This window comes from Poecilia reticulata, linkage group LG6, assembly GCF_000633615.1.
Source record: "Poecilia reticulata strain Guanapo linkage group LG6, Guppy_female_1.0+MT, whole genome shotgun sequence".
In the NCBI taxonomy this organism is placed as follows: domain Eukaryota; kingdom Metazoa; phylum Chordata; class Actinopteri; order Cyprinodontiformes; family Poeciliidae; genus Poecilia; species Poecilia reticulata.
Window position 1 is genome coordinate 3,922,193 of NC_024336.1, and position 66,848 is coordinate 3,989,040.

At 39.7% G+C, this 66,848-nt stretch overlaps 1 protein-coding gene across 19 annotated transcripts; it reads left to right on the top strand.

Annotated features, from left to right (window-relative positions):
* Positions 1-2,369: 2,369 nt before the first annotated feature.
* ppip5k1b (diphosphoinositol pentakisphosphate kinase 1b) lies at positions 2,370-58,977 on the top strand. 19 transcript variants are annotated; one of them, XM_008410716.2, is made up of 36 exons: positions 2,370-2,569; positions 6,391-6,449; positions 11,127-11,140; positions 11,209-11,596; positions 14,499-14,694; positions 15,337-15,427; positions 16,023-16,108; positions 16,570-16,724; positions 17,288-17,389; positions 18,015-18,176; positions 18,638-18,759; positions 19,583-19,684; positions 20,191-20,277; positions 20,650-20,725; positions 21,878-21,987; positions 22,295-22,318; positions 24,130-24,215; positions 25,493-25,618; positions 27,612-27,656; positions 30,070-30,191; positions 31,119-31,301; positions 31,391-31,532; positions 32,657-32,880; positions 32,998-33,125; positions 33,913-34,027; positions 34,518-34,529; positions 35,430-35,537; positions 35,624-35,740; positions 36,262-36,402; positions 36,491-36,599; positions 43,700-43,849; positions 46,791-46,853; positions 50,521-50,676; positions 54,962-55,099; positions 56,370-56,483; positions 57,488-58,976. In XM_008410716.2, the coding sequence occupies exons 4-36, from the start codon at positions 11,420-11,422 to the stop codon at positions 57,583-57,585; spliced, it is 3,867 nt and encodes a 1,288-aa protein (XP_008408938.1). In that variant the 5' UTR covers positions 2,370-2,569; positions 6,391-6,449; positions 11,127-11,140; positions 11,209-11,419; the 3' UTR covers positions 57,586-58,976. The 19 variants fall into 19 exon arrangements, with proteins under 19 accessions (XP_008408938.1, XP_008408940.1, XP_008408948.1 ...); XM_008410718.2 differs by having other exon boundaries at positions 11,312-11,596; XM_008410726.2 differs by lacking the exon at positions 56,370-56,483 and having other exon boundaries at positions 11,127-11,596; positions 57,488-58,977.
* The last annotated feature ends 7,871 nt before the right edge of the window (positions 58,978-66,848 follow it).

The following is a 66,848-nucleotide window of genomic DNA, read 5'->3' on the forward strand; positions in this document are numbered from 1 at the left end:
GATCATGTCAAGGAGTTTCCATAAATTCAAATTCAGTTAAAAATTTAATTCAAATTCAGTTATTGATCCCAAAGGAAAATTAAATGTTGCTATAATTTATACTATTTAAGGTTGACTGCAGAGCCATGTGAGTATTTCTGCAGAAATATAAAATAAATACAGTATATTCACACTGGTACTGGTTCCCAGTAAGTTCCCAGTACCAGTGTGAAGAGCCTTTATTTTCGTCCAGGGCATGCAGTTCAACTCCCACACAGAATGGCTTTCCAGGACTGCTTGTTTGGATTCATGCCTGTTGCCAAGAAGTCTGTGAATATCCTGACCCTTAGTGGAAAACTAGTCCAGTCGTTTGCTTCTTTTGGGGCAGAACTATTCACGGATGTCCAATACTGAACCAGAACCAGCAGTGGAAAAAATTCTGATGGAAGTAAAAAAAAAAAAAAGAGATAATTTCTTTCAGTTTTTTTAGCTAGGGCTAACTTAAGTTAGTTACACCGCTAGATAGCACTGTTGCCGTTAAATGGATGCAGCGAACAATGTTACCTGACTTTTCACTTGTTAAGTTGGATCTCAAAGTACATTGTGAGTTTAGTTCAGGAAACATAAATTAATAAATGGGTGGAAATAAAAAAAAAAAAGATAATTTATTTTATCTTTTTTAGCTAGGGCTAACTCAAATTAGCTAAGCCGGTAGATAGCATTGCTGTCCGGAAGATTGGATGCAGTGAGCGCCTTTTATTTAAAAAATAAAAATGTAAGCTAAACTTTGGAGGAAAAAAACGCAGAAATCCTGGACAAAGCCTCTGTGGAGATTTTATAGGAAAGATTTCTGTGTTTTGCATACTATCATGCGACGTTTGTTAGAATTTTACAAGGTTCTGATGCTAAACACTTTAATTGACTAACATTTACCCATCTGTTTCAACTCCCTTGAGGAGTGAATGTAAAAAGGAGAGTGTAAGATGGATGCTGGGAGAGAGAGAGAGAGAGAGAGAGAGAAAGAGGGAGAGTTGGTTGCTGGTTTTTAGTGAACACTGCCTCCTTATGCTGCAGCTCAAACACACACCTCTCTGGTCCCTGTCCACATTTACCTGACAGGTTTTTCAGCATCAAAAAGTGGCTACGTGCAGCTGTACAGCAGCCAGTTCTGACTTAATAGAGATCTATTAAGTCTCTATTAAGCTTTCGGCCAGTTGGTTTATTTCAGCGGCTTGCTGTACTTGAATGTATTTTATTGGGATTTAATACGACGGACCAACAGAGAGAATTGGACAATTGCTTAGCAGAATAAGCAAAATACATGGCTGCAGGACCTTGAGACGAGAGCAAAAGTTCCCTTTCCAACAGGACAGTATGTCCTCCAGCTGAAAGAGAATTGTTTTAATCGAAGCACGTTGTGGCCTGGTCAAGGTCCAGACACAAATCCAGTTGAGAAACTGGAGCAAAACAAGAAAATAGATGTTAAAAGCATTTGCGATTTGACATAAGGATGTTGAATACAAATGTTGACCATGTTTTTTGGATTTTTTTAAATTTTATTTGTTGAAAACTATTTTTTTTCTTCTCGCTTTGGTGTAACGAATAATAGAACATCACAAAGTAATACCTGTATTATTTTACATTGGTCTATTATGCAAGATAGACACAATTTCTCAATTTTTAACTAAAGACTTCATATGTTTTTACTGAGATTTAAGTTTCTTTAAATCTACCTCTGTCAAGTCATGCTACACAGTTTACAAAAGGTGTAATCTACAAAAGGTGTAATACGGCCAGACAGAAAAAGGGGAGCAAATTTGCACCTGAAAAAATCAGTAAATTTGAGAAAAATCCCTGCAACTTTCTAGAAAGAACAAGGACATTTCTGAGCTATAAGTCGAAAATTTGCTCGAAAAACTTCCGAAATATTTTGATGGATCTCAGAATTTTTCCAGAAAAAACATAGACATTTCTGAACTCTGAAAGTCAAAAATTTGCAAGAAAAAAAATCTGAAATGTTGAGATTAATTTCAGAAAAATTCTTGAAAAAAACTTGGAAAGTTCTGAGACTAATCTAAACATTTCTGGGGTTTTTTTGTTTTTTTTACCCAGAAATGTCAAATTTTCTACTTTTGAAAATCAGACATTTCTGGGTTTTCTTCTTAACGGTTTTCTTCTATCTACATTGGCCCTAATACGCTGTCGTCTTCACACTCAGTTAAACAAGCTGAATTCATTCAGGCTTGTTGACAGTAATTTCACTATTCCACCAGAGCGGATACAGTATTTTTGAAGCGCGGTGCTGTAATGCAGCCAGTAGATGGCGGTCACGGCGCTGATTTAATAAAATGTTATCTCGGCTGTGGGGGGGGAGAGAGAGAGAAGGAAGGGGAAGGAAGCAGCTCATAGCGGCAACAACCGAGCAACGACGGCGGCGACCGGACATGAACTTTAGCGAGCAGCCTACAACTTTACTCAGAGTTTAGAGAGACAGACGACGGAGGCAGCAGCAGTCGCTTCACTTCGCCTCTACTCAGTCAGGGGAAACAAGGAAGTGAGGAGCAGGCAAACTCCCAGTTGTTTTCCGCCGGTGAGTCTCTGTTATTTAAAGGCTTTGTGTGCTCTCCTCGTGGTAAAAGGCTTCAGGTTCTGAAAGGGAAACGGCTTTATTTACTTTGCAGGAGGGAAGAGACAAAAGCAGACCACCCTGTTAGTGTTTCTTAACGTTAGCGTATCTACCTGGAGTTAAGAGAAAGTGAGCAGGCCCCGTTCGGATTTATTAAGTTTGGCTTTTTTGGACCCATTCATTGCCTTTTGAAGTCCTCTGAGTGGTTACTTGAAACAAGCAGCTGGACACCTGTAATGTTGGGCTCTGACATAAATGGAGGATTAATTTCAAAGAGTGAACAGATGGACACATCGATGCTGAGTTGGTTGCTTTCTAACAACACGTAACGTGGGCAGAGCAAAGCGAAGCGTTCCAGTTTTAATACGTCTGGAAGTTTATTTATTTTTATTATTATTATTATTATTATGTGGAAGTAGTTTTTCAACATCTGTGTAACCCTTAATTTAAAAATGATTACTAGTAGAGGCATTGAGGACGTTTTCAGCTGTAATTTCTATATGTAAATGTTGTTTCTCAGTATATTAAACCTTGTATCCAGAGGCGGTTCTTGCATGATTGGTGTCCTGGGTGAGCCTCTCTTTATGTCAGTGGAATCCCAGAATTTCAAGACGGTGTCTACATAACACTTTTTAGTGTTTTGCAAGTAGTACAAAGCTTTTATAAATCAAAAAATGTAAAAAATAAAATAAAATAAAAAAATTATATATTTATTTTCAGTGTATGAAAATCCAGTTGAGGTCTTTTCAGTCTCATAGTGATGGTCAAATGTAGATCACACTCCTTCAATAAAATACCAATTTAATTGAATTTGAATTTAGCGCCACATAAAAAACTGAGAATGACGTCACACATTTGTAAACATTCATAAACAGTTTTTGTTATGTTTTATTTTGTCTTAGGATTCCCCCTGGAATGAAAGGCACATCACACACCTCGGCAACTAGCCTTATTTTTGAATTTCAAGTGGAACATTATATATATATATATATATATATATATATATATATATATATATATATATAAAGTGATTGCTTTGAGATGCACCAATCACAACTTTGAGGTCAATTTCCCAAACTGAACTTTTTTTTTTCTTTTTTATGCTTTAACCCTCCGGTATAGATTTAGGTATTTATATGAGGAGCAGAGGCGGTAGAGCAGTCACTGTAAAACATTTCTGAACGAAAAAAAGTTACAAAATGTAAACTTTAGTCTGTGGTTAGCATCTTGTATTCGCAAACTGCATTATGCAAACTGCAGTTTTGTGTGTATGTCCTGCAGAATGTTGGAAAAAGTCTAGCAACATTTTCAAATTCAGCTGGTTAAGTATAAGTTTGAGCAGTTTTGCTGTAAACGCGTTCAGACTTCTTATCTACTGAAAGTCTTGCTCTCTCTCCCTTTCTTGCAGCTTGTAATGAATGTTTTTCTTTCAGCCCTTTGCTGTTTTTCTTCAGTTTGCTTCTTACATCTCAACTTCCACACCAAAAAGGTAGCACTATGCATTGTTCACACACTGATTTAAAAAAAAAAAAAAATGTCGTTTTGACATCAGCTTGAACCCACCAGTCGTCGTTTCTCAATACATCTAAAAACATTATAATAATTTTGATCCAAGATTTTTATTTTTTATTCTGAATTGTGTTCAGTTTGGGACCAAATAGTATTTCTCTATTTTTTGGCAGTGGTATTGCCAGTAGCATGTCATTATCATAAAACTGTCACCTTTGAACCTTCTGTGTATTTATCTTTTTTATTAAGCTTAGTTTGTCCTCTACTCTGCGTTACATAATCTTCATATTAAATGCTTGGAATGCATAAACACTGCAAGGTTTTTAGTTGTTGGCTTAAAAGATTTTATAAACACTCCTGAGATTTTATCTTGTATATTTTGATGACAGTGAAATAAATAAAAAAAAAAACATTACTCTGTTTCTGGCCACCTATTTTCTTAGCAGCTCAATTCATATATAGGAGAAGTCGTCTGTTTTGCTGATGTTTGCATTGTGATAACTAGCGTGTTATCTTTTCTGTACTGATATTTTCATGGAGTTTGCCCACTTGTTTTCATTTTCCACTGCATCTAATTATTAACTGCTTTTCTAATAAACGGGTTAACAGCTTTAGTCGAGAATAAGAAACATTTGCTGTTTTTCTTTGATATCAACAACCTTTTTTTCTTTTTTAATAATTTTATAAATACGTTTGTGCTTCTCTGCTCAAGACGTGACCTCAGTTACTTCCAGACGAACACCACAGTTTATGGTCCCCGGCTGATGGGGATGGGAGCTAATGGCCGACTCCTCCCGGTTGTAACTGCCACATTAGCGCGCTGTGGCAGACTGTCTCAAAGGTTAAAAGCTTTTTTTTTTTTGTAACCAGTGTCATGCTGTGACGGAGACACCGAAGCGTCCATGGACTAACAGTGGCAGCTGATGTTGCTCATCAGCACCTGCTAATTTATTCATGGGTGATTAAAAAGGGTTTTGTTTTTCACAGGGACCAATCTGCCTGGCAGAGGAGAGCCGTAATAAAAGTGATTTCTCTCTGGCGGCTTCTTTCTTTCTTTTTGTTTTTTTTGTCGTCTCATTAGGAAGAACTAAGTTGTTTATGACTTGTGTCGAGCAAACCGGTGTCAGGATGTTGGCGTCTCTGTTAATTTGTGAACACGGCTTGTGTTGGTGCATATAAAGCAGTTATTTTGTTGCATGTATGTGAACTAAGATGCGTTAATGCCTTTAAATGCATACACACAACGTTTACAATATTCCCACTGTTTAATATTTAAGCTTCAAAGCCATGAAGTGCATTCTGTTTGCTTTCGTAAAGCGATATAATAACACCGAGGGCGCAGTGTGACACTGTTCTCAGCTGCGTTCACACTGAACATCTGAAGAATATGCAGAACAGACGGTCCAAACTTTCTCCACCGGTACTGTTTACACATGTAGTAAACTGCTGGAAATGCTTTGCTGGATATCGCCTCGTGTCGTGGGAAATGATTCAAAGAAAGCTTGGGGAAAGTGAGCAGCAGGACCGACAGTCATGCATGAAAGATGCAGAAATGACCTTGGAGTCCTGACAGAACTTGTAGATTTTTTCTGCTCACACAGCAGACGAACAGTTCACTTGTGTGTTTTAACGTCAGAAAAAGGTGAAGTTTTAAGGCAGACTCACGGAGTCAGTGCATGTATGTCAGTGCTGTATTATTTAGTCATTTAAGATGTTTGTATCTTTTTGGTGTAAACATACAGACTGCACTGACTAGGGATATATGCAAGGATCCACAGATGTATAAATTTGGACTGATATATGACATTAATACTGCCGTTATGGCCGATAAGCGATATTTACCGATATTTCATATTATGCATATTTTACTACGCTTTTGAAACCTTTACAAAGCAACCACACCACTGACTTCACCACTGTTATTTCCTCTCACCTGTGCTTCCATCACTGTAGCCTTTAGCATTCTCAGTAATGTCACTTGTGACATTTGTTTTCGGTGAGGCATAGCTTTTTTGCACAATTATTATAATAAGTTCAACCCATCACTTCCGTCGATCGGAAGTGATCGATGCCTGGTTTTCCAACCAAATGGCCAGATGGAGATTGAAAGTGGAGCACCAAAAGCAAATGAGATGGATTAGCAGTGATTGGCAACAACTGATGGTGTCATCCAGGACATGTTGCTGTGAAATATAATCTGTTGACCTGAAATCGAGCTGTTGGCATGTCATGACAGTCATGAGTGTTCAGTCAGAGATTCTTCTGATTTGTTACAGGGCTGACTGCGACCTGAGATCCTTCCTGTCCACAGCATCTTTGAAGCTAAATGGATGACGTGAGTTATGACACCATTTAATTTCACTTTGAGATGAATGAAGAATTGAATTGAATTGTGAGCATCTGCCACGACTCACTGTCCAACCAGTGAAACTCTACATTGGCATGAAACTTGCAAGTTCTTAACACTTGGAATATACTAGCCAACAATTACAACACTTCAAACATACCGTTCAATCTCAATATCGCACACGCGGTATTACAATATTTATATATGGTGCCAATGTTGTATTGACTTCTGTTTCCATTACTTCTTAACTCTTCCTCGATTTCTGTCTCAGTAGTTGACGACTAAGAGGTCTGAAGGAACAGACATGTGGTTTTATATGTATACACAACAGAAAACACATTTTTTGACTGATTTGTTAAGACTCAAGTCAGGGTGTGTTCCTGACTTTAGTGTGGTGTTTACTGTTTCAGAAGGAGAAATGTCTAGCAGCCAACAATCCGGTTGAGCCAAAAAAATACTCTGCTCTCTGCATTCACTTCTGTGGGTCAACTTTTGACGCTCAGATTTTTCTCTTGGATATTTGCAAAGCTTTTGAAAGAACCCAAATGTGTGATGTTTGCGGTTGTAGCTTCGCCTTCACTGTACCGTACTATCATAATATGGACTTACAGCTGAAGGCAGGCCAGAAATTGTGTAGTACTGGTCCTGCAACGAGGAAAACTGAAAAAATAGTGTCCCAACCAAACACATGCCGAGCTGCTGAGTGGAAACAAGGCAATGTAGAATCAGACATTTGTGTTCTTGCCTGAATTCCCCTCAAAACGTCTCTGGGCGGGTTACTTGAGGAGTTCTGCTGGGTCTGTTGTGCTAGTTCCTAGGAATGTGTGATTGTAGTTCCCTTCCAGGTATTTTGATCCTACAAATTAGGTTTCTAGATAGTGCATATCGTCCAGCACTGTTTTATCAGTATGTCATGCACTGAAGTAATAAAATCAGTCCTTCCATATTACATTTAGTCCTGAAACAGAACTAGCCATTTCACTTCAGTGTGTGTAAAGTATACCCGAGTGTTTTGGTAGGAGCGGTGATGAGGCACGAGCAAATGAAAGCTGAGACACTTCCTGCCTTGTTCACTATTCTAATGATGAGAATAACCTGGTGCAGGTGGTTAAACGGTTTTTCATCGAGTGGTTGTTCTGCCCGCTTTTCCAGCGTGTACTGTTGGATCTGCTTGGTTTAGTTAAGTCCGACTCAGCATTCACATCAAGCTTAGGGTTATGTCATTTACGAGTTTATCTCTGTCAGTGTTCAGTGGCCCCAGTCCCGCAAGAAGGATCTGTACTTTAGTGCGACCTGTCATCGCCTGAGAGGTTAGCAGTGATGAGTTATGTTTTGGAGGCGGGTGGTGGGGGCGCGTGTTGGTGGGACCCATCACGCTCCAAGATTGGGCTCCACCTCCTAGTTCCTGTCCTCCAGAGGACACGGTTATTTCTGGGTATCAAGGTTAGGCCAGAGTGGCATGCGGGACCCAGACAAGGTATGTCCAGGCAGAAAGTTCAGAACACGAGAGGAGACTGAGTCGACTCTTCAGCTGCCAGAATCCTTAACTGGTCCTGTGAAGTAATCTCCATGTACTGTATGCGAGTGGAAAGGAATATTTTATTACCAAGTTCCTCTGCTTTTGCTGGTCTGCTGTGGCAGGAGTCTTCACCAGAGTGGATGGTAGGTGTTGGAAAAATGATTCTTATTTAACTTTACCACATTGACTTCAGCTCAGTCACAAGGGAACATGTAAGTAATTAAAGTTTCATTGATCTGAAAAGGATTGTACCGCAGGTAAGAGGTTCCCACGCTCAGTCTTAATGTCTCGGGAATCTTTCCTGATTGTTTACAGTTGCATACTCCTCGCAATGGATCTTTCAAAGGGCAACTCGAACTGAACCTTGCATCAAAATGTCTTGGACACGAGTGTGTGTGTGTGTGTGTGTGCGTGTGTGTGTGTGTAATATAATTTGGCAGCTAAGCATTTCAGTTTCTTTTTTTAGTTGTTCTATTGGATCAGTTCCCATCTGTGTGTGTGACTGTATGTATATGGGTCTTGCATGTCTTGTTCTTGAAATTAGGGCTTTGTAATCTTTTCCTATTTTCTTTCCTATTGGAGATAAGTGTAGCTTGCTAAATATTGTAGTATTTTGTTTCAAACCAGAATTCTGCTCATGTTATCAAACACTCGGATAATGAGCAGACATTTTTACAAAACATCAAACTAAAATGGGTTCAGATTGGGTTGGGACGTGTTCAATGGTTCCTAATAGTAAAATTATAAGTTAAAACACTTTTTTCTTTTGTGACGTAAATCAGATGAATAGAATAAAAAGTCCCATTTTTATGTGGAGACAATGGCACAGTGAAGACGGTCGTTCCAAAGACTGAATGTTTCTTTAAAGTTGTTGAAAAGAAAACTGGTTAGAAAGCCATCGGCAATGATTGATGATCTGCAAGGATTTCCAGCTATTACCTTTTGTCCTCGATTTCTTGTATTCCCAGAATGTGCTAAGCTAAGGACTCTGTTAGGAAGACAGGATTCCCGGCTCCTTGGAGAAGGATGTGTTATGGTCTGATGTAACCAAACCACTCTCTAAGGTTTGGGGAGCAATGCTAGAAGAACACCATAGCAACAGTGAAATAAAGCGGCAGTAGCATCTAGATATAAATCTTGATATAAATCTGAAAGGAAATTTGTGTGGTGTCCGGTGAAGAGACATGGGATGTTGAGGCTGTTTGAATAATGCAGGCAAAATGTGACATTTAATTGATGGACTTCCTGGTGACTCCATCTAGGAGGGAAACGTAGGTTAGGAATGTAAATTAACAAACATAACAGTCTTAAAAGTGCTGGCTTCTCAGATGCACAGTGGAGTTATGTGTTGCAATATAATATCCACACACAACTTAACCAGAGGACATGCTGACTTTGGCTGGAATCTTGTCGTTATGGCAACAACAAACAGCGGCATGAAGTCTTTAGAAACCGAATGTGTGGACTCAGACGGAGTAAAAGATGTTCTGTCATATTGAATAGTGATAGAATGTGGTTAAGATCAAGACTGAGAAACCTGATTTGAATTTACTTTTGTCTCAAAACTCGGTTTATAAATAATACATGATTAGCTCCTACACTAATAGCCGATGTTTTAAGAGACAGTGGATAATTAAAATAGTTTTTATTTTTACAACCCCTCTACTTGCTCTACTTGTGCTACTACATTTTAGCTTGTGTAAACCTTTTGATAAAATGGTTTTGATAAACCATTTGTCTGTAAACATAATGTAACTTTTTTTCTGTTGTACATCTAAAAAAAAAACAACAACTTAGTTTTCTTCAAAAGCATATCAAATCTGCATAATCTCACATCAACTCCTAACATTGCAAACGGTGTGAAAGACCTTTCAACAATGGGAAAGAAATCGGTTGGTAAAATGTCTAATTCTTCATGCTTCAGATGTCCCAGCTTCTGCACAGCTGATTCAAATGGCTGAATTGCCTCCTTTGCATTTCTATGAAGATCTGCAGAGGCGTCATAGTAACCCATTAATTTGAAAAAGAAGTGACGAACAAAGGGCAACATCTGTAACAGACAGAAGACGGTCCCTTGAAAACTGACATTTGACATCAACTATTGCCTCATTTCCACTGAGCATGAGCAGCATGGGTTGGTGTGGTACGCGACTTTGTCTGTTTCCATTGTGAAATTGGGAAGAAAAGATGGTTCTGGGTAGGACACACTCTATGCAAACCACCAACCAACATTGCCAGACACTCTTAGGCAAGTGAAAGAGAGGCTGTTCAAGAAAGACCTGATGATGGGGGACGGCAGTGGTGAAGAGGAAAAGCAAGCCATCAATTTACAGACACCTCAGTCCTCTACGAGGCCATCACAGGTTCAGGTCCCTGCCTGTTGACCTTTGCCGCATGTCTTCTCCCTTTCTCACAACCTACTTTCTGTCAATTCACTGTCAAATAAAGGTCATTAGAGACAGATGTAAAAAAAAAAAAATAGAAAGAATGGCCCAGGACAGAAAACTCTGGAGATCTACCATTAGTGGCCCAAGGATGAAGGGCAAAATTAATAAAAGATTGTAAAAGCAGCCATACAGTTGACACATCACGCATCATTCCTCGGCCTCCTTCTGTTGTAGGTCCATAGGACAGTGGTACGGTATGGATAGGTTACACAACACAGTTGATTCATTGGAGGGCAGAAAAAGCTAGATGATTGCCACAAGTACAAGACGTAATGGTGTGTCCCCTTTGTCATCGCACTAGCATGGCGCAGCATTTGGCGTTTAGGTTTAACCCCCGGCTGCCTAGTGAAAGTCCAACCATAACTTAGAGTACCCAACTTCACCATACCGCTCAGTGGAAGAGAGGTGTTTGTATGCCTTAAGTTCTTGAAGGTAATTTGTCTGTTAATTGGGTTTTATTGTAGTCAGAATTTTGATCAATTGGAGTAAACCTTTTCCAGATACCAGTAGTTTTCTGACTTTTTTTTTTTTGGAGAAACTGGGTTTCTTTTGTTCTGCTGATCTTACACCATTGGTATTCATTTCCCAAATAAAATGTGTATCAACACGGTGGTTTCTAAGCTATTTGCTTAACTGAATTGTGTTGACCTTGTTTCTTAACAGGTTTTTTTTCTTCTTTTTTGTCCTTTTGTCCTGCAGCACAAGATTATATGGTGAGCAAATGTTGACACATAGGACAAGGAGTTTCTAGGATGAAATACCCTTCCATCTACCTCAACAGCTCTCGCTTTACACGCAATATACCTCAGCCTGTGTCGTGTTGAGTCCACCAACATCAGCGACCTCAGAAGAGGCCGGCGGATCACTTTTTGCTTCGTCAGCAGATCTCCCCGGTAACAGCCAACCAGCTGCCGTCAACACTAGCGTCGTTAGTGGAACACCTTGGTGAGGGAGGGTCCTCCTGAAGGAGTCATGTTTCGCCCGGGTTTGTGATGTCCGAGCCCTGCAACGGACCCAGACCAGTTGAAGAACGGGGGCGGATTCGTCGAGACGTGCCCCGCTTTGTGATTGGCTGTGAAGAGGATGAGCAAGACATGGGCCAAATGGAGGCTGGCATGAAGAACGAGATGCTTCATCAGGACGACATGGAGGTGTATGAAAATGAATCGGTAAGTGAGAGAAGTGAATGACATCACGTTGCTGCCTGGTAACAACCAAAGGGGTTTTGAAAAAAAGCCAGTCATATCCTGGCAAAAGGAATCAATCAAGTTTGTTCTTATAGCACATTTCAGCAGCAAGCTGCTGTACGTAATAAAAACACATAATTACTAAGTTATAAAGAAAACCCCATACAGTCAACAACTGAACAATCATTACATTTTGATGAGTGCCATCACCAAAATCATACATATCAAATAAGAGAGCAATGAAGTCTTTAAAAATCAACAGAAGAAGAGTAACATTCAAACAGGGGAATAGATAAAGAAATGGAAACAAGATCTAAAATCTGGCTTGGGAACAGAGATGGATAATTGTAAGTAGACCTGTCGCGATAAACGATAAATCAATTAATCGGACGATAAATTAAACCTATCGAGCTCATTTTAATTGTCGTCTTTATCTCTCTTCCGGCCTTTTTTTTTTTTCTGTTGATGACAACTGAATGTAAAAAGGCTCAGCTCTGGTGCTCTCCACTGACCCTCCCTTCCTCATTTCCTTAGTCTGATGTCCAGCGCACACGACACGAGTTGTCGGCCGATTGTCGGCCCATTTTCAAAACCTGAGACCACACCTTAGCCGACAGAAATCCTAGGTTTAACGGTTCGATCGGGTTCGTCGTGCCGTGTGGTGTCCAKCCACAWRGGCACAAAATAATGGCTACAAGTCCAGTTAACTAATTTTAAAATCAGGCATTAATCAATGCTTTACTAGAATCTACCTGTGATGCATGTGGCTAGAGTCAGCGTAAAGTCCTGACAGAATGAAAATCATTATAACCTATTTATGTCATGTTGACGAAGAACAGCTGAAAACGTACCGGGTTTATCAACTGCGGTAGCAATTTGACTCCAACTCCTCCCCTTATCATTTCTATATTCTTTGCACGAAACGTTAAATATTAATGTTATTTCCACATATCTCCAATGTCCGCTGGATTTTGGGTTGCACCGTGTCATCTGTGTGGGATTCCCCTTGTAATTTTCCCTCAGAAAGCACGGAGGAGAATCCGCGCTTTCTGATTGGCTACCTGTCACATTTAGCGTTAAGCTCTCAGTCGGGGAAAAACCCTGATTTAGATCCGATCGGCCACCACGATCTACCGTAACACACCACAAAATGTAGGATGATCTGTTAGATCGGCCAATGATCATAAGATTGTCATAAGGGGAAAATAGGGGCGTATTGGTGTAGTATGAACTACTGCATTAGGTAGTCGGATGTGCCCATCTTCTCCATTTAAATCTAGTGATTACTGAAGGGCAATATAGTATAAAGACTTCATAATCTGCACTCTTTTGGTTGAATGCAGTATTTATTTCCACTTTGGCTTTATGTTTAGTTTTTATTCAAGTACGTTTTTTGTTAGTGGAGACTGAGAATCCATTTTATTTTTGGTTGTTTTATTTAGTTTATCAGTTCCAGTGTTGCGTGTTCTTTTGAAAATAAGGTGTATCTATCAGGAAATCGCATGTATTATTAGTCATTTCCATTAGATCAGTGTCAAAAGGTCTTGAAACAATATTATAGTTTATCGCAATAATTTTTTAGACAATTGATCGTCCAGCAAAATTTGTTATCGTGACAGGCCTAATTGTAAGACAGAAGGGCTGTTTGTGGTAATTTTACACCGTTACTCTTAAACACCAAATTTTCCTTCTGCGTAATGACTTTCTGAACCAGAGTAGCTGAATCCCGTCAACAATAAACAATGCTAATAAGAGTTTGGATCAGCTATGGTTAGAATGGTGACATTTTCAGGCCTACTGAAAGAATAGCGGCTTAGTTAATGATCTGATAACCTAATCTCCATCTTCCATTAGCTGTGAGACAGAGGAGTTTGTTCATCTTAGAGAAAGTTGCAAAATAGATCATAATTTCCTTGATAGTTTGCATTCAGAAAAGATTACATCTTGTGACACACTCCACTTAGTGGTTTGCCGTAGCGGCTCCACACACTACCAGACTGTTCACCATAATCAACAGGCTGTTGTGTGCAATATGAAGCAGTGACAGCTGTCATGTTGTTGAGTCTTTCTTGTACCATCTGGCTCCTCTACGTTCCTCCACTGCATTTCCATTCGCCGCAGTTGCAGCAGCAACATTCAGAATTGGACACATTTATTAGCAACACTGTGAAATAAAAGGAGGGATTGTGCTACAGCCAGTATCAAGTCTGTTCATGCAATGAAGAAAAATTATAAATAAAATGAACACACACCACAAGTCTGCATTTGTGACGGCCTCTTCCTGACTACACTGAAAAAAGAACCATTTTGACTGCAAAGGGAGGCTACGTAGTAATGCAACATTTGGATTCAGTTCTGTCTATATATGTGTATATAAACCATGTTAAAGGTCTCATGTGTAACAGTAACTGCCATCTGGTGGCCATGTTGTATATAGCAACCGTTTAAAATTAACTTTCATCCGCCATTATCTTAAAAAAAATCTGAAATATCAAATTTGGCTAAAACTATCTGACCAAATGCCCTTTTCTGTTTCCTTTCATTATGAGGTCAATTAATAAATCTTTGCAAACTCTTAGATTAAGTAAAAGTAACAAAATCCTCAAAGTTTCTCACTTTTCTTTAATTAATTGCCTTCTAAAAGATGGTTGCATGCCTGGTTTTGACGGCCATTTTCTCATTTATAAAAAGCTACTTTTGTTCTAGATTAATGAACATAAGCTAGATTTTACAATTTCTCAAACAGCTTAACAGTAGATTTTTTAAATACATGTTTATTACTGTCATACATAGTATTTTAAACAAAGTTGTTATCCAGTTGAAATAAAGCCATGAATAAGCAACACTTCCTGTTTGCATCGCCTACCCTTGTCCTTTCCACCAGCCGTCAGAGCGACAGATCGTTGTGGGCATATGTGCCATGATGAAGAAGTCCAAGTCGAAGCCCATGACTCAGATCCTGGAGAGACTCTGTAAATTTGACTACATCGATGTCGTCATCTTCCCTGAGGAGGTGATCCTGGAGGAACCTGTGGAGAAATGGCCGCTCTGCGACTGCCTCATCTCCTTCCACTCCAAAGGTGAACTTTGCATTTCCATTACAGGCGGCTGAGTGAAAACGTTGGTGTTTAAATAACTATGTGCAGTTTTTTGTGCTTCCTCTGACTTTACTTTAAGCATCTCCCTAACACTAATCCAGCTTCCAGTTTCATCCTATTTTTACTTCCATACTTTTTATGGCGATCTCTGCGTTTTGATAAATGAGTTTATCTTAAGAGTTTCAAGTCTGCATAATTCCAACTCGTGTTGCAGTCAGTTTGTCACATGCAATGTTTTTCCGCTCTATTTTTAAAAACGTTAGCTGACGGAGATAAGGGAACACGATCGTCTGCAGATGCAGTTTTTCCAGGGAAGGGAGAAGGTGATGTTTACCCAAAACCTCTTCTGGACTCGTATGACCAGAACGACAGAAACACAGTGCAATTATCTCTATGAATCACTTGAAGCACTTTGAATTGCCTTGTTGCTGAAAATGTGCTATATAAATAAAATTACCTTACCTGAAAAGGCTGAAAAAAGGCTTTTTTCAGCCTTCTTCTGAAAAAAGGCTGATTTATGCAACAAAAGCAAAAAGAAAAAGAAATGCTGTTTTTTTTCCCAGTAAATCCTTGTTGTGTCAATCCAAGTTGATCTAAAATGTGACGTATTCTTTTGCTTTCCAGGTTTTCCTCTTGACAAAGCAGTGGAATATGCTAAGCTCAGGAATCCAATGCTCATCAATGATCTCAATATGCAGTATTTCATTCAAGACAGGTGAGAGAGGCTCAAAAACGAGAAAAAATTAACTTTCAATACATGTGTGACGGGACTTTGATTTCAGCAACAGCCGGAATATAGCAGTTTTTTTGTTTTTTTTTTCAAAAACAAAAGTGAAAAAACAAGACACACTTCATGAATTATACCACAAAAATCTCTCAAATCAGTAGTGTTAAAATTCTAATTATTTGCAAAACTTGTCTTAACCCTTTACTGAAAGCCTCTTTTTGAATGTTGTAATGTTTAAAGTTTTAATGTCAGTAAAGCTTAACAAGAAGTTATTTCATCTGACAGTTAAATTTGGAGATTACATTTTTTTTCTAATTTGCGGTGTTTGATTAAATAAAAAGCAAAAAATAAATTTTCATGTTTTTTTTCTTGTCCGGATCTGGCTTGTAGTTAGGAAATCTTTTCCCAGTCTTGGTAATGAGCTGTTCTTGAGAAAATGGCATAATTGCTGTTTTTACAGGCTTTCCTTTTATTCTCTTTAACTTCTTCCAAGAGCAGGAAGTTAAAGAGAATAAAGGATCACTATGAATGTTGCACAAATTCACTCTATTGTGGTTGTCTGTGATAATATTACCGATGTTAGGAGGGAAGTGTATCGGATCCTTCAGGAAGAGGGCATCGACCTGCCTCGCTACGGCGTGTTAAACAGAGACCCTGACGATCCTGAAGGTGAGAACAGCGTCGTCTTTTAAAAAAATAATAAGCAGTTATTATTGCTTATTAATATTGCTTATTTCTGGAGTTTCAGAAAGAACAGGAGTTTCTTAAAGAGACAGAGGCCCAGTTTTAAGGCGCTAAATTACAAAGTAAAATTTCTTTTAAGTCATATTTGACAGCATTTTTATAACAACTGAAGGTAAATAGTTTCTTGATCATTCTGTAAAATGGCACTATACATAATATTGCCCCCTTTAATTAAAGTTTATATTTTTAGATTTGCTTGGTTACTAAGGGTTCATCATGTAATAGTCAGTTTGTAACTAAATATCGAAAAATCTGTTGTTTCTAACAAATCCACATTTTCTCATGTTATTATTTGCCATTTTGACGGCAAATACCAGTGATCATGCGTTCACTGGTAAAGGCTTTCTGTTGAACTGTCTTTTAACACGGCCGCTCGCTTTGTGCAGAGTGCAACCTGGTGGAGGGGGAGGACCATGTGGAGGTGAACGGGGAGGTGTTCCCTAAGCCCTTTGTGGAGAAACCTGTGTGTGCAGAGGACCACAACGTCTACATCTACTACCCAACGTCTGCAGGCGGAGGCAGCCAGAGGCTCTTCAGAAAGGTAGCTGCTGTCAGCCTTCTCCATTGATCTAATTCTCTGTTTTTGAAGTTTTAATTTTTGGAAAATGTGGATTTTTTTTTTTTTGTCTCTCACTAATGCACTTCTGGGGGTTTCAGAACGATGTTAACCCACAAGAATTACCATCTTGTCTTACAGCTGCTATTTATTTCAACTTTGATTTCTGGTCAACTGACAGAAAAAAATTGTTGAAATAAAAGCCAGTATAAAAAAATATTTCTGTCATTTGTAAAGGTTTGTTTTAGGGAAAAAAATTGGGAGGAAAAATAATTCAATTAAAATCGGAAATCAAATTTGGTATAAAAAAATTTAGATTTTATTTTTAAACCAGCAATTATGAGTATTAATATGCATCCCACCAGACTTCTCTGTAGAAGATGGAATCGATGCTCCACAGAAGGCTATTGATGTTAGTTGTGCTTTCTTTTATTTAGCTTCCTTGGTTGATGGATCTTGTGCTCTGTTCTGTTACACCTATGTGTTAGTGACCCAAGAGGTTTTCTATTTTTGTATGACCTGTGTTTATCGCTATATTTTTATTTTAGATCGGAAGTCGCAGCAGTGTCTACTCCCCAGAGAGCAACGTGCGAAAAACTGGATCGTACATCTACGAGGAGTTCATGCCAACTGATGGCACCGATGTGAAGGTACTGTGTGGACGCCAGCCTGCCTTTTGATTTTAATGAGAAGGGCCGAGTGGTTTTGTATGGAGCTATATTAGGTCCATAAATCTTACTCAAGAAAATATTTTGAATCTGAAAAAAATTAAACTGGAAAAAAACTTTTTTTTTTTGCAAGTGCAAAGTAATTTGTCAACTGAAAAATTTATCAAATAAAAATTTTTGAATTTGAAAACAATTTTAATTTTACTGGAAAAAAGTTTGAAAATAAAAAATTCAAAACAGAACTAACTTTTTTTTCCAAATTCCAAATTTATTTTAAAATTTCAGATTTTTTTTTTTCCAGTTTCAAACTTAAGGCCCTGCTAGGTGTGGGGGCGGGGCTTCAGATGACGTCATGACTGAAAGCAGCTGGACAAAACATTCCCCTGTTGCTTTCGGAACAGTGGGAAATTAGAAATATCTTTACACCATCACCAGTATTCTGTGCTATAATAATATAAAATGCTTCATAACATAAGTGAAGCAGGTCAAAAAAATGTTGGTGCTTATTTAGCTCCATACTCAATTATATGTTTTATAATTGTGGGGTGGGGAGGTTTTAGATATTTTAAGTGATTTTCTTCCTGCATGCTTCATCCGATGGTGTCAGGTTTACACGGTGGGCCCAGATTACGCCCACGCCGAGGCCAGGAAGTCTCCGGCCCTGGACGGTAAGGTGGAGCGAGACAGTGAGGGCAAGGAGATCCGCTACCCAGTCATGCTGACCGCCATGGAGAAACTGGTGGCCCGCAAGGTCTGCCTCGCCTTCAAGGTACCTGGAAATTATTCAGCACTTATTTATTTTTTGAGAATTGAACTCAGAACTTCCTGTAAACTTATTTCTGAACAGCAACAAATCTGAGTTTGTAAGTGAAACTCTGTAAAGTGGAAACTATTGAACTGATTTGTTAAACTTTGTTGAGCACTTTGAAGCAAATTTGCTTTGTAAAAAATGTATGCCAATAAGAATATGCTTTAATTTTTACAAAGAGATTTCAAACACATCTCACATTTACACAGAAGTCGCACCAGATGTTCTGTTTACTCCAGATCCTTTGGATTCTCTTGTTTCTTTTCCTCCTTATTTTTGGTCCAAACTCCAAGTGCTGCTGTTTATTAAGTTGTTGTTTTTTTACTGTGCCTTTTTGTTTAACATGTCAGTCAGTTATAATATAAACATGTTTAAGAAATAAAAAGTTAATGCATAGATGTGTTTTGTTTTGTTTTTCATAGCAAACCGTGTGTGGCTTCGATCTGCTGCGAGCCAACGGCCATTCCTACGTCTGCGACGTGAACGGCTTCAGCTTTGTGAAAAACTCCATGAAGTACTACGACGACTGTGCCAAAGTCCTGGGGTAGGTGGCGCTGCGCTCAATAGTGACTCTTGGTAAGATGAGACACAATAAAATAATCCCATATTAGCCTCACCTCACAAGTGGGATATTTGAGTTAATATGACAGAAAGTGAACAGAACAAAGGAGTAACAGAAACAAAAAACAGAATAATAAAAAACAATCAAGTGTGGAAAAAATCACCCGGTGACGTTCGGTGAAGTTCATCGCTGGTGATTCACCGACTTAATCATGATCAGATTTACAAATGTAGACCCCCTGCATGATGTTGTTTATGGAAATTTCGCGCATGTCCATAACGCTGGAGCTGGTCCATGATCACGGGTGAGGCTCTGCCTCAGTCTGCAAACACCACATAAGCTAAACTAGAAAAGTAAATATGAAAATATAAATACAGATGCAAAATATGTATATATAAATATATACACACAAAGATAAATTTAGAAAACGCATGCACATACCCACATTAATATACACACACAGACATGCGTTTGTAATTGTAATTGCACACTAAATAGTGTAAATAATAGATTTTAGAATTCTTTACTCTTGTTTTTTTATTTGTTTATTGTTATTACAGTTGCATTTAGGCCTGTCACAGTAAGAAATTAAGTAATTAACTTTTGGAGCTTCATTACATAACTTCAACAGTCTGATAGAAACTACATTAAATGTTCTCAGGGAATCTAATCTATTTGCCCCATTAAAAAAAAAAAAAATCTTCTTTCTATTTTTATGATTGTTGTAATTTTGAAGCACTCTGGTCACAGCTGTTGTGCTTTGAATGAGCTACATGAATAAATCAGACGCTGACCTCTTCACCAGGAACATGGTGATGAGAGAGTTGGCCCCCCAGCTGCACATCCCCTGGTCCATCCCCATGGAGGCTGAAGACATCCCCATCGTCCCGACAACCTCAGGAACCATGTACGTATGACGCACAAAACATCACAGGACACGCGGAAGGCATCCCTGCCTTTGACAGTCATTTATATCATTTAATCTGTTCAAAACATAATAAATCTCTCTTTTAAGCTGTCAACATTGAATTGCATAGGCATTTTATTTTAATTTATTGCGGGGTATCAGACTAAAGCGGGTGAATACAAATGGCTGCCACGACGTCCAGTTTTTAGTTCTTTTTAGACCGTTATGTTCTTTGTGTTGAACTGTTGCATAAAATCTGTCTAAATTAGTTGCAAAATGACAAAATATGAAAAACTTCAAGACGTGTGAATACTTCATGAAAATATCGCAGTTTGCTTATGGGTTTGTAGAGCTAGATGTATTTTATACAGAAAGTATAAAATCCCATACTTTATATATATATATGTATATATACATATATTTTGTTTAATATATGTATATATATTAAACAAAATGATTTTTACATTAATTCTTGTCCTCCTCCATCTTAATATTTCTTTTCAAAGGATGGAGCTGCGCTGTGTCATCGCCATCATTCGTCATGGAGATCGGACCCCAAAGCAGAAGATGAAAATGGAGGTCCGTCATCCTCTGTAAGTTGCTTCCTTTCCACCTTAAGGTCTCTGCGTTTTCTCCTACCTAATAGTTGGCCTCTACAATTAATTTGTTGATAAATGTCTTTGTGAGACTTTGCTCTGTTATTACGGTAGTCACACAAAATACTGCATGAGTTTACACAGTGATATAGCCTCAAGGACGAAGCTGACATCAAGTAGCTTATCAGCTTGATAAGCAACTTGGACATCGTCCGTTTTCTCAAGTTTCTGTGGAATCTTTCAATTCCTGCCTCTAACTTGCATTTTATGTGTTTTATTAATTTGAAATCTGTCCAGAATGCAGCTTCATGCAGAGCATGTTCCTGTGTTCATAAATACAATATATTTATTTGTGTTTTGCCTAAACAGCTTCTTTGAGTTGTTTAAGAAGTATGGAGGATACAAGACGGGCAAGCTAAAGTTAAAAAAGCCCAAACAGTTGCAGGTGAGTAGTTCTCTCTTTTTTTTATTGACACGTTGAATATCAATAAATTTTCAGTGTACTTTCCCTTTTCTCATATGCTGCTACATTTCCAGTCAAAACTTTACATACACTCATCAAAAAATTATTGAAATCTTTTAATGATTTCTTTTCATATTTTCCCGGATGGATGAATTAAACGTAAACCATAATTTATTTTGTAAATCTCTTAGTGAAAATTCTCCCTGGAATTGGCCGTCCAAACGTGTCTATAATAAATCTGAGTTGGTTTGACTCTTTTCATGGCAAAAGTAGGAGAGTTCATTTAAACTGTCTCCATTAATGACCCAGTTTTTAGTGCAGACTATTGAAAAATTAAGAAACTTCAACTAGGACATCTGAATTTGATCAGTTTCAGTGAAATTGATAGCTTGTGATTGGTAGCAAATTTTTTTCAGTCTCAATTTTTACATTTTTTTAAAGTTGCATTAATTTAAAGTTCCTTTGAGAGTTTCTGCAGGCATTTTGAGCCTGTGAAAATCCAACGTAAATGCAGAGATTTGCATGTCGTTGTTGTTTTTAAAAACTATGGAAGTCACATGTTGTGTAATCATTCCCCTCTGGAGAAAGAACGATTGAAATAAATGAACGAAACCCCAAATGGTATTTTAGTTGGGTAAGATTTTGTTTTTGTGCTTTTGTGTGTTTTCAATAAACATCAGTGACATGTTCAGTTATATTCAGTGATAGTTACTGCTTTCCAGAGTGTAAACTGAGGAATTTAAGATTTTACTAAAGTAACAAATTTACACATTTTTCTTGTTTCAACAGGAAAAATGTTTCTTCACTAACGGTACATGCAAAAAATTGAATAGGGGTGGCCAGACCAGGCTAGTAAAAGTTGGGGGTGGCACTAATTTAAAAATACGTTATATTATTATTATTTATTTATTTATCGAGTTTAATTCCCTTTTGAATAGGATTTGCATTTTTCAAAGAGGGGCCATGGCCCCCCGGGACCCCCCTCTTGTTGGCCCCACTTATGTTGCTGAGTCGTCTCATGAGCTCATGCTTTCTAATCGTAATCGGGTCCAGCGCAGAGGGAATGTTTTGCTCATGGGCAGGGAAATCGGACACTCCGTTGTCAGTCGCGGATAATAGCTGCTGTGATTCCAGGAAGTGCTGGATATCGCCCGCCTGCTGCTGGTCGAACTCGGTCAGCACAACGACTGCGAGATCGAGGAGAAGAAATCCAAACTGGAGCAACTCAAGACAGTGTTGGAAATGTGAGTGTGACATTTTCACCTGCGACACGAGCTCGCAGCTAAACACACACGCACACACACACGGACCGTCCATCATCGCTCTGCGGTTTTCCCGGGGACAGCTTTCATTAGCGGGCTCCTCGACCTCCGCGGATCGCCTTTCAACACCTCAGCAGGGCCCATTCATCTTTTTCATGCTCGCTACCAAACACTTGTGTACCATGAAATCACCATCCTCTCATCTTGACTTTAACTTTCTGTTTTTCTTCTTCTCCTCCCCCTTCCTTTATCTCTCCGGTCTTCCCATCCGTCCTTCTTTCTCCACAAGGGAATCCAGCTTGAATGTGAATCAGTACGCACCCTCTCCCTTCTTCACTTTGAAGGATGCGGTTTTAGTCAACATGGTGTACAAACTGTTAGGAGCATTTCGAAAGTTTCCTCACCAGAACAAAAGCTGGAATTTTTCAGATTCCACCCATAAAAATAAATTTTTAAGTTTATACAGTTGTGAATATACGTATATTTTATCGTACAGTTTTACAATAAAATATACCAAGCATTCCTAATGTTTTGTACACTTTTTCTCTAAACTTCATTTATTTTAGGCTTTAATAATTGACTCATACACAGTCAAATGATGATTTCACTGTGTTCCTGCGTGTGTAGATAAGTGTGTTTTACCCCTTAATGTGCATGCTGTCCTCACCACATATCAGCTGGACTCTAAGTCCCCTAATGTCTCCTCACTCCTGCCTTCGTTCTGGTGTTGGTGCTCCATTGCTGGTCTTCTTGTGGGCTCACCATCTGATATTAAATTTGGAGTTGAATGCTCAACTGCAGGGCGGTAGCATAATGAGAATAAGTTCATAATAACTTCTAAGATATGTAAAAACCAGGAGTGAATCGGTTAATCAAATTGATTGTGATTGTGATTAATTGTGATTAATCGATTAAAATAATCAACTAATTTGGTAATTGATCGTTAACTGGAGTATAGGTCATCTGCTGAAAGAACACACTCAGAGCAGTAATTAAGCCAAAACTGTACAAAAAATTTACACATTTTGCATTTAAGACAAAAAATAATCACCTAATCTGCCCTACACTGTGTGAAGATGAGCAGAAAGGGCTGAGCCTGTCGCATGCTCACGTTCAAAAAAAATTTTCTTCAAATAAATAGCATTCCTTTAATGAAAGCTGTTTATGCATTTTATAAAATAAAATGTTTTTCTTATTTAAAAATGAAATGGCGTTATTTGCATCTTTCAATGTATATCTAATATCGTCTCAGCCAGAAAAAAAAACGAGCATCTGATGATATCGGCCTGCATCGAAAGTCTTCGATATAAACACTCCGCCCAGTGTTTAGTCGGCCCCATAATCTCTTGGTCAAGCCTTTTCTAACAGTCCACAGTCCAGAATAAGTAATAAAAGTATGTTTGATTTGTGCCGATATTGCATCGGTAAATATCAGAATTATTCAATACTTAACAATGCGATATCTGTATCGTATTGGAAATAGTTGCGTTTGGGACACCCGATTAAAAAACATCCGCATTTTGCCACCAAGACGTATCTGTTCTTTCTCTCTGTTTTGTGCTCCTCAGGCAAAAGCACAAATCAAATTAGATTTCTTTTAAACAGAGGCCCCTTACTTACATTGTAGTGCACATCTAAGTCGGCTTATCTATATCATCCTTGTAATTTACACCATGTTTTTTTCCTGCCTCAGCTTCCAGAATGAAATTGCTTTCTGAGACCTCTGCCCACCTGCCTGACCTGTCGGCAAATACCAAGCAGTCACTAGTCAGCAGAATGAGCCAGACCCTTAATAAGAGCTCAACTTGATGTTTCTCACCAAGGCCTTGTCTGGAGTTCAGCTGGTACTACTTGGCTACAAATGTTTAACTCTGAAGGACCCAATGAGTAACCGAGTTCCCATCAAACCAGCTGCTAATACCGGCATTAGCCTCGTGTTTTACCCGTGTGTCAGGCCTGAAGGCTTTTTATCGTTTTCAGCTTGTGTTGTAAGAAACCTGGAATGGAGCCTAGATGTGTGTTTTAGTGTTGCATATTTAAACAAAGCTCGTAAAACCGAGAGGCGCATTCCAACCTTTCTCCAACGTTTTTTTCTTTATTGTCTGTTTTTAATGTTTGTTTCAGGTACGGACATTTCTCTGGAATCAACAGGAAGGTCCAGCTGACCTACCTTCGAAACGGCCAGCCTAAAGCCTCCAGCGAAGAAGAAGGTAGAAATAAACAAACACTTTTAGTTTGTCATTGGGTTTCTGAAAGCATTCAGACGCCTTTAAAGTTCTCACTCCTTTTAAAGCATTGCAGCCATTTCCTTAAATTAAAAAAGTCAGTATTATTTCTCATGAATGTACACTCAGCATCCCATCTTGACAGAAAAAAAACAGAAATGTTTTTCTGCTGCAAATGTATTTAAAAAAAAAGAAAAGAAAGAAATATCACAAGGTCATATGTATATGTTTTGTACAGAAGATTACCAGGTAAAAAGGAAAAGAAAATCTGACATTTTTTCCCCTAGAATTTAGACTTTAATCTAAAAAAAATTCTGAGAGTAAAGTCAGAAGTCTCGTTTTCTTTTAGTGGCCCTGAAGTAGTTTTGTCCATGACAAACGTAATAAAAAATTAAAGTTACTAATCAAACAAATTTTGTAAATATGTCAAAATCATATTTAATATAGATGATTTGGTCACTGTTTTTTTTTATTTTGCTTTTCTGTTGTGTATATCATTATGCTCAAACCCAGGCTGCTACGTAAGCATGTGTTTGATGACATCACACAAGGTATCAGATTTTTTTTGTGTTCGTCAATTTGTTTTTTTCTTGTTTTTTTCCCCTCCATATTTGGAACTTCTTTATCCAAATGTGTTTATTTCTTTTCCGCACGGCTGCAGCTAATTCTTTGAGCAAAATGTGCTCAGAAAATAATCAACGGATTTCAGGAAAGCATTAGCAGGTATAAAGCACGTGTGTTTGTGAAGACGACCAGAGCAGACAGAAAGAAGCAGATTCTATTATTCCAGAAGGTCATAGAGCAACGATCTTCAGTCAGAGGCCTTTTCAGATTCGTTGCGAGACTCTACTGCTGCCGTATATCTTGCTTTAAGCTTGACGTTTAGGTCAGCATCCATCATGGCTGGAGAGCCAGTGTAGTCAAACTGGAGGCTGTGATTAAAAACCAGCACCTGCAGACAGTGTATCTATCATCTTCATCGCTGTGCAGATGAAGTTGTAACCTGATCAATATGAGAGCTATTGTGTAGTCATAATTTCTCAGCAGTCTCATGTGGGAGACATCTTGATACTCCAGAGTCGGCATAACGACATTATCTGTCCTTCTCTCTGCGTCTCTCCCAGCTTGTTGAAATGTGACGTACTCAGGAACGTTGAGTTTGACACAACTTTAACTACAAGATACAACAGAAATGCTTTGCGAAACAACAATCAGTACTGAAGGTGAAGGATTTTTTTTTTCTGTTTTTCTGCTCCTTCCAGACTGTAAGAAGGACGGCCCATCCCTGCTGCTGGTACTGAAGTGGGGCGGGGAGCTGACGCCCGCTGGTCGGGTTCAGGCCGAGGAGCTGGGCAGGGCCTTCCGCTGCATGTACCCTGGAGGTCAAGGTAGCAAACACACACACACTTCACACACTGTGCGCTCAGAAAGGGTCAAAGGTTGCCATAAAATGCTTCGCTAACTTGTGTCCACTGATCATGTTTCTCAAAATAACACAAGTAGGTATTAAGCTACTAAGTTATTTTATTTATTTATGTCAATTCACTGACAGATTGTTTTTGTGTGGAACTAAGTGCACAATGCAATGTTCCGCAAGGACACTTTGAAACGTGACACCAAAACAAAGCAGATTAGCTCGTGCTGCTGCATGAGCTGTTACTCATTGTTAGGGTTGGGCGTTTTATTGCATCGTATCGTTCATCATTCATTTATTGTGATAAATTTCTTATGTTAAGAAATTTTTATTTATTTTTGTTACAATAAATGCAATTAATGTCTAAAACCTCCCAAAACAATCCGCAGTCAGGATTGTTATTTAATATACTTTTTGTTCCAATGCAAATATCAATAAATGTTAAATATGGATGCAGTTTAGTGATACGAATCACACTTCTTTATGTGACTGGTGGCCTGAATTGCTGTGTCATGCTGTCACAGTCATGCAGTTACCTAAAAATAAGGAGGAGTATTTAGTCTTTATTGTCACTTTTATTGTTATTATAATAATACCACAAAATATCATGAGAAAATTTAGGTCCAAATCATCCGGCCGTACGTTGACTCACTTAAAGAAATACTTCTGGATCTTTCTTGATGCGTACATCGACACTCGTAGCATATTTATATGAATTAAAATACTTTGTATTAGAGGACTTGTTTTCCTAGACAATGTTATGATTCTCTTTGTGAATATTGTCATAATTTAGTTCAAAGATTATGTTTGCACCTGAGATTTTGATCTCCGTGGGGTTTTAGCCTGGTTAAATAAAGGAAAATAGGAGAGAAAAAAATTAAGTAGAAAATTGACTGTAAGGTATTTATGCCCTCAATGCGCCCTCTGGTGGACTCATCAGGAACAAAACAAATACCTTTGTTTTTATAGCAATCACATCTTTATGAAATTAATTAAAGACATTATCACGTTGTACAAGACTATAATCCACGTGTTTATTGGAAACACAAACGTATCACGCCATCTTTCCTCATGCTTGATTTGGTTGAATTTTACACATTTTTCAGAAAGTGTCTACCAAATTGCGATTAAACCGTTTCTCTTTTTGTTGTTCTCTTGAAGTCATCTACTAGTTATATGATTACAGTGACAAAAAGTAAAAACAGAAATAAAAATACCCTTCTTGATGGACATATCAAGAAGGGTATTTTTTAATATATTTTAGCGCGTAAATACTTGCGGTTCGTGCTTCCAGGACAGGTCGTGGAGTTGCATATTTAATTTCCCTCTGGGGTCAATAAAGTATTTTTGAATTGAATTGAATCTGCAAGGCCCTTATACTTTGCCTTATTCTTACATTCAAGTTTATTTGCCTAAGTTTATTATTATTATTTTTTTTATTTCTCCATAAGTGTTTTAGCAACCATAGAAACGCATTGCATTTAACAGTAATAAATCTCTCACTCGTAAAGCTTTCGCAAGTATAACCATAGAAATCGATATTAATGTTCCCCCGACCTGTTTTTGTGGATAAACATGCTTGTGAGGAACTGGTTGTTCAAACTGGTTGTGGGCGTGTAGCAGCACCTGTGTGTCGCAGTAAGGAAAAGAAATGTTGGGTTTTGAAGGGTTTTCCATTGCATGGAGGTTTTTTCTCTTTAATCCATCTTAGGAGCCTTTAACTGACCTCCCCTTCCTAATGCTTTATTATCAGTGCATGTAGAACTACCAGTTTTGCTCAAGCAACCTGAAACTGAACTAAAAGTTGATGCACAGGCTGCCTGTGTAGCTTCCTGTTTTTTTCTTCTGTAAAGGTCACACACTTCATCCCAGCCACTGTTGTCATTCCTCTTTCATTCACCACAACTTTTTGTCAATTAACTCTACTCTTCTCTTCTTACCTGTTGTTGCTATGTGTACACTACTAGCCCGTAATCGCCGGTCCCCTGGCTGTGAGTCCCCTGTTGACTTTGGTAAGACGAGGGGTTTCCTGGCTGTCACCGCTCCGCCACTCACTCCTGTTAAAGCTGCAGCATGTAACTTAAATATTTTTTAAATTAAAGGTTTTTTACATGTTTGTTAAAACTGTCACCATGTCGTAGCAGTGTGATATGAGACGGATGATCTGTGAAAAGATCAAGCTTCTTCACTTCCTACTTGAGCTACTATTGTCATCTAGAGAAATCCACCACTCCTGGTAAAAAACAACCAATCAGAGCCAGGGGGAGGGTCTTAGCGCTGTCAATCAGCCTGCACTGCTAGTGGCAGAGAAACAACTCAACTTTAAACCATCAGTGGCTATGCTAACTAGCATTAGCATTCACCGTATGCTCTGCTGAAACGAAGAAATTGTAGCTAGCAGAGAGAAATGGGACAGTTGTGAGCAGCATGCGCACAGAGGATGATTGACAGCACTAAGACCCTCCTCCTGGCTCTGATTGGTTGTTTCTATTTAGTACTGGGAGGAGACAGAAGAGCTTTTTCACACAGATCCTCTGTTTCATGCTGTACTGTCACAACATGGAGACGGTCTCAACACATTGTAAAAACATATTTTTTACATAAGTTGCGTTCTGCAGCTTTAAGTGCGTCGGTCCATCCGTCTCTCTAACATGATCTGATTCCTTCTCATTGTGATTTTTGGTTAATCTCACTTGGCAACTTGACAATTCCTTTTTGGTTTTTCTACTAAGATTGCTGTGGATTGTTTGTATCATTACTGTTGAAACCACCCAACACACTTAATAATAATAATATTTTTTTGCTATTTTTTGAGGCCTAGTTTATATTCCGCTCTGTAAGTAAGGAGAGGACAAGTCGCCAACATGCTTTAAATTCAAATACAGCATGAAAACACAAAATGTCCAGGGGATATCTTTATGCTGCTGGGCTGCACAGAACTGGAAAATGCATGAAACATTTTATCTGTAGCATTTGTTTGCACCGTGCAGAGACGCAGTGCCTTACAAAAGCACTCATACCCCTTGAAGGTTTCCACATTCTTGCTGTCACAGCACCTAACCTGACTGCATTTCACTGGGACATGAAGTTGTATGTAAAGAGAAAGGAAAATGATACATGGTTTTTCCAGATAATCAGTAGTTTAACCAGCTTTTGTAAATTCTCACCATTGAAACATCTTGTCATTTTTTGAGGCCTAGTTTATATTCTGCACTGTAGCTAAGGAGAGGACAAGTCGCCAACATGCTTTAAATTCAAATACAGCATGAAAACTGTATTTGCTTTTCACCACTTCTTTACTGCCTCTTTGCCTTCTGAAACCTTCCATGTTACTTTAGACAACAGACTCTATGGAAGAGGATTAGTTCCACTGAAAAAAATGATTTTGACTTTGATCTCTTTGATTTGTTTGACCTTGATCAATTTGACTCTAATTTAATAATTTTGACTTTGACATCCTTGACTTTGATCTCTGAATTCTGACTTTGATGTCATTGACCGGGATCTCTGATTTGTTTGATCTGGTAATTTTTGACTTTGATCTTGAAATTCTGACCTTGATATCTTTGACTTTGTCTGAATTTTGACTTCGATCTGAGTTTTGACTGAGTTCCTGATGATGTGCCTGTTTCACACAGCAACACTGTGATGTTGAGATATTCGTGAGAAATTGTGTATGTAAGATGGCTACTTTTTAAATTTGACCAGATCATCTCCCATCCCCAGACAGTGAGATGGAAATCATGTTGGCTTTCTTCTTACTGTTCTTCCATAAAGACCAGATTTCTGAAGCGCTCTATTAGCTGTCCTGTCACACCCAGCGCTGCATTTTAGGAGATGGATTTTAATATTTAATTTTATTATCTGAGTAAATGTATCATTTCCTTCCTCTTCAGAAATGCACTTCTGGTGGTAGTCTACTACATAAATCACCACAAATCCTTAAACATTTGCAGATGTAAAGTGATTGAATGTGGAAAAAGTTTTGAGATGACTACACTTTTGTCAAGGCACTCTTAATAAATTGATTTATTCTAAGCATGAAAAGTTGTTTGCTGAGGAATGTAAAATGTCTGCTCCGACCTGCGGGTGAGTGCGTCTGATCGGAAGGTTTACTCAGCTTTTATTCACTTTCAATTCATTTTATATGGAGCTCAAACTTTACGATTCAAGTCGACATTTACATAAACAAGAAGAGGCGGTTTAAGACCGCTGCATTTGGACTGAAAGTGACGCTCTGCCTGCTCAGGTTCTCCGTTTCAGATTATCGGGGGAATCTTCGGTATTTTACGGTGAAATCAACACATCATCGTTTTCTCTTTGTCTGCCGACGTCTCCGCTGATTGAGCCTTCCCTTTAAAAAAAAAAGAACAATTTGACTGTAAGTTTTAAACCAGCCGGTCTGCTTTGTGCACGATATTCCAGGTGACTTTGCGGGGTTTCCTGGCTGCGGCCTGCTGCGTCTGCACAGCACTTACCGCCACGACCTGAAGATTTATGCCTCTGACGAAGGCAGGGTTCAGATGACGGCTGCAGCGTTTGCCAAGGTAACTCTGTGGGCTCGACCGACAGATGAAACTTTGTTTATGAAGCTTAGTTAGGAACACACAGAGCTGGTGGAGGGGTTACATAGCTATGAATGCTCTGTTGGGCTTTAAACGATGCACAGAGAAACGTTGTTGTCATAGTAGTTTATGATTTAAAACCATTAAGAACACAAGTCTTGATTGATTTTAATTTCTTCAATCTATGTAGATTTACAATAGAGTATACAAATATAAACACAGGAATTATGCATCTGTCATGATTTGTGCTGATTGCAGTTGCTGGACTGCATTTCCACTTATTTAATCTCTTGTAGAGCTACAATTAACAAATGTTTTAGTTTTATACTGTTGATTAATCGGGTAAAAAAAAAAACACATTCTGCAGATTTTTCACTCCAGCCTTTTTTTATGCAACACACACAAAAAAACCAAACAAATAATTCAATTCATTTTTACAAAAAGAAAAACATTTTATTTCCTGAAATGCAATAGCAGCATTAGCTTAATATTTATACACATTAACAATTCAATGGCAAAAGGTGCCAAATAGAATTTTTTTTTTTATTATTATTTTTAGAGAATTTGAGCAAAGTGAAGTTAAAATGATGCCACTTGGAAGATTTTTTGGGTAGAACATATTTACAAATTTTTTTTGTTTGTTTCTCTTTGTTGCAACATGTACATATTTTTGTACAGTTTTGTCTGAACTACTGCTGAGTCAGCTGTTCTATTTAGCGCTTGGCTTTTTTTTTTCTTCTTAGTCTGTACATCAGTCCACGATTACCAAATTAGTTGCCGATTATTTCAATAATTCATTCATCACGATTAATCGTCTCTGCCCTTCCTTTCTGGCTTTTAAGCATGGTCCATATTTCTTCAGTAGTTTCCGTTTGGACTTCGTTTCCATCTGTTGGTGTTTGTGTCCAGGGCCTGCTGGCTCTGGAGGGCGAGCTGACGCCCATCCTGGTCCAAATGGTGAAGAGCGCCAACATGAACGGACTCCTGGACAGCGACAGCGACTCTCTGACTGACTGCCAGCAGAAGGTGAAGGCCAGACTACATGAGATCATGCAGAAGGACCAAGACTTCACTCAAGATGACTTTCAGAAGGTAACTCAAAGCGTGTCAACAGGCTGTTTCAAAACGTTGCCTCATATCTGCTGACAGATGAGTCTTTCTGTGTTTCCTTCGTGGTCCAGTTGGCCCCGACCGGCAGCCCATCCCTGGTGAACTCAATGAAGGTCATAGAGAATCCAGTCAAAACCTGCGACAAGGTTTACGCGCTCATTCAGAGCCTCACCTCGCAGATTCGAAAGAGACTGGAGGACCCCAAATCCGCAGGTAGACCGACTCGACTTGCTCGAGACTTTCTGTCACGCCAAAGTTTAAATCACATGCAGACATCTTGAATATGTTCTGTGATTCGAGACGATTGAGGCTACTGCCAGCTGCCTGCTAATATAACTTTGCTAACTAGCTAGCTAGCATTTTGCATCCATCATGGGTAAGTGTGAATGTTTCACCCGTTGACTGGATTGGATGACGTTTCTTTTTTCCACTGGCTCATTTCTGCTTCTTTGGTCTTAATTTGAATTCAAACGGACATTAAAAAGGTTTTAAATTTGACTTGCTGAAACCTGCAGAAACCTTTTTCCATACCTTAACTCAACATTTCCAATTCCAGCAGGTTCTGTGGCTGACAGGATTTGCCAGCTCAGTAGCTACTTTACCTGTAAAAGTTTCAACCTAATTGATGGATGCTTTAAAGGTTTTCTCCAAGGACTTAGAAAGCAGAGAAAAAAACTTAAAAATAAATAAAACTTTAAATTTTTGGTGTTAAAATCTCCTAAATTAGTTCTTATTTACCATAATAGGTTAGAAAATGTATTTAGCTACACCTTAAATCTGTATATATGTTGAGTCTCCCTCCATTGTTTTTATTCATTTGTTTAATTTAGATTAAATTCGTTCAGTACGTTTGTAGATTTGATTTAAAAAAATCACCTTTCATTCGTTAACACACAACCTGTATGTTGTTCAAATGTTCTAAAAGTCTAAAAATTTGTCACTGAAGTTTCCAGAAGCTGTTGGGTTTAGGTTTGGGTTTTAGTTTCATTTTCTTGCTTTCTAAATAAACTTCACATGTCTCAATTTGTTGTTGTTGAAAATATGTATCCGTCCCTCCATCTATTACATGTACAGGTCAAGGGTCAGGAAAAAGGGTAGCTAACATCTCTGCAGACCACACACATTCTGGACACAAACTCTTTAGACTTTTACCTTCAGGTTCTGGGTGATCTCTGATTTATATATATATATATATATATATATATATATAATTTATTTTTTTCTGCTTTTTTAGCTTTAACAGCATAAATAAAACGCTCAGAGTAGACGACACATTCCGATATTTCTTTCCTGTTTCTCAGTAACAGTAATGGTGGTCGTCCTGCGTTTCTCTCCAGATCTGCAGCTGTACCACAGCGAGACGCTGGAGCTGATGCTGCAGCGCTGGTCCAAGCTGGAGAGGGACTTCCGCATGAAGAACGGCCGCTACGACATCAGCAAGATCCCGGACATCTATGACTGCATCAAGTATGACTCACAGCACAACGCCTCCGTCGGCCTGGAGGACACGCTGGAGCTCTTCAGGCTGTCCCGCGCTTTGGCCGACATCGTCATCCCACAGGTCAGATCGCTTTCGTTTGCCTCAGGCCTGGTGCAGTTTGATTCTTTTTGATTTGACAAAAGGATATATATGGATCAGAATGCAGAGTGAAAACATTTTGGATCCTTGTGGTTTCAGGAGTATGGCATCAATAAAGCGGAGAAGCTGGACATCGCTCAGGCGTACTGCGTCCCACTGATGAAGAAGATCTACCTGGACCTGCAGAGGACCCACGAGGACGAGGCCGTCAACAAGCTGCACCCTCTGTGAGGTCACACCCAAACATGTGGTTACTGTGCTGCTAAACTTTGTCTCGTTTCTTTAACCTTTCAAAGATCAATATCTTAGTTTCTATTTTATCTTAGACTTGCTTGCTTTTTCCATCTAAGTGGAGTTGAGCAGAAAAAAATCTTGAATGAATTTTTTCCACAGATGAAACCAAATAAATGTGAATTAAACTCAGAAGTTAAATATCTCATTCATTTTTTTCCCTCAAGTTCTTAGTGGGGAAAAAAATCACTTTTAAAGTTTTCTGTCTTGGCTAAAAAACTTTTTAATTATAGTAATAAAATGGAATAACTGGATACTCCAGCTAATCCTAATGTGATTGAATTGAAATACTTTAAAAAAAAATTTTAATACGTTTTTATAAATACATCTATTTTTGTAAAGTACGTTGAGATACATTTTTTTGTGAACTTCTACTTTAGAAACAAGCTTAAATAAACTAGAGCTGAAATGATTCATCTGATTCATCACAATGAACCATTATTGAAATTGGCAACTGATTTACTAATTGATGAATCGATAACTGGAGTACACAGACTCAAAAAAAGGCCTTTCACTGGAAACCCCCCCCAAAACATTGAGTAGTAATTAAGCCAAAACTGTACAAAATGCTAAATTCCTCTGAAACCTGCCACACTACAGTAAAATAAGTGAGAAAAACGTCAAAGTTAATGTAAGAAGTAGTAGTCAGAGCTGTTCTGTCGATCACCTGCTCTGTGTGACCCGATCAGCTCTCATGTCTGTTCCTGTCCCCCTGCTGTTCAGGTATTCCCGCGGAGTGATGTCTCCTGGTCGCCACGTTCGCACACGACTCTACTTTACGAGCGAGAGCCACGTTCACTCCCTGCTCAGCATGTTCCGCTACGGAGGACTGCTGGATGTGTGTACAGCCCTCACTCACTTATCCTTCTCAAGTCATTTCCTCTCAGGCTTGTTTTTGAAAATATTGTCAGAGATTCGCCAGAAACCATCTGGGCCTCATGAGTAATTATTGTAATTAATTATTGTTGTGGCGCATTGCTTTACGCAGCACAAACTTCCAGAAAACTGCAAATATGCCGAAACACTTAGTTCCTTTAAATCAAGGCTTAAAAACCAGCCCTGTTTAGATCTGTTTGGTTAGTAGTGAATGGACCTTTATCATCATATTTAATGTGTATTTGTTTGATGACATTTGACAAAATTTAACGCTTATTTCTTGTTTCGTGATTGGTTATGTTTTTATGTTGTAAAGCACTTTGAGCTGCCTTGTTGCTGAACTGTGCTTTACAGATAAATACGCTGATGCATGCTGGGCTAAATGAGACACATACGAGTCTTGGAAAAAATATATTTTTTGTTTGTTTTTCTTTTAAAATGTCTGTGTACAGAGCCTTGCAAAAGTATTCTCACCTCTTTTAACTTTTTTACCTTTTGTCACATAAAAAACGCAGAATTTTAAGGTATGTTATGTTTGAAACGTTATGACTGACCAACACAGAGTAAAGCATAATTGTGGAGAAGAATACAAATGTTTCTCAGAATCACTTTACAAACAAAAGTCTAAATTGTGGTGCTGTTTTAGCATTTATCAGGAAAAAAAACATCCATAACTCTGGAGGAGCTGCAGCGATTCACAGTCGAGAGAGTCTCAGCTATTAGCTATGAAATCCTCCACCATTTAAAAAAAAGAAAAAAAAAAGTCATGGCTTTCGTAGGCAACACCAGACATGAAAGAAAATCTGAAATTTCAGCGCGCCCTGCTTCAACCAGAAAGGTCGGAGCGTTGCTTAAAACACATAAATTACTGCTAGAGCTAAGTGGATGGAGCTAGCGCTGTAGCACCTAGCATACATCATCTACCCTGAATGGTTTGCAGCGTATAAACATCCATGTAATATTTTATTTAAGTTTATAAAAATTAACATTTTCATTTGAATAAATGTTTCTCACATAAAGTCTATTGTTAGAACTAATCATGGATTCCTTTAAAAAAAAAAACACAAGAGCAAAACCTGGCAAAAAAAGGCTTTTTCTTTGAGTTATTTTTTTATTTTAAAATTGTGTTAAAGTTGTGATTTTACGTCACATAAAAACCAGCTGTTTTTTTGGGGGTTTTTTTTCCACCCGTCATGTTTTAAAACCATGCATCACTTTTCGTCCACCACTCTGTCGGTCCATCTCATAAAATCCCAACAATTCACACGAGGCTTGTTGTTGCTATGTGACGAAACGTGAATCGCATAAAGGGCGTGCAAATGCTTCTGCAAGGCATTGTGCGTGTGTTTGTGTGTGTTGGTAAGGAGGTGAAGGACCAGCAGTGGAAGCAGGCGATGGACTACCTGAGCGCCGTGACTGAGCTCAACTACATGACGCAGATCGTCATCATGCTGTACGAAGACAACAACAAGGTCGGTCCGCAGGCCGCTGCTCGTCTTCCTCTGCTGATCTCCGGGTTGCTTAACGGAAAGGCCGTCTCTTTCATGTCCGCGAGAAGGACCCGTCCTCAGAGGAACGTTTCCACGTGGAGCTCCACTTCAGCCCAGGGGTCAAAGGGTGTGAGGATGAGGAGAACGTGCCGATGGGCTTTGGTTTCCGCCCCGCCTCATCAGAGGTCTGTGATTATGTGTTGGAAGTTATTTTTATATATATATATATATATATATATAAGTATTTTTATTTTTTTCCAAGTGGCGTAGCACCTTTCCCAAAAATGTGAGAGATGTGAGTTGACTGATGGTGGGTTGAACTACTTTGACTGGGCATATTTCCAAAAATCATGCCACAAAATACATGCAACTTCCTGTCATCTTCTTTGTCTTTTCCACCAGTAGTAACATCCTTTAGTTGATCACGTAACTCGTGCAAAAAAGGTTTTTCCATTGCAATTTTGGGAAACTGACTGATTTTGTTAAGGCAAAAAAAAAAAAGCAAAAATTTGTTTCAAAAAGTTTTCAAAAGTTTGTTTTTTTCCTAAAAATTTCCGTCTCTCCAATTTGCAAATTTGTTTTTGTAATTCCAATGACATGGAAACGAAACCTATGCATCCACTCCAGGTTTGTTGATAATTTCATAAAATGATCCATAATGGGTCGCTGGGTGAAAAAGTAACTTGTCCGTATTTTGACCAATCAGAATGAGGACAAAAAGCCCAATCAGGGTAGCCTGGAGGATCTTTCCCAGGATCAGACGGACGACGCTCTTCCGGTCACAGAGCTCATCAACCTGCAGAGACGCTCTCCGATGATCCGCAACCGCAAGACGGGCTCCATGGAGGTAGAGGAGAGTCTGCCTCTCAGCAGCATCCACAATGCATTGCTGAGTATTGTTACTATTATTAATGCATGGCCTTGTTTTTAACCAGGTCCTCTCTGAGACGTCACCCAACCATTCCTCCAAAGGCTGCACATCCCACCGGCTCTTCCAGTCGTGTTCCCGCCAGTCTCCTGAGATCAAACCAGCGGGAGGCCTAGGTCAGCTTCTAACTCTTAAGTGTTTGTATTCTTTCCTCGTGTGTGTGTGTGTTTGTCATCAGGTCACCCTGCCCTCATATCACATCTATTTTAAGCTGTCACCACCAATGTTGCTCTTCTTTTTTTTTTTTTTTTGGCCTTTTCCCCACCTTCACCTTCCCACCTTATCCCCTTTCAGTCCCTTCCTCATTTCTCTCTCCTTTCCATCGCCTCCCCCTCCTGTTTCTCATGGCTGCATAGCTTTCAGTTCAGCTTAGCGGCAGCCCAAACAGGATCAGACTCCAAACTATTCAGGCGAGAGGTCAGCTGGGAGTTGAGGCGTTCGCAGCCAACATCAGGATTTCTCTGTCACAGGACGCTTGCAGATGATCTGATACTCCCTGTAGGAAATAAACATTCAGCGCAAGGCTGCAGGTTTTAGCTGACCGCCATTTTACACAAGAATTTTATGTCATAGGATCAAACTAAACGCTCTCAGGTTACTGGTCGCTAATTTAAATGTAATTGAAACATATACAACATCTTGCCTTGCAAAACTATTTGCACTCCTTAAAGAGGCAGAGTTGTGTATTTTCCAGGCACATAATGTAATCGAGTAGCTATGTTATTTGGAATTCTTAGAAAAATTCTATATATACAGGTCCTTCTCAAAAAATTTGCTTATTGTGATAAAGTTAATTATTTTCCATAATGTAATGATAAAAATTAAACTGTCATATATTTTAGATTCATTTCACACCAACTGAAATATTTCAGGTCTTWWATTGTTTTAATACTGATGATTTTGGCATACAGCTCATGAAAACACAAAATCCGTCTCAAAAAATTAGCATATTTCATCCGACCAATAAAAGAAAAGTGTTTTAATAAAAAAAAAAGTCAACCTTCAAATAATTATGTACAGTTATTCAGTTATGGGGTGGTGTTGGTGCTCCCGGTAAATCCTGAATATACCCAATTTGGGTTGCCTTGGAGTTTTTAATCGCAACCTTTGGGGTTTTTCCTGTCTGGGAACGAGAATACGACCTGCTGAATGTGACAGGTAGTCAATCACAAAGCGCGGTGACGTAAGAACAGAGGGGAATCCCAAACAGCTGACATATTGCGCAACTGAGTCTCGTGGATATCGGAGATGATATGTGGCAATGTTTATTATTAAATCTAAAGGTCATTATTATGTTTATTCAGTTAAAAATGTTAACTATGAAAAAACATATTCACCTCCAAATCAATAGTGCAGCAAATAGAGTGGCTGCTCCCGTCGTCTTTTACCCACCGCCTTTTCTTTTTGTTATGTCTTTTATTCAAATGGGTCTACAAACTATAACTATTGCTTCTACATCGTCATCCGTGTTTGGTTATTCTAAATTCCCGCTATGTTGGGGGTTTTACTGGATTATCCTCTGGAATTGGGATGTTCGTGACTGGAATCGGGTCGTGTTGCTCCTGCCTTGGACACACGAACCGATCAAACCTGTTGTACTTTTATCAGCTCTGTGGTCATAGAGGTTTGGAGAATCGGCCGACAATTCTTAAATCTTTCCATCTAAACCAGACTTAAGACTCACAAGCTCTACTCCTCTCCTCTCGACCATTGCCCAAATGCTCTCTGACTCTGGTCGCAATGTAATGTTTACATATCCCTTCAAAATAAGATACAGATGCGCCACAAAAACGAACATTTTACTTTCGTGAAAATTTTAACTCGCGATAATGACTTAACGGGAGTCCTGAGCTTGTTTCTCTGCAACGAGACGGTCCGATCTGGGAGTGATGAGAGACAATAACACCCGAAGTGTTGCTTATATCCACAGCCTGCTTGGTCTCTACGTGGCGAAGCAGCTTGAAGCTTCATTGCCTCAGTAGCAGCCGGTTACGCAGAGCGGCTTGTAATGTGGGACTCACCTACCGGTCCGGGATAAATCCATTCTCCTGTCTCTTCTCTGGGCCTTTTCCCCTTTGCAAAGAAACTTTCCAAAGACATCTGATCTGTTTTTTACTCATTTCGCTGCTTGTGGCCTCAGTGTTGGCGCGCAAGTAACCGAGAGAATCCGGTTAAAGGATTTTCAAAATAAAATATCCTCCAGACTCAAATAATACATAAAACGGAAATATTTCACTATTTCTTGCGCGGCCCGGTACCAATTGGTCCACAGACCGGGGGTTGGGGACCACTGCTCTATGGGGTTCAGGTCAGGAGAGTTGGCAGGCCARTTRAGCACAGTAACACCATGGTCAGTAAACCAGTGGTTTTGGCACTGTGAGCAGGTGCCAGGTCGTGCTGAAAAATTACATCTTCATCTCCACAAACTTTTCAGCAGATGGAAGCATGAAGTGCTCCAAAACCTCCTGATAGCTGCTGCATTGACCCTGTCCTTGATAAAACACAGTGGACCAACACAAGCAGCTGACATGGCTCCCCAGACCATCACTGACTGTGGGTACTTGACACTGGACTTCTGGCCTTTTGGCATTTCCTTCTCTCCAGTCTTCCTCCAAACTCTGGCACCTTGATTTCCAAAAATGACATGCAAAATTTGCTTTCATCCGAAAAGAGTACTTTGGACCACTGAGCAACAGTCCAGTGCTGCTTCTCTGTAGCCCAGGTCAGGCGCTTCTGCCGCTGTTTCTGGTTCAACAGTGGCTTGACCTGGGAATGCAGCACCTGTAGCCCATTTCCTGCACACGCTTGTGCACGGTGGCTCTGGATGTTTCTACTCCAGACTCAGTCCACTGCTTCCACAGGTCCCCCAAGCTCTGGAATCGGCCTTTCTCCACAATCTTCCTCAGGGTCCGGTCACCTCTTCTCGATGTGCAGCATTTTCTGCCACACTTTTTCCTTCCCACTGAGGTGCCTTGATACAACACTCTGCGAACAGCCTATTCGTTCAGAAATTTCTTTCTGTGTCTCACCCTCTKGCTTGAGGGTGTCAATGATGGCCTTCTGGACAGCAGTCAGGTCAGCAGTCTTACCCATGATTGCAGTTTTGAGTAATGAACCAGGTTGGGAGTTTTTAAAAGCCTCAGAAATCTTTTGTAGGTGTTTAGAGTTACTTTGTTGATTCAGATGATGAGGTTAACTGCTCGTTCAGAGAACCTTTTCATGATATGCTAATTTTTTGAGACAGGGATTTTGGGTTTTTATGAGCTGTGTGCCAAAATCATCACTATTAAAACAATAAAAGACCTGAAATATTTCAGTTGGTGTGCAATGAATCTAAAATATATGACAGTTTAATTTTTATCATTACATTATGGAAAATAAGGAACTTTATCACAATATGCAATTTTTTTGAGAAGGACCTGTATATATAATTTGACTTTGCAAATTAAAGCCTTGAAATTGGGCCTCTGTCCCTTTAAGAAGCTCCTGCTCTTTCTGAAACTCTGCCTTCAGGAAGTCATCGCAGCAAAGTTTCTCCATTAAGCTGTTGACAAACGTTTTTCAAACATCATTCATGGTTGCCATGGAGATTAAAGGATTTCTCAAACATGAATGAAAGAATCAAGGCAACACTCCAGGCATGTTTTTGCTGAAGAAATAACTTAATAGTCGATTTTACACAAATACCGCCCCTTTTAGTACACCGACACTTCAAAGGCGGTTCATTTGATTTCCCACCTTTGCGTCGCTCTATCAGGTAAAATCTAAATAAAACACTTCTGCACCACACTGCAATTTTAAATTGATGTAGTGTACGACACAGAAGAGGCAAATTGAGTTGAAGTTGCCCGTTCTTTTCCTCCTACAAATATAAACTGGTATTGATGCAATTTGAGTTTGACATGATGTATATTTTTAAATCTTTTACTCGGTCTACCACAACTTCAAAGAACACTTCAAGGGCTTTTTTTCCCCCCAGAGCTCAGCGTTTCCAGGGGAATTTAACGTCTAATAAGCCTCAGAAAATGGCGGCGCTCTCAGGCACGAGTCTGCTACCTAATCGGAGCTGCGTGGAGAAAACCATGAAAGCAGGAATGTGACATCAGAGGGACAGAAAGGCTTTCTGTCACGTGTTCTTCATTAGCACGCTAACAGCTTCCCTACTTACTGCTCAATGTCACCTGGACGACTCTGATTGTCTTTTAATCAAATTCAACTTAGCTCTTCTGAATAAACAGAAGTTTCTATTAAGCCTCCTTGTCACTGTGGATATTTACTGATTGTTTGCATCTTTTTTTCCTTAAGTTGAGGTTAAAGGTACATCGTACCAATATGTGATCAAGAGATAAACGATGACCGTCTGAAAGCTTCACAGTAACTCCTTGTGAAGGCTCTGATGCACCAAGGAGACTGAGGACAGAACCACCTGCTTTGTTTCCTGCATTGTCTGAACAAAATGTTAGCGCATTAACACCTTGCAGAAACAGTCCTGCTGTCACCTGGGGTGCATGATGGCAAATGTTCATACGGCTTCAGCGCTAAATTTATCAGGAGTTGCATTGATTATTTAGTAGCGATTCATACAGTGATTTTCAAAAGTATTCACACTCCAACGAGGGCCGCAAATTCATTTTATCTGTCAATCAAATTTTTGGTTTTTGAAGATTTACGTTTTTGGAAAATCTGGATTTTCTTTTTTCACCAATAAACTCCTTGGGTTTTCACAGTTCAAAGTGATGTCAGCGCCCACAGGGCGGCCATCTTGTCTGGCAACTGCAGTTTATTTGGCCTTTGAATTCAGGTCAACAATGGAACGGTCCAGATATTTTAATCTTTTTTTAATTACAAGAATGAAGTCCTATTACAAGAATACAGTCATGGCAATACTAGAATAAAACTACATGCCACACCTGGCATGTTAAATCAAAGTGGTGCTGAATTTGGTGCCGAATCAATCCTGGAAGTTTAAAACACTTCCAGCATTGAGTTGACAAAAAATGTGACTGACCACATATTCTAATGCGTTATGTGGTTCATTTAGTGCTTTGTAAAAATGTTCACAGTCAAACCTTTTCACATTTTTCACATTTAAATGTAGTTTTTGGGGGATTTCATGTCGTCGTCCTGAAGTAGGTGTCTTCACTGAGGAATAAACCAAGTCGAAGCCTGACCTGGCCTTTCTGCATGCAGTTTGCATGTTCTTCCTGTACATGCATGTGTGAGCTTCGGGTATTCCTGCTTCATTAGCGGTTACGCTGAGCTGCCCGTAGGAATGAGTGTTTGTGCTTGTTTGTTCTCTGTTTCCCTGTGATAGACTGGCGACCCATCCATGGCCCCTCACTGTCCCGCACGGATAAGTGCTGTAGACAATCAGTGGATGGAAAATGGTGCATTGTTTACAAAACCTTTTAGTAATAAAAATCTAAAAAAAAAAAAAAAAATGTGGCGCATGTTTGTATTGAGCTTTCCAAAGTCAATCCATTCATCTTCATCAGTCAAGTCCCTGCTAAAGAAAAGCATCCCAGCAGCTTTCTGCTATTACTGCAGTATGTGAGTGAAGGAAGTCATTGATATTATAAATGGAAACCAAAAATTAAACACAGGTGACCTCAGATTTCATCTTTCCAGCACCTACATTGCGCCGCTGACTGGCTATTCAGACAATTTTAATGAAGTTGACTCCATGGGATGTGACCAAAATAACTCACACGGCATTGTTAGAGAAATGTCTGGATGAGAGGTTACCTCTATTTCATCACAGGAGGATTTTGGAGCAAAGTATGTAAGGGATGCAGCAAATATGTGGAAGAAGTTGATGAGATTGAAGTGAAGCATTTTGGCTCGGGTGCAAAATGCTTCATGTGCCACAAAACGCTGCACCTGAACCATAAAAGCACCATCCCAATGGTCTGACATGGTAGTGGCAGTATGATGATGTGGGAAAGATGAATAAAGCTAAGCACAGTGCAATCAAAGCTAATCCAAGGTTCACCTTAAACAAGAGCTCAATACAAACACATGGACACCACACTTTAAAGATTTTTAGTTTTAAACTAAAAAGAAAAACTTAACGTAACTTTGTGTTTGTGTGATAAAATCACATCAAGGTTTGTGTTTATAACTTTAGGAGCTGTGAATAGTTTTGCACAGAACCGTCTGACCTGAGTGAAGTTTCTCCCCCACCTTCTTCAAATCAGACAAAAATGATCTCAAAAATGATTTGTGCTGCGTTTGTGCAGCAGAAATATTCGTTTGTGCCGCTGTCATGTTAAAGATATTAAGAAATGTCTCCAGAGGTCATGAAAGGTCAACCTGCACCCCCCACACACACACCCACACACATCATCTTCAAATCAGACAAAATTGGTGTCAATCAACTCAACTACGTTTGTGCAGCAAAAATTGTTGTTTGTGCTACTTTGGCTTTGAAGATATGAATGAAACTTTAAAGGTCAATTTGATTTTGTAAAAGTATGTAGGGTTGGGGCTAGGTTACCTTTTGACCTTTAAACCTTTGTTAAAGGTCAAAAGATCTTCTGATCTGAAGAAGGTGGGGGGCAACTTCACTCGGGTAACCGTCTGCATTGCAGGGCTGGACAATTAGCAATATCAATACTTCTGATTTAATATTAAGGGTTCAGTATGGCCACCTTCTCGAAATAAAGGTCTGTCAGAAGAGACAAAAACAGTCATTTTTGGCAAAAAGTTAATTAGTCCGTTATTTTAGGAAGATGACGAGTATCTCCAATCCAGAGAACCGTATGGCATTCTGGGAGATCTAGGCAGAGGAAAGGCTTTAGCCACTCATCCTCTAAGCTAGGTTTGGTGGCTTGAACTACCTCACTCACTCTGTGGTTACCTAGCAACAGCCTACTGAGTAGCTTAAAAATCAACAACTGGTGTGTAATGAAAACTGTGGATAAACCAGAAAAGGTCATGAAAGGTCAGGCCAGCAGTTTGGCACCATGTCGGATATAAACTATGGACATGAGCTGATATGAAACACTTACACCATGGAACAGTCTTCAGCCATATTGTCCAGCCCTAATTCAATGTAAACACATTTAATAAAAACAAGAAACCTGACTCTTTGTTTGGAAAAATACCTGCATGGTGTGTAAATAAAACGACTCACCGGTCATACTTCCACTCCCACCCACCCATCCACCCTTCACCACCCCTTCCCTCCTCCTCCCCCTGACTCGTCCTCACACAGGCTCGCTCTGCTCTGGCCTCTTCAGTGCCTCAGCCCTTGGGGTGTCCTCTAGCGCCCCCAACTTGCGGGATTACGTCCGCACCCAGCACCACCACCACCGAAAACCGCCTCTGTCCCCCGGCAGTCTGCCGTGCAAGATTGGCATGTTCGGTACGTTCACAGCGGTGTCTGTGGGGTCGGGTGTCCACATCTCCGCCCTTCACCTTTTTTATTATTATTCTTTTTTTTTTTTTTTGCTTCTGCTGGTCTCGTCTTGGAACAATTGGCAGTTCTTTCCTGTTCTATTTCCCTCCTTTCCCATGAAATTTCAAAACATCCCGTCTCTCCTCTAAAGTTTTGGCGACACTGATCTGATCGCAGAGTGACTGGCTGTGTGGTAAATGTTTTGCATGCAGGCGCATGTTGGGAGTGTTCAACGCTTTAGGCACTAACTGTCACCATCACACCTCTGCCTGCTTGGGGATTAAAAAGGTTTGATTTTTTTTTTTTTTGCTGCATGCCGTGGCGCTGTCTCCTCATTTGTGGAATTTAATAATCTGTCCTAAAGTAGCTTTGGAGGCTGGAAGCCCAAATCCTGGCTGCTGTTTTCCTTTTTTTCTTCTACTCACATTTTGTGGTAATCCTCACTACAAGGGCCAGTAATTCAACTGGAAATAATCCAATCTGATTTAAAAAAAATTTCCTCACGCTGCTACTGGTAAAAAGCAGCAACTCTCTTTGCACTCACCAAGATTTCTTAACGATCGCCTACATTTACGCCGCACAGCATAATCACACCATAAATGGTAAGTTATTTGAGTTGGGATTAAATTGTGCACAGCAGGAATTTTTCCACCTAGTGGTGTTGCTCTGATACTGAAACTTCACAGCACCAACAGTAAGAATGACTAAGGGTGAGTATATGAACCAATCAACGTTTCATTCAAGCAATCATACTTATTATCCCCAGGCAGTTGTTGTGCAGCTCAGTAAGAGAAAGAAAAAACAGACCCATGTGATCAAACTCATTCGAAAATGTTCATTTTGTCTTTATTTAAATTGCTGAAGTCGGCTAAAACTTTAAATCTTGAAGACTTCTCTTCACTGGAATTAAGACACCAAACCAAACTCCTGAAAACCTGTCCGAGGGGCGCTAAAGGGCTTACATTCTCATCAAGTTGTAGGAAGTTACAGGTAATCTGGGTTTTACTCTGACAGACCTGGAGAGTAGGTTAAATTTAAACCTCGAGAGAAACTTGTAAATAACTAAAATACATATATGTATATCGGTCCTAGCGTAGGATCTTGGGGAACTCCATGTTTATAAAAGAGTCTGAAGAAGAAGAAGCAGAAAATCTCCTTTAGGACCTGAAAACCAAAGTGCTGAACCTTTAACCCCTCCGTGTCGAAGGTCGGCGTGTTCTGGTGTCAAATGCAGAGGAACAGCAGAGGGTTCTGAAAAAGCGGGAAGAGCCGAACAAGGCCAGCACTTTAATGTAACAGGAGAGATGCTTCAATTCAGACCGTCAGTAAAATGGGAAGTGACATTTCTGGCTGAGGCGCTTCTGCAATTGTTTTTAAAATCTTTATCCATCCATTTTCTTCCGCTTATCTGGGGTCGGGTCGCGAGGGCAGCAGCTTCAGAAGGGAGGCCCAGACTTCCCTCTCCCCAGCCACTTCTTCCAGCTCCTCCGGGGGAATCATAAGGCGTTCCCAGGCGAGAGACATAGTCCCGCCAGCGTGTCCTGGGTCTTCCCCGAGGCCTCCTTCCGGTGGGACATGCCCGGAACACCTCACAGGGAGGCGTCCAGGAGGCATCCTGACCAGATGCCCGAGCCACCTCAACTGGCTCCTCTCGACGTGGAGGAGCAGCGACTCTACTCTGAGTCCCTCCCAGATGACCGAGCTGGGAGGGACTCCCAGATGACCGATGACTCGGTCCCAGATGACTGATGACTCGGTCATCTGGGACCGAGTCCCAGAAATGGGTTTCACCCTGCGGGGGTTTCACCCTGCGGGGGAAATGGGTTTCACCCTGCGGGGGAAACCCATTTCGGCCGCTTGTATCTGGGATCTCGTTCTTTCAGTCATGACCCAAAGCTCATGACCATAGATGAGGGTGGGAACGTAGATCGACCGGTGAATCAAGAGCTTCGCTTTTTGGCTCAGCTCTCTTTTCACCACGACGGACCGGTACAACGCCCGCTTCACGGCAGACGCTGCCCCAATCCGCCTGTCGATCTCCCGCTCCCTTCTTCCCTCATTCGTGAACAAGATCCCCAGAAACTTGAACTCCTCCACTTGAGGCAGGACGACCCCCCTGACCCGGAGAGCTGGCTCTTGGGAAAATCTTTATTATTATTTTTATTTAATTTTATGTTTTAGACTTTATGGTTGCATATGTTACTATAGATTTTTTTTCAACATTGGAGAAAGCAGATCAGTCCCTCAGATACTCTTTTAATTTGTCTAAAACTATATAACATATGTCACCATGTTATATTTCAATATTTTACTTTTATTTACCTATAGATTTTGCACCGTTGGAATAAAATGTGTGCTCCCAAACTGTAACCAGTGCAGCGCAATTGCACATGGACAGAAAATAAGTTATTTTCCTCTGTAAAACTTCAGAATGTTTCAATGTGGACTGAGAAACTCAATGTGGTTCAGAGTGTGTTGAGAGATTTTTTTTACATGTTTTTACTTCCTGGTGTTTTGTTTATACCCAGCAGGTAGAGACACCTGTAACAAATTGACAATTTTGTCTTTGCTCTGGATTACGTCAGCATGTCTTAGTGTATTTTATTGACATTTTATGTATTGACAGATTATTACAAGTTATGCATCTTTTCGTTTGACTAAAAGATCAAATTCAGATCAAATTTTCAACCTTTTTTTTTTTATATACTTTTCACTCTTCTCTTCATTTTCCCTCAGCGTTGTTGGCAAAATGTGTATGAATCAGAAAGCCAACTCTGCCCTATTTATGTGTTTCCTCCTCTCTTTTTTTATTTTATTTTTTTCATTTCTTTGAAGAGCACGCAGGCCGACAGACTGGCACAGATACCAGCACCTCCAGTAATCCCAGTTACCTCTCTTATCTCCTCAGAACTGCTCTCTATGCCTGCAGTAAAGAGGTTTTCTGTGTCGTTTGCCAGGCATCCGACCAATGGTATGTCCGCTTTTCTTCAAGTATACTTCGACAATTCTCTAGTTCATCTTGCATGACCCTTTTGTGGGGGGGTAAAAAAAAGAAAAACCACCTTTGGGGATGTGGAGATTTGACTGAGTCAATGACATCGAATGAACGTTTTCATTTATTTTTCCATCAGAGTTTCTGTTTCACCGCACAGCCTCGGTGTTTGATGAGCCTTGTGTTGTTTTCAGCCTGCACTGCTAACACCACCTGCTCTGCCTGTTCAAGGTTAATTTACCTCCCTGATTCTGCCGTTTCCTCACAAATTGTTCTCTTTATGGAATATATCTTCTTCCTCGGATATATTTCCACGTGTAGACGATCTGTGTGCACATAACTTATACTCACTCAAAGCCTTTTGTTCCTTTTTGAGTCATTTGTACTTTCCAAAGGCTGTGGTCTTCTGTTTCTCTGTGTATTGATGTGGGTTGTGGTGTAAAAATGAGAACATAAAGGAGATGTTGTGGAGAATCCCTGTCACATCTTTGGAGGACTTCAGCTGATTTAGTGCAGTTCTGAATAGGGCGTGTATATCGGGTTCAAAGGTGTGCATTCTGCTGAATTCGGTTTTATTTTTAACGTGACATCACTCTCTCATTTTGTGTTTTTACATATTTAAAAGTCAACAGACTATCTAGAAACTAAATTTTTATTTTTATTGTCCCCAAGTGTCCAGATGGTTAATCAGAAAGTTGGTCATGCTGTCAGTTTCATCTCCAGTATAAAATATCCTGTGTTTTCAGGTGAATGAAGCTTCTGCACAGTGTAAGATAAGACTATGAGAAGTTATTAGAGTCACTATTGTGATATTTTAGTAGTCAGTTCTTAAGCACAGTTGATAGGCTAACTCATGAACAAATGAACTCCCACCGGGAAAAGAGAAGCAGCTTCGTCGTCCATCGCTGTTGCGCATGTCGCTTGTGTCGTACCAGAAACACGCAGACACAAAGGTTCTGGCTCAAGACGTCTGTACATAAAATAAGTGTGATCAATTGTGTTAAAATTTTGGAGCATGTTAAATTTTGTCATTAATTTATCTAATTTCCCAACTAAACTGATTACGAGTTAGGCCTCTGGTTTGTGGGTGTCTGGTGGGTTTTTACACATTCTGGCATGTTGACAGTTGCTTTATGCCTCTTTAGTGTTAAATTTAAACTGATATTTACTATGTTCACTATAGTTGTGGTACATTGGGGTCTGAAAGGCGTGAACCTCATGGTGTTTGCACCGGTTCCCAGTGTGCAAAGTGGGACTTGTGTTGCTTGTTTTGTGCAGTTTACAGAAAGATTTTCTGTCATTTGTTGTTGGAAGAAAACCTGGCCTTGCATTTTAGGTAGACTTTGACTCTTAGACCAGAAGGATTACTTAATTATCAGATGCTTATATATTATTATTTTTTATCTTAATTGTAATCTGTTGAGAATAAGGGAGACAAAAATAAATTCACCAAATGTCAAAAACTTGAAGAAATATGACCAGTTTGTTCAAATGTTATCCAAAGTAACTGATGGAGTATAAAGAGTCTTATTTTTTTTTAATTCTTTCTCTTTTTTGCCCACATTTTTTACTTTAAAAACACATTTAAAAAGATGTGACCCACCCCCCAAAATGATGCTTTTTTGCCTTTTGTGCTACTTATGAGTCAGAAAGCACATCTTAGATTTGACACCCACAACAAGGAAGCTGTTCTTATTGGCTTGTTGCTGCTTGACTTTACTAAACTTTACTAATATTATTGTAGCACAAAGCCTTTGTTCCCGGCAGACGGATGGTTGAACGGGTGTCTATCGATCAGGACAGCCTCAAAATCTCAACATCATTAAAAACACTTGGATGTGCTGCTTGCGTCAGTAGCTGTGACCTTGTATCGAATTTGCAATTCATTCAAAGAACGGATGAAAATGGATGAACGACTTGGAACTGAATCAACAGAACTCGTACGTGAACACTTTTCTTGATTGTATATTTTTATGCGTCTTATACAAACAAAGAAGTCGAATGTTGCCTGTTCTTGGCACCTTCCTTGTATTTTCCTGATAATTCAGTAAATGGTTTTATCAGACAGATTGTTTCCAAACACATGATCTTTTCTTTCAGATCTGTATCTTTACGTTTTATAGAGAAACACTGAAACTACACAAATAATGGTGGTAATGTACATCTTTAAATGTGAGCTGTAAAACTGAATATTTTGATGGATACAGATGAGATTCAGATCACCTGTTCCAATATATTTTCGAAATGCAGGTAACCTAAAATATAATGACCTGATAAATATTTGAAAGCGGTGACAGCGGCAGATGTTTTGGTGGTGTGTCTTTGCTAGCCCTGCACATCTAGAGAGTGGGAAAGTGTAAAAAATCACATCTCTCTTTTCTGTTGGCTCTCATCTGGACTTTGACTGGGCCAGTCTAACGTTAGAATATGCTTTAATCTGAACCGTTGTGGCTCTGGTTCTGTGTTCACATTTGTTAGTAGATTGACGTCCAGCCCTTCTAAAGCTAAACTTTTTTTTTTTTTTTTTTAAGATTGTTCTGAGTTTAGCTTTGCGTGTAGACCCAAAAGTTCAAACTTTATTTATTTTTTGTTAAACATGTTCGGTGTGTTTCCAGTACAGCTTGTGGCCAACTTTAAACAGGGCTTCTTGTTTGTGTTCCCCCCCCCCAATCAACGACTTCTTGCCACTCTTCCTGAAAAGCCAGAGTTGGGACTTTAATGACTAATAGTTGTCCTGTTGGACAGATTCTCTGACTCTGAGCTGTGGATGTCTGCAGCTCCCCCAGAGTTACCACGGGCCTCTGCTTGCTCAGCTTGTCGGTCTACAGGTGTGACCTCGTCTCGGTAGGTCCAATTGCAGGTTTTGTCTCAAACCTGCTATTGGATCTGCTGGATTTTATTTAAGGGTATCGAAGTGAATGGGAATAAATTACTGCCATGCAAGATTTTTAGTTCCATGTGCGGAAGTGGCACAGATCGGATTTTTGGGGAGTGAAACGATTGGAATTGGGCTGTTCAGATTTCGGTGGAAAAAGCCGTGTATGGGTCACATTTGTCTGCCTTGAACTGGCCGATTCAAGTCCAGACTGCAACTCGATTGGAATGTTGTGGGTATGATGGTAAACAATAGTTCTTCAAGAAAGAGCAGACCAAAATCCCTCTAGAACAGGAGTGGGCAATCCCAGTACTTGAGGGCTAGTGTCCTGCAACTCTTAGATGCCTCTCTGGTCCAACACACTTCATCAAGTATCTGAATCACCTCCTAAGTGTAGTCAGATTCTCGAGGCTCCTGTCAATGACCTCATTATTTGACTCAGGTGTGTTGAAGTAGAGACGCATTGAAATGTTGCAGGTCACCGGTCCCTGACACCTGGAGTGGCCCTGTTTTGCTGTTATCTTGGTCTGAAATTAGTTGTTTAATCTGAAAAATGGAAGCGTGACAACAAAACAAAACCAGAATCAGGGTGTTTCTGTCAGTCGACACACTTAAGACCTTCGAGAAAAGAGAAGTGGTGTCTCGGGTCGTCCAGTCTAAAGATGCCGTAGTTTTAAGCTCCTTAGCTCCCGCCTCTCCTCATGTTCCTCCTGCTGCTCCGCTGTGCTGTCATCTTCCTCCTCTCTCTGTCCTCTGCCTCTCCTCCCTCAGAGCCCTCAGATGAACTCGCTGAGCTGGCGCTGCAAGGGTTTGACTCTGTCGCCTTGGACAGGTCCTTCTCCTATCACCTGCACCACTGCCCCTACCACCTGCACCTCCTCAGGACCCAGCTGACGTGCGGCCTAGAGCTCTCCGACTGTCTCCACGGTCAGCCCCTGTAGCCCGCGCGCTTTCCCCCCACCCTTCCCCCCAACCCTTCCCCCCCCACGCCCGTCTTGCGCCTTCGGACCGGTATAGGCGAAAGATGGCTGCCGTCGATGCCCTCTGAGCTTTGCATCAGCTGAAGCCTCCTGCGTTGGTTGTCGTGGCTTGGTTTCCTGCCTGTTGTTGTCTCTGGTTTTTCTAGTGGTGGGTCTGTTTCATGACTACAGTGTTAAAAACGCTTGCATGCTGACCGAGGAAGACAGCATCGTCTTCCTCTCTGTATTTAGCTGACAAAATTTAGAATCATTTACAGAGTAGAAAATTTAATTAATAAGTGGGTCTGAAACTATTAATTGCGATTAATCTGTGATTGAAATAATCGTCAACTAATTTAGTAATCAATTAATCGTTAACTTAAAAAAAAAAGGCCATTTGAAAGAAAAAAACACTCAGACCTGTATTTAGGTAAAAACTAAGAAAAGCTTCTACATTTTTGCATTTAAAATGAAAACATCCTTCTATGTCTGTAAGTATGTTCTTTGCTAAACTCGTCAGGTGACATAGTTTTACCAGGTTCAAATCCTATAAGATATCTTAGCATCTTTTGCTATCCAGTTATTAATCGATTAATCGACAGAATAATCAACAGATCAGCCCCACACAGCATTAAGTCCAGCAGAAAAGATTGAGCTTTTAGATATATTTTAGCTGCAGATGCGTCCTTTGCTACAAATGACCGAGCGTTTATTAAAGGAATGCTATGTTCTTGCATTTTAGGCAATAAAATGTTTGTATTTTAAAAAATAATTAAATTTTTTTTCCCATCTTTTGATGCATTTCTAATATTGTATAAGAAAATCTTAAGTGGTTAAATTAAATATCTGCAGAATGCGCCACTTTTGTTGTATGATTAATCAACAGGAAAAAAATCGATTAATAAAATAGTCGTTAGTCACAGCCGTGATAAATATGATTAAAACTGAATGGAAATAAAAGTATCGATTCACATTATCCATATCAGAGATTCACAATGTCAAAACCTTCTGTAAAAATACCATGAAAATCAATTCTACACAGAAATAGATGACATGTCCTTTTTTTGTACTCTTCCCAGAGCAGCAAAAGTAAGATAACATTTTAATTACACAGTTTAGGATATACGTGAATGTGATGTATTATCTATTATCTTAACGTCTGGATTAAAAAAACATAAGCAAAAATTTTAAATAAACTCATAATATGGATATTAGTTTTCAGGTAGCAGAGATGTTAAGCATCACTTTTATCATAAAGACAATGATCTAAAGATAATGATACTAAAAGGAGAATCAGGCCCCCTCTTGGTTTAGTTTCAGGCTTGTGGGAGTGGATGTGAGAAGAGACATTTTTTCTTCAGCACCGATGTGTTTTCAGAGAGCATCGTCTGGTATTAATGGCACCAATTAGGCCTTTTAAAGAGCAAGAGCGCGGCTCGGTGTCGGTACACCGCCGCTCTCCCAGGAGACTTCACGGCCAGGTGGCCCACGTTGGAGTGGATCATCAGCTTCTGTCATTTTCTGCTCTTTATCTGGTGCTTCTGTGTGAATCTTTTATGCAGCTGGTCTTACTGTATTGTGTCAGTGGAAGAAAATTATTGACCTTCTTTATTAGATACTAGAGTAGAACAGAAATGACTCTTATTTCCCCTCAGTGTGACAGCAGCAAAGTGGCAGGCAGGCCAAAGCATTCAGATTCACAAAAAGGTAAAAATATGAAAAACAAAGTAGGGATAAGAGCCTGTGCATAATAATAGTAAAAACAACATAATTTGGATTCAAAGAAATGTGCAACTGAGTAGGTTGATTTAAAAATGTGCATGTTAAGGCTGGGCGATATGGAGTTAAAGTTTTATCGCGATATTTTACGATACTTTTGTAATATTGATAAAACCTACTTCTTACATGTTTTAAGGTCATTTTATGACTGACTCTCACAGCAATTAAAGCCTCACAAACATAAATAATGTATTGAAAAACATTCGTATTTGTTATACACTTCTTTAGGACTCTAGCTACATAAAGATGTGTGATTTCTATCATTAAACTGAACACAGTAACTGTATTTACAAATTTATTGGTATTTAATGATGCTTTTATTAAACAGTGGAGAAAATAGTAAAACTATGAATCCTGACAAAACAGTTTTGGGATTATTTTAAACGGCATTAATGGAATTTATCATGACGGTGATAAATCAACATTTATCACGATAAACGATACGATAAATACCCACACTTGCGCATGTATGTTTCTACATTAAAAAAATAGACTATTCACAGAAAATACTGGAATATAAGGTTATAGAGCTTGTGGAGGAAGGATCTGCTATAACGGCTTCTTTGTGCCCCTAAGATGCAGGAGTCTGTCCCTGAATGAACTCTGAACTGTATCAGATATCGGTGATAAAGAAAAGAGATCCACTGGCTTGCTAAGTACCTGTGAGGACTGGGCAATATGACTTAAAAATATCTGATTTATTTTTATTATTACCAAATTCAATTTAAATTTATTCTTTACCCTCATTTTTCTTTAAAAAATTACAAATGACTTTTATTTCAGTAATTTCTTCTGAGTCAAAATAGAAGCTTGTCAAACAAGATGGCGGTTCTCGGGTGGGTTAACGTCACTCTGGAAACCCAACAAGTGGATTGGTGGGATGGAAAAAATGTCTACATTTTTCCAAAAAATGAAATCTTCAAAAACAGAAAATCCGATTAATCACTTAAATCGATTTATTGCCCAGGCCTAGGACAGGCTTCTATAGTGAAGAGCTACCATCAGGAAGTGAAGCACAATCCTTTGGTTTTGGTCAGGGTTCGGATAATCTGGGTCAGCTGACCCACATGGAGAGCAGAACCAAAATGACTTAATATGCGAGATGTGAGACCGAAACATTTTTAGGATTTATTTTTATTGGCATGATTCATGGAAATGCTTAAAAATTAAGAGTGAATTTGAAGAACCTGGGTGCTTTTGTTTTTGGAAATGAAATGGGGTAAAACCTGTCAGATTGACCTAAAGCCTTTGAGAAGTGATGCTTTTTTTGTTTGTATTTTGCTAAAAGGCTGCCAGTTGAGGCGTGATTCCCCCCGAGAATCGGTAAATTTAACCAGGTTTACTGATCCTGCTCCAGAGGTTCAGAGGTGGAAGCGCTCCGTCTTAGTGCCTGGATGCTGTGTTGGGTTACAGCAGGGTCACATTTCATTCTTTTTTCTCTTCCTGTTTTCTTGGGTTGGGCATTTTGTACCTGTGATGTTGGTTCTTTTTAAAGGTGGGTATAAAGAGGAAGCTCCTCCTGTCTGGGACAGACTTGCTGGTTTTACTGGAAGTCATGACTACATTTAATTTTTCGTTGTAGTTTCAGTCAAGTCCTAACCAGCGTTTGTTTTTATTTTACAATTAACTTGTGTTCAACCGACAAGGTGCAGGATTCACTGTAAAATAGTTAAACTCTCCACTGGATGATCGCTACTTCCTCACTTCTCGGTTCCTTTAAATCCTAAATAAATCCAACTTTTTAAGTACATTTTAAACTCTGACATTTCCTATTTCTCTTCCTTCAAATTCAAAAGGTCTGTTGTTCATAACCGTGACTACAACTTTAAGGTTTAAAAAAAAAAAATCATAGTCGCCTTCATAAAATAAGTTTTTGTTTTGTTTTTTTTTTTTTGCCAAAAATTATTTTTGCAATAAAAATCACCACCTCTTAATTGCCAAAAGACGATTATTTAAGCCATTATTTTAGGAAGGTGACGGGTGTTACTAATGCCATATCTTCACTTTCAAAGTACCTTCAAACTCCCGTGTCATGTACTGTAATCATTGTGTTGCCATGGTTACGGAGTACGCAACACGTTCCTGCGTACACACGACTCAACGTTCCCCTTGACGTTCGCCGATTAACCGGTGAGAAAACTCACGGGTGTTTTTATAACGTGGCTCTGATTAACTGAGACTCATGTTGTTGTGCTGCCACATCTAACCGACCCAAAAAGGCCGTCTCGTCTTTTCTCGTCTCGTCTTTTCTCGTCTCGTCTCGTCTTTTCTCGTCTCAACTCGTCTCGTCTCGTCTCGTCTCGCTGTAGCTCGGTTGTTTTGTTTTTGGTTTGGCATGGAGTGATCTAGCAGCTGCCTGAGGAAGAACCAATAAGCTCAGAGTTGGTTATTTTCCCCTCTCCTCTCCCAACACCCAGTGATCTGGTACAGTAAAGCGTCTCTCTCTTTCTGTCTCTCTCCTCTTTAAACCGCAGGATTCGAAGGCTGCTCTATGGTGCCCTCTATCTACCCGCTGGAGACGCTGCACAACTCTCTCTCTCTGAAGCAGGTGGAGGAGTTCCTCAGCAAAGTGTGTGAGAGCAGCGGGGAGGCCCAGGCCAAAGCCATGAAAGGTGGGTCTTATGGGAGCTCAACACTCACTGATGTTGATGTTTGGAGAAAATTCAGCACTTATACAACTTTATAATATGTCTGACTTTAGAAAAGGCGTCAAAAACATAAACATTTTATAATTATGTGATTGAGCTGCTGTTGTCTGGACTTGATTATGATGATGATTGTTCATAGCAGGTAACTTTGTTTTATTTTTCTTAGCGAAATGATTTAATAAAGTTTAGTTTATGTTTGATATGATGAGGAAAATAATAAGTAAAAATAGCTTTTTTTTGTTTGTTTTGAGCCAATGTAAACCTCGTTACAAAAAAGCAATAAATCAATTAATCGGGATAAAGTAAAATTCACCCGATGATTTCCATTCTGACGTTTAATATTTTTTGAAGAAATAATTTGTTTAGAGACTCTATTCCATTTTATTTATTTAAGGTTTTGATTGTGTGTTTTTATTTTAATTTCCATTTTATTTCCTGTTTTTTGTTGGGATTTTTTTGTGTGTGTTACTTGAACTATTCCGCCGCCAATGTAAAGTCTTCTTTACAGAATTACAGTTTATTAGTCTTTGAGGTGGTAAACTTGAATTATTGTGCCATTTTAAATATGTTACTTAAAAATTCTCTCAAAACGTTTTCAAATTACTGGAATAATTTATCGTCCAGTAAAGTGTTCCACTGTGACGGGTCTGTTCCTGTATGGATGTTTTTAAACCGTGGTGGATTGTGGGGCTTTGACACGACGCCGATGTTTAAATATGATCAGCTAGTCTTCAAAACATGCCTGAAACGTTACGCATGAAGACCAAACTGCTAATTATCTACGTTGATGTCGTTCAAATGCAACATGCGTTAACAATTGGGGTCGTTTTTTCAGAGGCTTGAACTAAAAACACATTCAACTTTAACCTCCTTGGTTCCTTCCTCCTTTTCTGTCCCTCTACTTCAGACTGTCCTCTCTGGTTTTACTTCACTCAGCGCACAGTTCAGACAAGAGCTGTTGGCTTTTAAAAATAAAGTACATTTACAAAGCTTCATGATATTTAAATTTATTTCAAACTCAATATAAAGTGCACAAACATAGGCTGTGTAGTAAATGTGCCAAACTTTTGTTTCAGCTCCAGCTTTATCCTCAGTAAACGGCTTTACTTGTTATGGAGTCTCATTCGATCCACGTCTCTCCACTCTGACTACAGTTTGCCGTAATGCGGTCGGATTTGAGTTTACGTCCAGGGAAAAGCAGAACTTGAGCCTGATGTTTCTGTTTCTTCTGCAGCACTTTCTGGTTTGTTTGACTCTCAAAGTCAGACGTCTCTCTACAGCCCTCAGCAGCCTCTGTCCTCCTCCGGATCGGAGGCGTCGCTCCGTCCGCCGGGTCAGCCTCTGTGGCGTAAGTCTAACAGCATGGTGGTTTTTATAATGTCACACAAGAAGTTGACTCCTTTCGCATCCCTGGTGATGGGTATCTGCCAGGTGGAGTTTTTAGAGAAGCTCCACTCTAAAGTAAATACGCAACACAAAGTCGGACATGATCATAAAGTGCAAGGAAATTTGATTTTTTATTTATTTCTTTTTTTGTTTGGTTAAAAAACATAAAGTCAACAAATCAAGTGTCGCAAACTCCATCCAGAGGTCTCCTAAATGTTAAAAACAGCATCATGAAGACCAGCGGCGCAAAGGGTTAGCACAGCACTAGGCGTGTGGGTGCCGTGCTAAAAGGGGCGCCAAAATAGAGGCAGAAAAATAATTGGCGTTTCAGTCTTTTTCTATAGTTACCAGCTGTTTGAGTGTACAAACAGCAAACATAAATATCTGAGACACAAACTCTCCTCTCTGAAGCAAAATCAGCAGGAACGTTGCTGCTAAATAGCACTTGGTAGAAACAACAGAACAGTTTCAACAACCCAGTTCATCCCTCTTAGCTGTGACTCGATTTGTTTTTCTTTTCTTCTCCTATGAAGCCTCCGCATGCTTCCTGTTGGTTTTGATGCCACACTGTTGATTTGTATAGTACCTGTTGATTTATATAGTGTAGTATAGTACAAAGCTATAAGACTTTTCTGCTTACTCACTTCTTCTCCTATCAGTCTCTGCTCGTATCTTTCAGAAAAGTCTTTTTTTTTTCTCTCTCTCCTTTTGTTCCCGGGCCTAAATAATGACAGTGAGTAACATTTTTAACCACATTTGACATTAGAACCAAATCATTTTAGAACCTGGTGAAGATAATTTCTAAAACTTGATGGTGTGTTTATCGGTTGGTTGTTGCATAAAATCACCACATTAGATCAGATACCCGTTTTTGTTTTTCTTTTTAAATATTTTATGCACATTTCTGTACATGTTGTGGCTTTCATCTTCCTTTTTTTTTTTTTTTTTTTTTGTTTTCCTGAGCAGTCGGCAGCATCCCGTCCAGCGCCGTGTCCAGTGCGGGCCCTTCGTCCCCAACCACCGACAGCTCTGGCCTCGGCCTCAACTTCAGCTTCAGCGAGTAGCTCTGCCTCTCTGAGCGACCAGAGAACCTCGGCGCCGCTGAGCAGGCTGTGCGAAGGACGTGTCAGAGTTTTCTCTCAGAAGCAGCTCTGTTCCCAGCCCTGCTCCAGAACGCACTCAGACTTTGACACGGACTGGAGCCGTTGTTCTCTGAACCGTCCTTCGGTTTGGTGACACATTTCCACTGAGGAACGCTCTGAGCATCTCACACCAGCTTTCACACACACATGTGCCTTTCATACGTTTTTCAGTGCCGTCGCATCAAGTGCCTGCTTACTTTTTTTTTTTATTCCAAATTTACCAAATATGTCGAGCTAAAAAGCTTTAAACATTTTTTTTTTCTGCTGATTGTGCCGTCATTAACATTTACCCCAGAAGCCGACTGTGGAAGGAACCTCCTGCTGTGTGGATTTCCCCAGACTGGCATCTTACACCTCCATCAGTTTATGCCTGAACTAGAAAAAGCCTGTTTGCTACTGGAGTTTTAGACCTCTGTCCTTCCAATCATGGCTTCGTTTTTATTTATTTGTTCTTTTTAACGAAGGTCCAAATGATGAGATTTCAAATTGAAAGCCAATCAGAGGTTATTGTGTGAACTCATGACGTCAGATCACAGTGATAAATTGTATTTTTGTCCTCTGTGGGATTAGTAGTTTCTTCATATTGACCAAAAAAGTGTAGGTTTAGATTTTTAACGTTATTTTGTTCTTTTTTCAGACACAGATTTCCTCTGTAATATTCACACCACTCTGATTGTGTTATTCACTTGTGTGTATGTGCCGTTTATTAGAAGCAAACACATTGGAAATGTGCCTCTTTTTTTATATATAAAATCACGTCAGGTAATCAGAAAACAATGCAGTGTTGGAATTGAAGAAACCACTAGATTAGGGCTAATCTGACATCAGAATTAGGATTAGTTCGCTTGCTGTATGCTGCCTCGATCTGCTGTCCTGCCCAATCAAAGTCACGTTTTAATAATGTAAATTATTTTTGGAGCTCATTTCTAACTGCGCTCAGGTAAAGAACTGATCCAAATAAGTTTTGTCGGCGTTATGCTGACATAAGGGTCAGTGAGCTGAGGGCTTCAAGCTTTGGAAGGTACTTCATATTGTTCTACTGTGTCACGATTAACGAGGAAATCATGAATTATGCTTTATGTTCTGCACAGCTATCAGCTATTAAACTATAATGAGGTCTCCTGTGGCCTTCGCTCACTTTCTCTGGCTTCTCATTAGTCGTTAAACGGACAAGTTTTCTCCTGTTATATGACGTAGCGTAGCGCTTAGCTGGGTAAAGAAAGATGGCTGCTTTTTCCTCACGATAATACAGAAGAGGATTAGGGCCACCGAGAGAAAAAAAAACAAGAATTCTGTCTTTAAAGTCAGAATTCTGTCTTTAATCTCAGAATTCTGTCTTTAATCTCTGAATTCTGACTTTAATCTCAGATTTCTGACTTTAATGTCAGAATTCTGACTTTAAAGTCAGAATTCTTTTTTTCTTTTTTCGGTGGCCCTAATCCTCTTCCGTATGATAACAATAAATTTGGTTATTTTGGAAATGAAGATATTTCCAGAGTTGAAGAACCACCCATCCCTTTTATTTTACGCCACGGGAACTCTGTTTAGGAGTTAGCAAAGCTATCAGTAGCATCTCTGATAACCAGCTGATATTAACTTTTTATGGCCTTACTCTTCAAAGAGCAGAACAGTTAAGTGTATTATATTTTGTACAATCACTAGTACTATAAACTGCTGTGCCTAACAGAAGGGCCATGTCCAATAAACTGGCTAAATCCATCTTATTCAGTGCATCTTATTTTCTGTTTATTATAGGAAAATGTGTCAGACTTGCACATGGAGGAGGGAGAACATGTAGCCTAAAGTTAGAGACGCTAATATACTTTGCTCCAAAACCATCCAATCCAAAGTTTAATTTAAGATGAATTTAAAGCATCTGAATTTATCTGTTTTACTCTGACCAAAGTCTCCTTACTTTACACTTTAATGTCCCTCCCTTTTTCTCGGAGAGCTCTGCTTCAGCCTGTTAAAGCTTAGACAGAAACACACGCAGTAGAAACGCTTTAAGTTATAAGATCTGTCTCTGTTTAAGCTGAAAATGAAATGACCCCCAAAACTTTGACAAATCTGCTGTAGCGTCACATTGTTTTTTGTTTCTTTTTAATGACTTGTTAGATGTGCTTGTTTTTGCCCAAACGTGGGCTTTATAGCTGAATTGTTTACTCAATTGTTTAATATCAGCCAAAGAGATTATGTGTTTGATTTGCTTCAGAGAAGCAGAGTGGAGCTGTAAACGTCTGTTAAAGTGTTGAGGTCAGGCTGGTGATGCTGGACAGATGAAAAGTGTTGATGTTAGAATAAAAAATGATGTCAAATTGAACCTGCTGTTTGTGTCCTGCCAAATGTTAACGACCCTGTTACATTCTGGACTTTTCACATTGTGATTAATGGGCCAGAGTCCAGACACGACAACCTTTTATTGCTCCTCCACAAACAGTTACAGCTCCTTTTCTCCATCCTTCATCCCCCATTCCTGCAATATTCTTGTTTCAGTTTTACTTCAATCTTCCCCTCCTGTGTTTGCTTCACCTCAGATTATATTCCTCCTTTTTACCCTTTTCTCTCCATCATCCATCCCTTGTTTTGGTTCACCTTACTCTCTGCCGTCAACCATTTCTGGCTTCAATACTTCTCCTAGTTTCACTCCCACTTGTCTCCCTTTTGTTTGTCTTTCTTTACCAACTATATCCACTGTTGTCATCCCACCTGATAACCACAGTCTCCTCTCTCTCTCTCTGACATATCGACAGAAATGAAAGCTCATCACCTCCATCTATAAACCCTTTGAAAACTTCTTCCAGCTGACCCCACCATCCACCACGATATCTGAATCCCAATATCTTGCGTCTGGAAACTGGGCTGTCTTGATTGAAGACCAGCTGACCTTTAAAGATCATGTTGCCTCCGTCTCTCGTTTGTGCCGCTTTGCATCGTTAAACACGAGAAAAGAATCAGGCCTCGCTACACATGACACGCCACCCAGCCATCTGCGCTCATCTCCCACCTTGACTGCTCCAACGCTCCACTAGCCGGTCTCCAAATCTGTACTGTGAAAATATTTAGACAGTACAGACGTCTTCAATCAGCCTAAAAGGGTACGATGTTTATGAAGCTCCACTGGCCACCTGTAGCTGTCTGCGTCAGATTCAAGTCTTCGATGTTAGCCTTCAAAGACTTGCGACTCGGTCACTCCAGTCATAAACGGATTGTCGACTAGCGGTGCCTTCACCATCCTCAAGTGTAGTTCAGACTCTTGACAATGTATCTACCAGAAGCGAGGCATTCCTCTCCGTCGTCTTCAAGAAACTCTTGAAGACCCAGTTTGTCAAAACATCTCTTACTTTTAACAACCACTGAACTTACCTCTTTCTCTCCCCTCTCTTGCTAAACCCGTCAACTCGTCAAATTCAAGAATACTTTTGCTTTGTCTGGTGCTGTTGGCAATCTGATGAAAATACCAATGGTGTTTTTACCGCTCCTCAAGATTGAAGGCGCAGAACTCTCCCAGACATCTAGAGGAAAAGGATTCACAAATACTCTTAATACAAATGGAAATTAAATGTTGTAATCATATCATCCAAGTATCTTTGAAGAGTCACTGTGGATGGTGATGCTTTGGGTAGGAAGGATTTCCAGTGACAGTCCAGCAACAAATCTGAAGACGCCTCTGACTGAAGATGCTGCATGACAATCTGATGATTGTTGAAAGATCCTGACATTCCCAGGCAGCAGAAGTCATGATCTACCATGTCGAATATGGATATTTTACAACTTTATTATTGTAAAAGTATGAGAATAAAGTCACTTAAGAGAATAAAGCTGAATTCTACTGTATTATTTAGACTTTATTCTCAAAACGAACTTTATTGTTGTATTTTTTACGTTTCTAAGCGTGACCCTAATACTGTCATAATATTCCACAGTAACGTTTCCTGGATGGCAAAATGAGTTGTCAGCAAGCACTGCTAATCCACCTCTTTTGCTTTTGCCGTTCCTTTTTAAATCTCTGATTGGGCGTTATGAACCTGAATATTTTCCTTCTAAGTAGCTTATTGTTGCTTCTGACATTAAACGCGTAACGTCGTCCCTATTGGCAAATGGATGACAGAGTCTACCAAATATATAAACATTTTCTCATTTCCACGTGTGTTGCCTCTTGTTTAATCTCTTTCTCTACTTGTGTTGCGTCTTTTCTGTTGTTTTCTCCTGCCATCTTATCCTCTCAACTTTTTCTCAACTGCTTTTGATTTCAGCCCTTAGCTGTTTTTTTCCTCCCACCCTCCATACCAACAGAACAGAGTGGACCTCCTACATCTTTCTTGCCTCACCCCATTTACCTCCTCCTCCTCTCTAAATCTCCTTTAACAACAGTGATGACTCATGCCTTCCCCTGTTGCTCCTGTGCGTTGCCATGGGGACACCCCCACATCTAATTGACTCCTCCTGAGGGCCTGAACGGACAGACAGAGACGGCAGACTCACAGGAAGTTAAAAAAGAAAAGAATCCCTGATGTCATTCTGTCTAGGAGACTTTTTATCTCCGACACAAACACGGCAGCGTGTTCGTTCTGCTTCGACGTTTAGCATCGCAGCTTCTTTAATTTACTCCCTTAACGAGGTGACTGCTGTTTTCCAGCAGGTCGTCTAGAAAAGCCTAATCAAAGAGCGGTCGCTTCCCACCAGGGTGAAGAGCACTTTGTTAAAGCAGAATGGATTGTAAGAGGCTTATCAAAAGCTGATTCCATTTGAGAAACGCCGCCAGGACAGGTGCAGGGTGAACAAACTCTGTGAACTGAGGAAATAAAACGCACTAAAAAAAAAAAGCTTTGAGCTTTTATAAATACCTCATCATATATCATAGTGACTCACAAATATTTTAAAGCTTTGAAAAAATATACGTACCCCTTGAATTTTTTTCGATATTATGTATGAACTTAAATCCACATAATCACACCAAAAATACCAATCACCCCAACTACGTAGGAGGGCGTGAACCTGAAGAGACGGCAGAGCATGGCGGTGGCAGCATCATGCTGTGAGGAAGTGAAGTAGTTTGGGGCAATCCTGGAAGAAAACCTGATGGGGACTGAAAAACATAATTAGAGTAAATTAAATTGTTAGAATAGCCAACAAAGTTCAGACCCAATGACCAAAAAAAAAAAAAAGTGTCAGAAGTTTAAAATGGATTTTGTGAGTCTCCATCCAGACTGACTGAGCTCGAGTTGTTTCCCCAAGACGTTAAAGCTGGTTGTTTGAAACTCTGCATCGTTACCTGTGTCTCCATCTCAAATCTGCACAAAACTGATATTCTGCAAATGTTGACAAAAATAAAATACAATTTCAAAATTGAGGTGTTTCCATTTATTGAGAGCATCGATTAAAATCACACCTGAATAAGATATAAGTTCACACACAAAAAAAACATGCTGCGCCATCATCCTCCTACCACTTCCTGCCATCTTCTTCGTCTTTTCCGCCACCAGTAACATCCTGTTATTGATCATGTGACTTGTGAGATGCTAAAAAATAAAAGTATTCCCACCGCAGTTTGCTGACTACACTGATTTAGTCCGAAAAACCTCCTCATATGGCAAAAACTTTTCATCAATTTTTTTTTAAAATCAGGCCTCGCTACACAGATTTATTTTTGAAAATGTCAAATTACGCAATGATGGAAACGCTGCTCTGAAACGCATTAAAGTTTGTGTTTGTAACTTGATAAAAAGATCAAGAGGTTGGAAAAAAATATTAGTGTAAACGTCACTGATGGACGGCCATCAAGCAATGTTACATATTCCTTTAACTGTCGGCATCAACTAAAGACGTAAAACCCTAAATTGAGAAATGTTCCTTTCCTATATCTGAGCCAGTTCCTTTCAGTCTCGTCCCTTTCAGCCGCTCTCTCTATTATTATAAAGTTAAAATGTTCTTTTTTTCCCCTCTTCGGTCACTAAACTATTACAGGGTTACAGATAATGATAGAAAGGTAAAATTATTCTTCAGCCTGTTGAATTTCATTAAAAGCTCCCTCTCAACTTTTATCTCCATCTTTTGTTTCATTGGAGCATAAAAATGATTTTTTTTTTTTTTAAAGAGGCAATTATGTCTTAAACTCTTGACTTTCATTCTGTCTGGTGAATTAACTGAAGAGGAGGAAACGTTGAATGGGAGCCGCTGCTCGTCATTCTGATGAGTTATTTCCTCTGGACAGTTTCACACCGAGTCATTCGGTCCTGGCACCAATCAGGGATCCTCACAGTATTTCATTYAAATATGGGAGTATGGAGAAGTTTTTCTTTACAGACTTCGCACATAAAACGAGCACTTAGACATTCAAAATGGAGACTTTAGTAAAAATCGTGGATCTCTGTAGAAAACGCAAACATTTTGCATCCATAATCGTGTTTCCTGATCTGCTTCGTCTCATCCTTTAGATCAGGGGTGTCGAGCTCAATTTCACCGAGGGTCACTTCAGCATGTTGACCCTCAACGGGCCACATTGACGGTATAAATCAGGAGTGTCCAGGTCCAGTCCTCCAGGCTGCAACTTTTAGATGCATCCCTGCTAAAACACCTCAGACTAAAGGTTGACTTCCCTCATCAGCAGCAACTCAGTTCTGTGGAGGCTTATAATGAGTCGATGATCCAGGTGTGTTAGATGAGGAACGCATCTAAAGTTGCAGATAGCAGCTCTGGGAAACTAGACTTGGGCAGCCCTAGCATWAATGTATGAAAATACAATGTTAAAAATAGATTAAACACCTCATATTGTTAGATGACGCTTTGGAGCGTCTGGTTAGGAAGCGCATTCAAGACCTTTGGTTGAAATGGCGCGTTAAATTCAAGTCTCCATYACAGCCCAGAGAAAACTAAAGAGAATKCAACTTTGTGTTGATCYATTTGAGGAGCCGGTAATTTATCTTGAGGGAATAAATGACGACGCAGAAGTTAATTAGACTGTAACATGCGCAGTCCGCTGCTCAAACGCTGCGGACGCGGATCCGCCGCTGYAAAGAATTAAAAACCGCTGGAAGTAACTCATCCAGAAAATTTAACAAATGGAGCCTTGATGCATGTTACCCAGGAGAGCGGCGCTCTGGAGGAGCTGCAGACGCAACATCTKAACATCTGTCCGTTTCGGAGAAGCGAAAACACGCAAAACAACAACAACAAAAAAATCCAGGTAAMAGCGCAAACCGGACCGCACACAGGGCAAAACACTSACAGAGTTCAGTTGATCTGTTTGGGTCAGACTGACTGATGAATTAGCGCAGATTTTTCCGCAGATGGGGACCAGGAGGAAGTGCGTTCAGACCCCAGCGGGTGAAGTGATGCTAATTTAAKTGAAGCCGCTTAATTTAACTTATTAAAAGTTATTGAGGCCTCAGTCAGAGGTTTTTGTCACTACGGAGAAAAATGTAGATACATTTATCTGCTTAATTTGTGATGRGATCTGGATTCACGGTGAATATTARCTAAACTGCATAAAATGCGGCTAAATAGCCGATGTTAATATGRTTGTAATTTCACGGATAAAAATAGTACATGACCGATTTTTTTTATGTTGTCGGTCAAGATAACGGATAACAAAAAAARTCTAGCGCGACCTGCCGCCCTGACACCAACTCACACATCTTCATTCACAGTCTTGCTTGTAAATCGAAGTTTCTTTTCTTGGACATTTTCATGTTRGCTTGTCGACGTCTCAGTTTTATTCGCTGGGAAAATCAATAAGCAGCTTGAGGTGACTCTGCTGCTCTCTAGTGGCGAAAAGCCGTAATGTTGGCTGGCAACAATCGGAATGCATTATGGGAGATGTAGTTTGTAGTCAATTCGTGCTTAAAACCTATTTTAAGTCAATCATGGGTCTATAAAACGCTTGGGGGGGAGAGGGGGGATATAAAATGACATGGCGCATGTGGTTTAGATGATCTGATGAAAACACAGATGGTGTTTTTACCGCTCCACAACAACTGATGCTGCAGGCGCAGAACCCCTACATATGTGTAGGGAATAGGACTCGAWTCATTTCACAAAAACTTTATCTTTAATGGTGGTATAACCAGATGATCAAAGGATCTTCAGAGTTGTCGATGATGGTGAGGCAGGAAGGATCTCCGTTTGCAGTGAATCTGAAGAGACCTCGTGTCTCATAACATCCTAACAGCTCATTATCCTGGAAGTAAAGATGATATTCCATAGTGCCATGAGCTGGATGACACTCGTGGTTGCTAATCCGTATCATTTGCTTTAGCCACTCGTCTTTAAATCTGTGTCTAGCTGAATGGCTAGAAACCCGGCCAATGAGATGTTGGGACTCAAGGTWATGATTAGAGCTACTGTAAAATATTTTCATAATCGAGTACTCTAGAGAATATTTTTACGATTAATCGGATCTTTCTCTCTCTGCGCTATTCCTACAATTCGCTCCAAAACCGTCTTGGCGTGGTTCCGACAGCAGAAAAGCTGTTGCAGTCCRACCATCACGCAATTCAACAATGCTCATTTGCCCAAAACCATGACMAAACGCCCAACAATCCTACACCATCTGCTAGCACTTCACAACTCATAGGCAGAAGTGAGAGCGCTGCCCAGTGCCCACCACAAATAATGATCCGGGCGGAACACGAAGCAGATACATTTTACTCGAGGAATTTTAATAATCGAGGTACTCGACTCATTCGAGGAATCCTTATAGCCCTAGTTATGATCCTTGTCCATTGTGACGGACGGAAGAGACTGTTTGAACCTCCTCCTCTCTCTGCTCCGCGTCCACGGAGCCCCATTTTCAGCTCCTCTGCTTTGCTTTGGGGTTGTGGTTCAGTTATTATTTGAGCTTTTGAGATGCTAATCAGCTGCTCCCAGTCGTAAAAACAATACCCTGTGGCCAAGGTTACGCATGGCACAGCCAGGAACGCAGCAGCGGATGGAAAAACCCATTTGGCGGACCAAAATAGAACAATGACTACTTTCTCTGGAATTTGTTTATCCAGATTTTTCCAATGGAGCTAACGGCGGGGTCTGGTTCCAGAGCGAAGANCTCTCTGCTCCGCGTCCACGGAGCCCCATTTTCAGCTCCTCTGCTTTGGTTTGGGGTTGTGGTTCAGTTATTATTTGAGCTTTTGAGATGCTAATCAGCTGCTCCCAGTCGTAAAAACAATACCCTGTGGCCAAGGTTACGCATG

Coding starts and splice junctions, on each gene's coding strand:
- ppip5k1b (XM_008410716.2), top strand. CDS start 11,420: ATGTCCGAGCCCTGCAACGGACCCAGACCAGTTGAAGAACGGGGGCGG. Junction 33,126..33,912: donor GTCAACAAGCTGCACCCTCT/GTGAGGTCACAC, acceptor CCTGCTGTTCAG/GTATTCCCGCGGAGTGATGT. Junction 36,600..43,699: donor CAAACCAGCGGGAGGCCTAG/GTCAGCTTCTAA, acceptor GTCCTCACACAG/GCTCGCTCTGCTCTGGCCTC.